Source organism: Elaeis guineensis, chromosome 8, assembly GCF_000442705.2.
Source record: "Elaeis guineensis isolate ETL-2024a chromosome 8, EG11, whole genome shotgun sequence".
Lineage (NCBI taxonomy): Eukaryota > Viridiplantae > Streptophyta > Magnoliopsida > Arecales > Arecaceae > Elaeis > Elaeis guineensis.
The window spans coordinates 78,102,796-78,174,884 of NC_026000.2; the positions used below are offsets into that span (position 1 = coordinate 78,102,796).

Below are 72,089 nucleotides of genomic sequence, written 5' to 3' on the forward strand. Positions count from 1 at the left end.
AACCTATGAGGTCACACACATTAGAGTTCATAATTCGATCGGATGGTTGATCAACGATTAAGAATCATTCTAGGGTTAAATGATCAATACGATTGACATTTAACCCAGTGCAAGTATTGCAAGAGGATCGATTAGCAATTCGATTGCTAATTGGCTTAATTTGATTAAGCCAATGGGCTGAGATTAAGTCTAATTAAATATGATTTAATTAGATTTATTTTGGACTTGATTGGATCAAGTCCAATTGGTTTATTGGATAAGCCAAGTGCAAGGAAAAACTAGTCCTAGTTCAACTAGGACTTGGGTCAATCTAATTTCTAATTTGATTAGAAAATTAAATTAGATTTAAATCTAATTTAATCTGATTAAATTAGGTTCTTAATTGGGTTAAGACCTATTTTAATTAGGTTGATCTAATTTTGGTTTGATTTGGTTTGGAAAACCAAATTAAAACAAGTCATAAGATAGAATCCTAGTAAGACTAGGATTCCACCTTGCGCCACATAAGCCTTCCCCACGCCCTCTCTCTTATTCAATGCCAATCTTCACTTATTTTGTGTGACAAAAGCCCTCTCCCAGGTCTCTTCTACGTTCACAAAAGGTTTTCTCTCTTCTTTCTTACATGGAAGGTGGTTTGGATCAAATCAAAAAGGAATAAGTTTGGATTTCGAATTCTATGAGATAGAGTTTTAGAAATCCAAAACTCTTTCAATTTTGCACCGAATTTATCCAATTTTTTTTTGGAATTTTCATGGCTTTTAGGATACACATTGTGCATCCTTTGCTGGTGATCCATGTACGAAAATATGGAGGAGGTGCTCAAGAGTTGGGCGCCCCTTAACTTGCCATGTTTGGATAAGCCTTGACTAGGTATTTGACCTAGACAAGGACTTTATCATATCTCTCTGTATAAAATGAGTTTCTTTGTGAAATTTTAGGAGAAGACAGAGATTTGAGAGATCTTTGTGCCATCCAAAAATCAAATAGAAAAATCCTTGGGTCGTGGAGATATAAAAGATGCAAGTTAGGGTGTCTAGAGAGAAAAACGTGAAGAAGAAGAGGGTCTTCTTCTAGGGTTATTTGTTTTCATATCTTTCCTCCCTCCATCTTGAGTTTTCTGAGAGCGTCTCAGATTTGAAACTCCTCCTTTTACTTTCCATCTTTGAAAGAGTCCAAATCAAGAAGAAAGAGGCACCTGATCAACCATCAAAGAAGGATCAGCGCAGTACTAGCATACTGTGCTGATTTCCTGAAGCAGGACTTCTGATCGAGATTCGTGGGCTCGTATGGATGACTCCTAGAGGCCGGATATGTGTGCGGCTTGCAACATCATCCTTAAGCCCGGATCAGAGAGGTTAGAGCATCTAACTTGCAAGGTAATAGATCTGATCTATTGTTTAATACATACATTAGATGTAGTATAGAAATATGTTGATATGATCAACATGTAGTTCATGCTATATTTATATATTTTAATTTCTGATTTAATGCTATGTAATAATCATATAATAGGATCTTACATCTAGAGATTCTCTGATTTTAGAAAATAAATTTTGATTTATTTTAGTCTTCCGCTGTATGATCTTGAAAAAATTTCAAGATCTAATCCTGAAACCCTAGATCTGGTTCCTACATGACCGCCCTCGAAAATCTTGGCATTTAATGCACGGGTGCGCTGGAGTCTTTTTCCGATTAGGGTGATCCGAAGAGTCCTTTCGGAATTCCCATCAGGGTATAATCCTAAGCGCCACGCCATAATGATCCCGCCGGCAGCCAGCCCTACGTCACGGTAAGTGGGACATGTGGCGGGTGCTGGTGGGCTTAGGGATGTTCGCCACCATAACTGCGCCAGGTCCCGTCGCTTATTTAAGCTCCCGCTCTCCCTCCAGGGGCTTCACTTCGCCTGAGGGTCGACACCTTTCTTCTGCTTGAGAGTTTAGCCACTCAGCCACTCCATCGGTGCCCTTTTCGACTCTGAGCGCTCTTCGCACCAGTCTTCGCCATCCCCGTCGGCTCCCCACCATCTTCAGCCCCCCGAGCCTCTCCGAGGGGTTCTCCTGCCGGGGCTCCCGCCCTGAAGGCCAACCTCGAGAGGATGCCACGGATCGAGAGGAGTAGAAGGGGGAAAACAGCAGCCTGCGAATTCTCCGACCGTCGAACTGCCATCGAGGGTTCCCATCGCCTCAGAGGGGGCTCGAGAGAGAATTCCTTCAACAACAGGGGTTTAATAATAGGGACAACCGATGAGGGCGTTCCATCCGAGAATTTTAGTGTAGCTGAACGGGGCGACACCGGTCAAGAGGGCAGAGTTGTTGTCGCAAGCTGTGGCGGGATTCTTGACGTCGTCGGGGCTGAGGGACCAGAAGCGATCGGCATCGATGGTGGGGCAGTAGAACTTATTGTGGGGACGGTGGAAGTAGTGCATGCCGACCTTGCCGGAGTACCTAGGACGGTGGTTGTCATGGAGCACACGGTGGTGGTGCATGTCTCAGGCACCATCGTGGCCTCTGAGGTACCTTCGATTCTTCTTGATGCAGGTCGTCGTCGCCGCTGCCGTTGCCATCGCTGCCCCTTAAATTCTATCCCATCCTTTCCCCCTAGGGCTGGGGTTTCGACGATGGAGCGAAACGAGGCTGGGGGCGAGAGCTAAAGGATTTGTCACACGCACTGGAAAATGCTACCGAGACAAACGAAATCGGAAGGAGAAGTTGGGAGCTTGAAGTGGTCTCCAACATGTTCCTTTTGGGCCTTGTAGTAATGTGTTTTTTTTTTCTCTCGGCCCCCAGGGCCTTGTAACGTACACCTTTGTTAATCAAGAATGAGAAGGAGATTTTGTTACTTCGTTCGCACTTTGCATCGAGTTGTTGCCTGCCGAACTTCTTTCACTTACCATTGTTATTGTTGTATTCCCTTCTTTTTCTTTTTTTTTTTTTTCGAGGTCATCCGGAGGTTGCTGGTCGTTGCGTCGGCCCGCTTTTCCAGTCATCCTTTTTCTTCAGCCTTAATGGCTCTGTAATGCATATTTAATAAATAATATGAGAAGGGAATTTTTTGCTACCTCTTTTACTCATGTGTTGGATTGTCGCTTGTCGAGCTTCTCTCGGCTTTTGCCTTGCTTGAAGTCGATGCCGTTCGGAGGTACCCGATTGCCATCGCATTGGCCCACCCTTTCGTCCATGGCCGTCGATTTGCCCGGGGCCACTCGGGTTTGACGCCCTCTTTCAGAGCTTGAGCTCAGAGGTCCGAGCTTCTCGTCACCCTGAGGAAGTCATCCTATCTCGGACTTGCATTGAGGGCTTTCGTGAAGGTCGGAGATTTTGATAAGAACTCCGATCCTTGCTGAGATGAGATTCCTTGCATCTTTGAGGCAATTTATTTTTCATTCGTCGCTGATGCAGTCCGTCGCTTTCCTTCTTAACTCTCCTCCCCTTTTTCCTTTTCTTTTTCCGAGTGAGGGTTTTCCCTCTGCTCTTGGTGGGGTCGTGGGAGCGTGAAGGGGCCGCTGGGAAGGTCCCCTTCTTTCTATCTGGTCTTAAATGACCAGATCTCGATTGGCGTTAGGATGGGGTTCTTCTCCTATTTCTGACATAGTCGATTTCAGCTTAGGTTAGGACGAGATCCTCCTTTTATCGCTAACAGAGCTATGGGGGCGCATATGGGCACTGCGGGGCCTCTCCCCCCGTCCGATCTGAGTATAACTGGGCCTTCGACTTTGTTTATGTTAGGGCGAGGTTCTCCTCCTATCCCTAACATGGCTGTGGGGGCACATGTGGGCGTTGCAGGGCCTCTCCCCCCATCCGGTCTAAGAGGAACCGGGCCTTCGACTTTGCTCATGTTAGGGCGAGGTTCTCCTCCTGTCCCTAACATGACTGTGGGGGCACATATGGGCGTTGCAGGGTCTCTCTCCTCATCCGGTCTAAGAGAAATCGGGCCTTCGACTTTGCTCATGTTAGGACGAGGTTCTCCTCCTGTCCCTAACATGGCTGTGGGGGCATATATGGGCATTGCAGGGCCTCTCCCCCCATCCGGTCTAAGAGGAACCGGGCCTTCGACTTTGCTCATGTTAGGGCGAGGTTCTCCTCCTATCCCTAACATGGCTGTGGAGGCACATATAGGCATTGCAGGGCCTCTCCCCCCATCCGGTCTGAGAGGAACCGGGCCTTCGACTTTGCTCATGTTAGGGCGAGGTTCTCCTCCTGTCCCTAACATGGCTGTGGGGGCACATATGGGCGTTGCAGGGCCTCTCCCCCCATCCGGTCTAAGGAGAACTGAGCCTTTGGTTTTGTCGAGATGAAGTTCTCCTCCTGCTCCCGACACGGTTTGTTCTGACTGTCCTGTCGATGTAGGCTCGTGCCAAGAGAGGAGACATGTAGATATAAAACTTTTATTTAAAATAAAGTTATCGGTAATACATTCGTAAGTTTTTCGAGCTCCATGGTCGTGGGAGGTCTGCTCCTCCGAGCTCCTTGAGGTAATTAGTTCCGGGCCGGACTACTTCTTTGACTTCGTACGGGCCTTCCCAATTCGGGGCGAGCTTCTCTCGATCCTGAGGTTGTGAGACAGTGGCTCATCAGAGTACTAGATCTTTTGCTCTAAAGACTTTATTCTTGACTCTAGAATTGTAATAGCGGGCGACTTTCTGTCTGTAGGCTGCCATCCGAACTTGAGCTACCTCTCGCTTTTCTTCCAGTAAGTCGAGGTTGGCTTTAAGACCTTGCGAATTGCGATGTTCATTGAATGCCACGACTCGTGCCGATGGAAGTTTAAGCTCAATTGGGATAACAGCCTTCGTTTTGAAGGCTAGAGCGAAGGGGGTCTCCCCCGTGGGCAGTCTTTGGGTAGTTCGGTAAGCCCATAGCACATGATAAAGTTCGTCTGCCCAAGTTTTCTTGCCTTTTCGAACCTTGTCTTGATCCCTTGCAGCAGGGTTCTGTTGGTCACTTTAACTTCGCCGTTCGCCTGAGGATGGGCTACGGATGTGAAGTTGTGGGAGATGTTTAGATCTTCACAGAATTCGACGAATCTTGCTCCCATGAATTGCCGTCCATTATCAGTGATTAGGGTCTTTGGCAGGCCGAACCTGCAAACGATTGACTTCCAGACGAAATATTGCACTTTAGCTTCTGTGATTTTCGCCAGTGGTTCGGCTTCGACCCACTTGGTGAAGTAGTCAATCGCTACCAGGAGGAACTTCCTCTGCCCCGATGCCATGGGAAAGGGCCCAAGGATATCCATCCCCCATTGCGCAAACGGCCATGGGGCACTCAAGGGGGTAAGCTCGGTGGCGGGCTATCTCTGGATGTTGGCATATCTCTGACATCGGTCACACTTTCTGACGTACTCGATCGAGTCATGATGCATTGTCGGCCAGTAATATCCTTGGTGGAGCAACTTGTGGGATAAAGATCTAGCTCCCAGATGGCTTCCGTAGATTCCTTCATACACCTCCCACAAGGCGTATTCAGCTTCCGAAGGCCGGAGGTATTTTAGAAGGGGCAAAGAGTATGATCTCTTGTACAACTTTCCTCATAGAGGATGTACCGGGAGGCTTGATTTCTGAGCTTCTGAGCTTCTTTTGCATCGTGAGGGAGAACTCCATCCCTGAGATATGCCATCAGTGGGTCGATCCAACTGGGCTCGTGATCAATTTCCATCATGGGCTGCAATTCTTCCATACTCGGGCACTTCAAAACTTCGAAGAGAACACTCTTAGGCAATTCGGCCAGAGCCAGCGTGGCTAGCTTGGAGAGAAGATCGGCCCTGGTATTTTTTATCCTTGGAATCTGCCTGATGTTGAAGCTACTGAAGGCGGGGACAAGCTCCTTTACCTTTTCAAGATACTTAGCCATGCTGTCCTCTCATGCTTCGTAGTTTCCGCTGACTTGTTCCACTACCAGTTGGGAGTCATTCTGAACTTGGAGCTGATCTACTCCCAACTCTTTGGCGATCTTCAATCCTGCAATCAGAGCTTCATATTCAGCTCCATTGTTTGTTGCGGGAAACTCGAAGCGCAGAGCGTACTCCACAATGATTCCCTCCGGACTGATCAAGATCAGGCCCGCGCCTGTGCCCGACATGTTGGAAACCCGTCCACGTAGAAGGCCCAAAAGCAACCAGGGAGGTCAGCTTCTTCTTCAGGGGAGTTCGGTCGGGGCTCAAGGTCATCCGTTTCACCCTGTTCCGGTTCGACCTCCTCCGAGATTGTGCACTCTACTATAAAATCTGCCAATATCTGAGCTTTTACCGTCAGTCTGGGTCGATAGTTGATGTCGAATTTGGTGAGGTCGATCGCCTATTTCGCCATCCTCCCGGAGGCATCTGCCCGGTGTAGAATAGCCTTGATCGGCTGGTCGGTGAGTAACGTTACGGTGTGCCCTTGGAAGTAGGGTCGGAGCCTCCAGGCTGCAATCAACAAGGCGTAAGTTAGTTTCTCTAATTTAGTATACCTGGTTTCGGCGTCTCTCAATGCGTGACTGACGTAGTAGATCGATCATTGAATTTTTGCCTCTTCCTTAACGAGGAATGCTGCGAGAGCCATAGGGGAGACCGCCAAGTACAAAAATAGCTCCTCTCCAGGTTCGAGCTTCGCCAACAACGGAGGCGAGCCGAGGTAGCTCTTCAGCTCTTCAAATGCCTGTTGGCACTCAGGGGTCCAGCAGAAGTTCTTCGGCCGCTTGAGGGTTTGGAAGAAGGGTAGGCACCGTTCGACCGACCTCGCGACGAAGCGATTCAGGGCTGCTACCCTCCCTGTAAGGCACTGAACCTCCTTTATCGACTTCGGGACGGCCATCTCCTGGATGGCGTGAATTTTCTTCGGATTGGCTTCAATTCTGCGCCCCAATACCATGAAGCCCAGGAACTTTCCTGAGGTCACTCCGAAAGCACATTTAGTTGGGTTCAGCTTCATCTTATATTTTTGGAGGGCGTTGAAGGTCTCCTCGAGGTCGGCAACGTGGTTCATGGAAGATTTGCTTTTCACAAGCATGTCGTCCACGTAGACCTCCATGTTGCGGCCGATCTGCTCCTTGAAGATTTTGTTTACCAGCCGCTGATAGGTCGCACCTGCATTTTTGAGGCCTAACGGCATGACCCTGTAATAGTAAAGGCCACGGTTAGTAATGAAAGCAGTCTTTTCTTCATCTTCTGGTGCCATCCTGATTTGATTATAGCTGGAGAATGCATCCATAAAGGTGAGAAGCTCATGGCCCGAGGTCGCATCCACCCGTTGATCAATTCTGGGCAGAGGGTAGCTATCCTTTGGGCAGGCTTTATTTAGATTTTTGAAGTCTATACACATCCTCCACTTGCCGTTTGCCTTTTTGACTAGGACGACGTTGGAAATCCAATCAGGGTAATTGACTTCTCTAATGAATTTGGCTTTCAGGAGTTTGTCCACTTCCTCGGCTATCGCTTTCTGCCTCTCTGGTGCATGACCTCAGATTTTTTCTTTCGTCGATCGATGCTTGGGATCGACGGCCAGGCGGTGCTCTATGACTTTCGTGTCAATCCCCGGCATGTCTGCTGGAACCCAAGTGAAAACGTCCACATTCTTCCGTAGAAAATCGATGAGATGCGTCCGCACCTCTTCCCCCAGGTTGGAGCCGATTTTCACCACATGCTCCGCATTTCCGTCGTTCAAAGAGATCGAAACCAGATCTTCGATTGGGCCACCCCTCTCCTCAGTGAGGTCATCGTGGGCGTCCAGCCCATCAACTGGGCAGGGATCGAATTGGTCACTCCTTTGCAAGGCTATGTTGTAGCAGTGTCTGGCCAGGGCTTGGTCTACCCTAACCTCTCCGATCTCCTGGTTGGTAGGGAATTTCAACTTCAAATGGTAGGTGGACACGACAGCCCGGAGAGCTTTGAGGTCGGGTCGGTCGAGGATCGCGTTGTAGGCTGACGGCGCTTCACCACCAGAAAATTCACCAGAGCCCTGAATTGTCTTGGATATAGACCCGTAGCTACAGTCAAAGTTATCACTCCCTCCACCGGGACAGCATCGCCGGTAAACCCTACTAGAGGAGAGCTAATCGGCCCCAAATGGCCGTTAAGGATGGATATTCTTGAGAAGGCATCGTAGAACAAAATGTCGGCCAAACTTTCATTATCGACAAGAATGCGGCGGACGTCGTAATTAGCTATATTCAAGGAAACTACAACCGCGTCGTTATGAGAAAATTGAACTCCCTGAGCATCTTCTTCGGTGAAAGTTATGGGTTCCTCGATCTTTTGCCGCTTGGAAGGTCCGGCCAATACGCCGGTTGCTCTCCGACGGGATTCTTCCGAGATGGTGTTGGCAAAATCCGTCGGCGGCCGATTGTTCGACCGCTCCATGCCGACGGCTGTTGCCGGAGGAGGAGGAGGAGGCTGGAAAACTGGAGGTGAGGTCGGAGCCTGAGATCTGGCCGCAGAGGCCGTGGATCGTCGCGTGGATGCTTTGCGGGGAGGCATCGGGCAAAGATCTAGTGGGGAAAGGAGGAGTGGATGTCGAAAAAGATGACCGAAAGCGATCTCGTTGAGCGCTCCTTCAAGAACAAGGGTACTGCGAAGACATAGCCCTCCTTCTAGCATCAATCCTGTTGGTGCAAAAATCTGCCTGCGTCAGAGAAGCTGGAGTCGAGGGAGTCGCGGTCGCCACCGGGACCTGCAAAAGAAGTCTAAACCGGAGGTGGGGTTGCTCCAGCAAGACCCTCCGATGCTCAAGTCAGTTCTCTGCCTCAACAAGAATGGAGTGCTCAAACAAAAATTTTAGCAGAGTTTTTGGATAGAAAATAGAGCTTAGAGAATAACGTATCTGGGGTCCCCCTTTTATAGGCAGAGGGAGCAACAGACTGATAGCGATGTTTGTAACCGTCTGGTAGTGGGCCGCATGGGGCCAGGAGAAATTTATCATGAAGAGTTATGGGGTGGAGTCGTGGCTATCACCATGGCTCGCCATGTGGAGTCAATTGCAGAGAATGGAGCAGCGTCTGTTGTTGCGACTCGTCAGGGAGTGGTGGAGCCATGCAGAATCCATCGTAGGAGGTGGAGCAGAATCATGGCCATTATTGCGGCCAACCAGGAAGTAATGAAGCCACGTGAAATCTGTTGCAAGAGGTGGAGCAGAGTCATGGCCATTACTGTGGCCTGTCAGAGAGTCCAGGCCTGTCGGCCGAAGCTCGGTTGAGGTGCCTGACGGAGAGAGGTGCCTTGAGCGTTAGTACTATAGGCGAGGGCCATCTGCGATTCAGAATCGAGGATAAAGTCCGGCTCCCATAGGAGTCCGGACGAAGTTCACTTACAGTAGAAGTCAGGGACGAGGTCCGGTTCCCGTAGGAGTCCGGACGAAGTCTGCCTGCGGCCGGAGTTGAGGATGAGATCCGGCTCCCGTAGGAGTCCGGGCGAAGTCTACTTGCAATTGAAGTTGGGGGCGAAGTCTGGCTCCCGTAGGAGTCCGGACAAAGTTTACCTACAGGTGAAGTCATGGCGAAGTCTGGCTCCCGTAGGAGTCCGGACGAAGTCTTCCTGCAGGTGAAGTCGGGGCGAAGTCCGACTCCCGTAGAAGTCCGGACGAAGTCTTCTTGCAGCCAGAGTTGGGGACGAGATCTGGCTCCCGTAGGAGCCCGGGCGAAGTCTACCTGCAATTGAAGTTGGGAGCGAAGTCCGGCTCCCGTAGGAGTCCAGACAAAGTTTACCTGTAAGTGAAGTCGGGGCGAAGTCTGGCTCTCATAGGAGTCCGGACGAAGTCTTCCTGCAGGTGAAGTCGGGGCGAAGTCCGGCTCCCGTAGGAGTCCGGATGAAGTCTTCCTGCAGGTGAAGTCGGGGCAAAGTCCGGCTCCCATAGGAGTCCGAACAAAGTTTACCTGTAAGTGAAGTCGGGGCGAAGTCTGACTCCCGTAGGAGTCCGGACGAAGTCTTCCTGCAGGTGAAGTCAGGGCGAAGTCCAGCTCCCGTAGGAGTCCGTCTGTCGTGAAGAATCTGGTCGACGCTGGTGGGGGTTTATCCATCGGCAGAACTCGGGAATGCTGCTGAGGCTCGACTGCCAGAGAGGTTCGGAAAGATGTCGTCGAAGGTCGAAAGTTGGCAGAATCCCCGAAGGGTCACTCCTGGCGCGAACTTCGGCTGTTGGGGTATTTTGTACCCAACACTAACCAACTCAATGTTCTAATCAGATTAACTTCTAGCAATAATAGATTGATACTAGAGGAAGGATCTTGATCCCATTATCGAAGATTCAATCAGACAGTGGTCATGAAGTCTCGTAGAGTACAAGCAATATCATCAACTAGCTAGCTAAATATACTCGTAGAGTTTGCTCTATCAGAGTCCATTGAGGGCTCTACCTCCACCAGATCTGCAGCCGACTTCGCCAAGTAGTTCCAACTACTTTTGCAGCAAGTTCAGGCACTAACCATTGTCATCCAAAATTTACAATAGATAGCTACCAACCAACAGCTATAATAGTAGCAGTAGTAGCACTAGGAGGCTCACAAGCTGGGTGATCAAGGAGTCCTAGCACCATCGAGCCACCATTCTCTTCAATGCTTAAGAATGTTAGATGTATACCCTAGAAGTCAATCTGACTGACATATTTATTCTTTCTAAGGTATAGCTTCGTACTTGATCTTATTATTTATTAATAAAATTGGATAGTTTATTTCATTCATATTGCATATATGTCCATGAATCATTCAAGAAAATAATAAAGTAATGACACTATTGGAATTTCATGTCGGAGCATGTATGTGCATTTTAAAATTTTTTTTCTAAACAACACGATGGAATAGATGATTAAAAATATTTTTTAATCTAAATCATGCATGTATAAAATATAGAATTTACTTCATATGTTGAAATTGAATACAAACTGAATTTTATGTTAAAATTAAATATGTGATCAAATCATATATTTGTTTCGTAATTTTTTTCTTCGAATCTAGATTTGAAAAAGAGTAGGTTCTCCCTTAGCCATGCAAGTACCCGATCTCTATGGGTATCTACTCAGGATCAACCTAGAATAGCTCTCTTTGGTGTTGATCTTTCTTCTTCAAGAATAATCACCCTATGAATCTGAACAAAGTCTGGATCGTGATTAACTCTTTGATCTTTTCCTTAATATTTTTTTTCTCTTCTTTTCTTGCTCTCTTTTTCTTGACTATGCAGTAATCAAGGTCTGAAAATCAGCAAATAACAAAGGATGCCCAAGCTCCTTTTGGGCATGGAGATGGAGGATGCCCAAGCTCCTTTGGGCGTTGGATCCAAAAGGAGAAGAGAGGGAGGTATGGGGTGATCTTATGGGAGGTGTAGGCTGCTGAAAATCTGATGCTTAGATCTTAAAGAAGGCTCCTTTAAATAGACAAAAGATTTGAATCCTATTCAAAATCAAATAGCCTCTTAATATAAGTCCTACTTGCATTAGGAATCCTTATAGCCTTAGATATTTGATCTCCTTTAGGAGATCCATTAGGAGTCAACTATTGAAACTTTTTCATCAACTTTTTCACACACCACATGGGCCTTAGGGGATGCTGATCAATACATTAATTATGCCACAAGAAATATTATACCTATGCTATTTAATCTCTATTATTTTATATTTTTCAGGAATTATCAAGTATAAAGGCTTAATTATAGATCAACTATGTGACCAAGTCTGAGCTCGAATCCAAGTCGATTAGGTGTATATCCAAGTTATAATCACAACACCTGATGGACTAAGTAGATTGCATGAATTTAATGCAAGACTTGGCATGTGGATAGAACTTGACTTGTGGGCTGTGGTATTATGAAGATGGTATGCAAGCTTGGAACGTGCATGGTTTTGCACGTAGCCCTCCCAGTGATTTAAAAGAAAGCTAGTTCACATGACAAAAACGGACTTTTTAGATGGGACCCATGCGATTTGGTGTTAGGAAGTTAACTATAAAAAGAGCATGGCACGTGACTTTTTGGGATCAAGTGCTGGTAAGGTGCGGAACTGATGCAGATGCAGAACAGAATTTGCAGAACGATTTTCTGGCCCTGGATGCTGTTTACGCGAGTTGAATTCAGGCTAATCTTCACACAGAACATGGTGCGGAAGTTTTTGACGTGATATGGATGTGGCTTGGATTTTTATTTAAAGAGAAACCACAGGAGCAAAGGAAAGGACGCGCTGGACACCGCCATTCTTCATCTCTTCTCCCATCATTCTCATCTAGCCTAGCCCTCCAAACATCCAAAAGCTTCCACCATCCATCACACACCAACCCCCCCTCTTCCATCTCCAACCTTCCAAACAATTCATCTGCTCAACCCCAGAATGTCAGTGCGCAAGAGTTCCATGGAAGGCTAGAGTCCTCCAACTCGAAAAGACGATGAAGCCTACAACACAGATTTATTTTCTTTATCTTGTATTTATTTTCCATGCAATGAAATAAAGAATTGTTTTATGCTTCATGCTCATTTGATATTCTTTCTTATTTCTTTAGAGGTTTGGATTCGACGTGTACGACTTATACTTTTCACAGACATGCCGTGATCTACAGATACAGTACGTGCTAGGAAAGATAGATCATTACATTTCAAGTTCGAATTTCTAACTGGTAGTTGAGTTAAGATAATCTATACTCTGGACGGACGAGCCATAATCCAAGGATATGGTTCGTACCTATCCGAGGTAAATTACGCTGCTTCTTAATTACAAATCTCATCATTGCGACATAAAAGTAAAAGAAAATAGAATCTATTTTGCATGGTGGATTCTGAATTTTCGAGATTTCTTTCCTATTCAATTTTCTTTCATGAATTAAATTTAAATTATTATTTTCTTAGTAATTAATTAAAATCAATCCTTTCTTTCTTTTATTAATTATAAATAATTATCTGAGATCTCTATGGAAACGATCCTGATTCACCCTAACTACATAGTAAATTAGAATTGGGTTTATTTTTGGTGCCCTGACGACGCGCATCAAATTTTGAGAAATAAAGAATTATTTTATGCTTCATGCTCATTTGATATTCTTTTTTATTTCTTTAGAGGTTTGGATTTGACGTGTACAACTTATACTTTTCACAGACATGCCGTGATCTACAGATACGATACGTGTTAGGAAAGATAGATCGTTACATTTCAAGTTCGAATTTCTAACTGATAGTTGAGTTAAGGTAATCTATACTCTGGATGGACGAGCCATAATCCAAGGATACGGTTCGTACCTATCCGAGGTAAATTACGCTGCTTCTTAATTAAAAATCTCATCATTACGACATAAAAGTAAAAGAAAATTGAATCTATTTTGCATGGTGGATTCTGAATTTCTGAGATTTTTTTCCTATTCAATTTTCTTTTGTGAATTAAATTTAAATTATTATTTTTTTAATAATTAATTAAAATCAATCCTCTCTTTCTTTTATTAATTATAAATAATTATCTGAGATCTCTATGGAAACGATCCTGATTCACCCTAACTACATAGTAAATTAGAATTGGATTTATTTTTGATGCCCTGACGATGCGCATCAAATTTTGGTGTCATTATCGGGGATCTTGGCATGGTTGATATATTTTTTTTAAAAAAATTATTATAAATATTTGCTTACTTGCTGAATTGCTTTAGTTTATTTTCTTTATATTCTTGAGTTAACTTTTAATATAATTAAAATTTTCTTTTTATTTTAATTGTCTTAAAGAAAAATTATCTCTACATTGACACCTCATAAGCCATTTAGAAAATTAGAGACTTAATCATAAAATCTAAAAAGAGAAACAAATTGATTTAATTTAGTCTTGACTGCATGCTAATTATGAAAATTGGATGTCTTGGTTTGTTACATCTCATCTCCATAATTAATCTTAAGGACAATAACCCATTAATCAGATAAGGTAAAGATTTGATCATCCTTTTTTGGTCCAAAAATCATATCCTTCATTTTGCATTAAATCAAGCCTTTATTTTAAAATCAACTAGACGTCAGTCCTAAAAATTTCGAGCTCAATAGGACAAGAAAGCTCTAGAGTTGAACCGAGTATGGATTGATTAATTGCTCGGTGTCTAAGGCAAGTGGTTAAAAAAAATGGTTTTCAATTGGTTCCATTGACTGACCTGACCAACTCAGTTGGTGTCTAAGAAAAGCAACGAACAGGAAACCTCCCACATCTTACACTTACCTGACCGAGTCAGTTAGTCAGTCTTGAGCTTGGAGTACTCAAAGGCGATCTTGGAAGTTAGGAGCTGTCTAGATCTAGGTTAACCCTAGGATAGAAAGTACATGCTTGTTTAATTTGATTGTAATTAACACCTAAATATTAACTAATTTTTCTCTTCTTATAGATTTAAGATTCTTAGGTTCTTCTCTTTAGATTTTTTTCACTTTTTTTTTCACTTTATTTAAATTTAAAATATATATATATAACTAAAATTTTTCGTGTGTGCCCTAAAGTATAATTATAGGGTGTATGCTTGGTCGTAGATCATTACGACCAGAAATCCAACCTTTTGATCCAAAAATAGAAAGAACCTTTAGAGCCAACAGATGTAAAAATATGGAACAAAATCAGGAGAATGATCCACCTAGACAGTTGAAGGAGTACTTTACTCCTTCCACATATACCTACTCTCCTTGTATTCAAGTGCCCCTGTGGAGACCATCCAATATGAAATTAAGTCCAGTATAATCCAAATGTCAAGATTATACTGTCAAGATTTCTTGAGATATGCTCAACTGTCAAGATTCACAACTTCTTCGATGATGCTCTTAGGTTAAAATTATTCCCTTTCTCACTTAAGGACAAAGCCAAATACTGGCTACATACTTTGGATTCCATGACTATATCAACTTGGGACCAGCTGCAAGGAGAGTTTCTCAAAAAATATTTTTTCATAAGAAAAACTAATCAAATAAGAAAAGTCATAACTAATTTTTTCCAATTAGATGGAGAAATGTTTCATGAAACAAGGGAGAGGTTAAAAGATCTTATTAGAAAATATCCCCATCATGTTGTACCCAAGTGGTAGTTAATCCAATATTTTTATGATGGGCTATCTGAAAGACATCGATAAATGATCGATGCATCATGTGGTGGGACATTCATGTTGAAAAGTGAGGATGAGGCATGGCAACTATTTGAAATTTTAAATGAAAATTTATTACATCATATGTCTGCCTCCATTAGAGATAAACCCATGTTAAACCCAAAGAGAGGTGGAATATATGAAGTAGGAAATGCCATAGATATCCATCATAAGGTAGATGAATTGTCCCAAAAGTTAGATCGATTATTAAGTATAGGACAGTCATCTTCTCCATCCCGTCAGATGCAAGATATATGTGCATTGTGTTCGAGCCCCACTCATTGTGTGAATGATTGTCCAGTTGCACCACAGTTTCCTAAATATGTACAAGAACAAGTCCATCAAGCCCAAACTACTCATAGACCAGGAAACAACCCTTATTCTAGTACGTACAATCCAGGATAGAGAAATCATCCAAATTTCTCATGGAAACCACAATCGATGGTTCCTCCAGTGCAACAAAGATCAGGTTATCCGGATGTGACTTATAGACATCCATCTCAGTCACAATACCAGAACCCTCCTCAACCCAGCTCGAGTACTCATAACTCGGCTTTCAAAGAAAAGGTGCTGCAAGCACTTAAAGGACTAGAAATAAATACCCAACTCCTTCACTCCCATACACAATTAATAGCAAAGCTAGAGACCCAGATAGGTCAGCTAGCAATAGCTTTTAGTAGAATAGAAGAAGGCAAATTACCCAGTCAGCCTACTAATAACCCAAAAGGACAGTACATGGCTGAAAGCACCATTGGTCCTGAAACTTGTTTCGAACATGCCAAATCGACTATGACCCTTAGAAGCAGGAAAAACTTAAATCAACCTGAAGTAATCCAACAACAAGAGCAACCAATTCCAGCTACACCAGAAAAGAAGAAACCTGAAGAGAGGAAAGAACCTGTTAACCCAGCACCTGCACCTAAGGCTCCATTTCCAGTGCTTTAGAATCCCTTCTGCCTCTTGATAAGAAGGGTATAAAAATGAATGAAATGCTGGAACTATTTAAACAAGTCCAGATAAACTTACCCCTTCTCGATGCCATTAAGCAAGTTCCGACCTATGCCAAATTTCTAAAGGACCTGTGTACATAGAAACAAAAATCAAAGGCACAGATACCAAGAAAAGTCCACTTAACTGAGTAGGCCAGCTCAATTTTTCAGCAAATTGTCCCACCCAAACTGAAAGATCCAGGTACCCCAATTATTTCTTGTGTCATAGGGAACCTCACGATTAAGAAGGCATTATTAGATTTGGATGCAAGTGTCAACCTTCTCCCGAGCTCTGTATATGACCTATTTGGATTTGGAGAGTTAAAACCTACGACGGTGACCTTACAACTAGCAGACCGATTTATTAAGGTACCCCGTGGAATGCTGGAAGATGTGTTGGTGAAAGTAGATGAATTTTACTTTTCTGTTAACTTTCTTGTGCTAGATATAGAATCTGGCAGCAACCCCAACCCAATACCAATCATCCTAGGAAGACCCTTCTTAGCAACCACTAATGCTTGTATAAATTGTAGGATCGGGGTTATGGATGTATCTTTCGGGAACAAGAAGCTAAGGTTGAATATTTTTAATGCATCTCTGGGACCATCTGTGTACGTCCATAATGAAATCAACTTGTTAGAGGAAGTTATAGAAGATAAAGCTCCTGCCTTGCTCACATCAGATCCTTTACAGGCATGTCTAACATATTTTGGAATGGATAATTTTGATATCAATGGATACACTGAAGAAATGCATGCTTTGCTAGAACCTCCCAATTTTAGCACCACCCCCCTTGGACTGTAAAGTATGAGCAATTACCAACTCAATCAAGCCCTCTGGTACCTTCTTTAGAAGCACCACCTAATCTAGAGCTAAAGCATCTTCCTACCATGCTGAAATATTCATTTCTTGGACCCAATGATACCCTTCCAGTGATCATTGCATCTGACCTAACCAATGATCAGGAAGACAAACTTGTACGGGTGCTCAAAAAGCATAAAGAGGCTCTAGGGTGGTCAATTGCCGATTTGAAGGGTATAGATCCTTCTTTTTGCATGCATCATATTCACTGTGAGGTTGAGGCAAAACCACATAGGGACATGCAACGAAGATTGAATCCGAATATGCGGAAAGTCGTGAAAAAGAAAGTAGTGAAATGGCTAGATGCTGGAATTATCTACCCAATTTCGGATAGCCAATGGGTTAGTCCAACCCAGGTAGTACCTAAGAAGTCAGGTATTACCGTAGTAGAGAATGATGAGAGTGAGTTAATTCCTACTCGTGCAACAACTGGTTGGCGAGTATGTGTAGACTACCGAAAGCTGAATGCCGTTACTAGGAAAGAACATTTTTCTTTGCCTTTTATTGATCAAATTTTAGAATGGCTAGCAGGACAAAGTTTTTTCTATTTTCTAGATGGATATTCAGGATATAACCAGATCCTAATATTTCCTACTGATCAAGAAAAGACTACCTTCACATGCCCATATGGAACATTTGCATTTAGACGTATGCCATTCGGTCTTTGCAATGCACCAGTCACTTTTCAACGATGCATTTTGGCCATCTTTTCTGATATGATCGATAAATTTTTAGAGGTTTTCATGGATAATTTTTCGATATTTGGCTCTACCTTTGATGATTGTCTTCAGAACCTAGCCAAGGTTCTTCAACGATGTGTAGAGACAAATTTGGTTTTAAGTTGGGAGAAGAGCCATTTTATGGTTCGTGAAGAAATCGTGCTTGGACATATTGTATCCAAGTGGGAGATCGAAGTAGATAAAGCAAAGGTTAAAGTAATCTCAAAATTGCCTCCCCCAACCTCTGTTAAACAAGTGCGATCCTTTTTAGGCCACGTAGGTTTCTATAGGTGCTTCATTAAGGATTTCAGCAAGATCTCACGACCCTTGTGCATATTGGGAATAGTGTTCCAAAGCCAATCGTCAGTCTGTTGATGGTTGTGCTTATTTTTCTATATGTACATGAATTATGAATTAATAAAAATTATTTTGATATTTTTTATCACAAAATGTTTCATCTTCTAATGAACTCCTATGTTGTGGTGAAGTCCTTAGGACTATTTAGACTCGACAAAAGAGGATTTGTCGTTTAGTCCTTAAATCTGTTCGTGACCAAATGATACGTTGTTACCAAAGACGACAACGTTTATCAAACATAGGTCATTGTATGCCATATAGGTTGGTTGTCCTCTTAACCAATGAGTGTGGAGACACTGGTATGGCATACAGGTGAGATGTAAGGGTACATCTGCACTGAACGTGACCGACTCCGGAGCTATTTTTGCTGTCAAGATTTGCTCCGATGGAATATGGGTATAAATATTCCTCTGACCTGAGACCACCACGATGACTTGCAAGCAACTCACTGTACTTAGGCACTGGACTACCTGAATTTCTAATTCAGTGACGGAAGGCTACTGGGTGTAGTCAAGTACTTGACTTATCGGTGCGTGTGTCAAGATGGGATTGACCACTCCAGTTTAGGAGCTGTGTACAGTCGTATTTTAATTTAGCAAAACCTTGGCCAGGGTAGTCTTTGTGAGGAGTCACAGGACTGTTTGAGTTGAGCACGATTCGGATGATCTAATCAGGGTTGACAGTTTAACTCTGAGTCATCCTAAATACAGAGGTCAAAAGGATGAATTATACAGTAACCATATTCACGTAGGTTCTAAGTGTTGTGATTGCAACTATTCGACCTATCCGATCATCGGGTATCATTGCTAGATGGTCACTTCGATTAGTACAGGAATTAGTTCCTGTACTACCGGCTTAGGTTCGAACCTGCGGGGTCACACACATTAGAGGTTCCTATCTGATCTGATGGCTGATAAAGAGTCCTAATGCTCATGGACTATGAGTCCTATGTGTCTAAAACTCTGTGATCGAGAATCAGGATTCTCTGATCATGAGTCCCACACATTTTGGGTACCGAGGTCAAGAGTCCCACTGGTTTGGGACTCTTCGATCAGGGTTACATATCGATGAATTCTGATGTCCGATTATCCATCGGATTTGGATTTAATATTTATGAAGGGTTTAATTAATGATTTGATCACTAATTAACTCAATTTGATTGAGTAATTATTTTTGGATCAAGTTCAATTGAATTAGATTCAGTTGGGTTTGACCCGATTAGGTTAAGAGTTGACCTAATCGTCGAGATGGTTTGGTCCCTGATTTGATCAAGGGTTGGGCTTAATCAATTCTTGATTTGATTAAGATTTTATTGAGCCTAATTAAGCCTAATTAAGTTGGATTTAAATTAGTCTAATTGGGCTTAACTTATTTGGTTCAATTTGGTTGGTTTAAATAATGAAACCACCTTGACCCATTCTCCCTGCGCCACCTCACTTCCACTGCGCCCATTTGAATTCACGAGAAGGAAGTTCTTATGAATTTTTCCTCTTGCAAAGCCCTCCTCACGCCCTACTTTAATGCACCAAATGAGTGGATAAGGATGATTGGTTGGCCATTCAAATTCAAAATAATGTTTGAATTTGAATGAGCAACCAATCTTAGCGCCTTGACCTTATCCTCTTTTAGTGCCCCATTTATTATACGAGAAAATGTTTCTCATAAAATCACTCATGCACAAATTAAGCCATGTCCTCCTCTTCTCACACCCTTAGTGGATAGGGATAAATTGGTTTCCATTTGAATTCAAAATTTGATTTGAATTCAAATGTGCAATTACTCATCTTTATCCTCTCACGTGGATAAGATGTTTGACATTATTTTAAAAGGAGGAGAAGAGTGGGGCGTGTGCAAGAAAAATTTTGGAGAGAAAATTTGGGCGTGAGGAATCCTTGTGTGCAAGGTGAAGGTCTATATCCTTCCGAGAGAAAAAGAAAGAAAAAAAAGAAAAAGTGTGCACAGGGTTTCAGTGAGTTCTTCAGGGTTTCAGCTTGGAGTTCGGGAAGTGAGAAGGTGAGCTACGAGTATTGTGAGCCCACTAAATTTTAGAGAGATCTTCAACATTCTCTCAAGCACATCTGCTAACAATCTGGAGTATCCAAAGAATCGGCAGACATCGATCGAAGGAGTTCGATCAGCATCGATCGTCGAAAGGGCTCTACAACAAGCTAGCACTCGTGAGGAATCGATCAGACCGAAAGCTTCATGTGGACGATCCACAGAGGCCAGACACACTGTGTGGCTGCATCACGATGATCAGACTCTCCTGACGGTGATCAGATTGCGACGATCTACTACCCGCACAAAGGTATTGTGTTCTGAACACATTACAGTAAAGTATTTACTGTTCAAATTCGAATTTCAAATTTAAATGCATGCATGCTATATATCATATTTAGATCTTAGTGTAGAGTAAATTTTTATTAATTAATTAGATTAATTAATAATTTTTACTATAAAATAGTGATTTTAAAAAGTTTTAAAATTATCATTTTACCCCTGCACTGAATTTTTTCCACAAATGGTATTAGAGCAGGTTCTTAGATATGATATATATATTTGCATGCATAGATTAAGTTATAATCTAAAAGTTTAAATTTAAAATTTAAAATTTGAAATTTGAATTTTGAAAATTATTCGAAATTCAAAATTTAAAAATTTGAAATTCAAAATTTAAAATTTAAAATTTAAAATTTAAAATTTAAAATTTAAAATTCAAAAATTTGAAATTCAAAATTTGAAATTAAAAAATTTGAAATTTGAAATTTGTTTGAAATTTGAAATTCAAAATTTAAAATTTAAAATTTGAAATTTGAAATTTTGAAATTGATATATTTAGATATACTTGATCCAAGTAGCAAGTAATCGAATTGGGTTGGTTGCCATGGCCATTCGGTCATAGGAGAAAAGTAGGGTTTAAAGGCTCTCTCTTTCCATTCGATGGGGTCTCCTATGGCGGTAAGGGTACCGATGCGATTATATCTCATATAGATGAAGCAGCGAAAGAAATATTCATGATTTATTTTGATTGAGTTATTTTCTGTTATGTAATTAGCAATAGGATTGCTATTTATGAAATGTACTGATATATTTGTGTAATAAGTCAACATATTTGGTGAACAGAAAATAAAACCTTTCAAATTTAAAAATTATTTTCGAAATGCCAAATCCTGACCCATCAGCCCAAATACTTAATTAAAAGAATTAAGTGTTGTCTAGTAGGTCTAGAATTGTGAATTAAGATCTAAGACAATTGCATAAACTTGTGGGTCAATGGGTTAGATGGATTAGGTTCATAATTGGGTTAGACCTAAGGTTAGCTTAAAGAAATAGACTAAATTAGAGTAATTGGTCAAATCTAATCAAAAGTTGAATTAGATTAGGTCAAGGATACTCTAGATTTAACTCCAATAGTTGTAGTTGAATGGGTCCATGTCTTTAACTAGACCAAGATGGACTTAATTCATGGCTACGCAGTGGAACCCTATTTACTAAGTTAATCATATTAAAACTAATGAACTGGTTGGTATCTAAGGTAAGTTTGGCAGTTTGACCAGTGGTTTTTAAGCGAGAGCTACTCGCAGTGATTCGATCTCTGACGAGTTAATGGCTTATCCCCACCACTGATCTCACTTACCTGGCCAACCTGATGAATTAGGTTTTGATCAGATCACTTGGTGATTAGGGCTCACCCATGTCATTAGGTAAATCAGTTTGACTGATTTAGGTGCTCCTAATGCCAGCTTTAAGTAAATCCTTTTTAATCTGACTTGGTGAAGTCAGTGGGAGGATTGAAATTGGCTGGATATTTTCTTCTCATCTATTCTTTAATAAAATTCTCAAAAAAAAATATTAGGTCCTAAAAATGATTAAGTTATATTGATAACTAAGTCATAGCCTCCCATTAAGTGAGTGATAATGAGTCCATTAATTTAATAATCATTGGAGGCCCAAAGGCCTGATGCTTATTGACTAATGGAATTATCATTCATAGTATGATAATTTGGTTTGAGTCTTTCTGATGGTGGTTAGGTTGGCCGACCAAAGTCGAGCTTGATCATTTATTAGTCCGATTCACCAAATCAAATCATGTTAATGGTTGGACCTAACCAGATTTTTTCAGTGGAGGCCAAAGCCTACTGATTAGGTTCTGGGGTAAAATTAATTACTAGAAGTTGTTTAGAGATACAACTGGTTATGAACTTACCCATAGATGTACATGGGTTGACCAACCAAAGTTGGGCTCGTGTGTAGTCTGTGTGGATTCTAGTACTCACTAAGGAATTAAAGTAATTCCTCGAATTGGAGGTTGAGGTTACCAATTCGTAAAAATACTGGGAGAAACTTTAGACTAAAGTCCAAGTCTTTAGTATTAATAATTTATGTACTAATATAGGTCTGGTTTTTCTTTATGCAGCTATGGCCACTACCCTGTCGCTCCGGTCATTATTAGATAATGACAAGCTCATGGGACTTAATTTCGATAGCTGGTATCAAAAATTAAAAATCGTCCTTAAGTATGAGCGGATCCTTTATGTAGTAACGGATCCGGCACCTGAGGAGCCAGCCCTGAACGCTAGAGGGACGGTCTGAGATACTTACCAGAAGTGGCTCAACGACCGCACCAACATCCGTTGCATAATGCTGGCGGCAATGAATGATGAGTTTAGTCGCAGGTTCGAGAACGTCCAGCCACAGGAGATGCTTCAAATGTTGAACGACTCTTTTGGCATGCCTGACGATGTTGAAAGACACAAAACTAGTTGTGCCATTTTCAATGCTCGGATGAGGGATGGAGCCTCAGTCATTGATCATGTACTGTACATGATCGAAATGATTGAGCGCCTAAGTAAACTGGATTTTCTCCTGCACGAGCAGCTCGGTAAGGATGCGATCCTTAATTCTCTGCCCAAGTCCTTCCTTCCCTTCCTTACTTATTTTTGAATGACAAAGCCTGTAGTGAATTACCACGGCTTGTTGGGGTTGCTGCAGAACTTTGAGAAGTATCACCAGCTCCATAAGGAGTCGATGAATATTGTGGGAGGGTCTTCTTCTAGTCGTCGACCCTTTAAGAAAGGGAAGAAGAACAAGAAGAAGAAGAATAAGAAGGTGCAGTTGCATGCTGGGACGTCTGCACAGGGTCAGATCAAGAAGCGCAAGCCCGATCAGAGCTAGACGGAGTGCTTCTTTTGCAAGAAGCAGGAGCACTGAAAGAGGAACTGTCCTCTATACATTGCCTCACTGGACCCGAACAGGCCAAAGAAGAAGCAAGGTACTTATATGATAACACCTTGCAACTTTTTCATTTGTGATACTACTACCTGGGTATTGGATACCGGAAGCCCTTATCATATTTGCAATTCGATGCAGGGTCTGCAGGTCAGTAGGAGATTTGATGAAGGTGAGAGGTTCCTGAACGTTGGAGATGGAAGCAAAGTTCTAGTTCTAGCATTAGGAATCATGAACCTTGTAATCAATTCTCAAAATATAATTCTGAGTGAATGTCACTATTGTCCAAGCTTTTTATTAAATATTATTTCTGTAGGCCTTTTGGCCATGAACGATTATCAATTTTTAATAAAAAAAAATATTTGCAATATCATTTTGAATGGTGTTACAATATTTATTAGATAACTTTATAATGGAATTTACTTTCTATCACAACCTGTTAATGTGGTTCAAACCATCAGTAAATGCCCTAGAATAGATAATGTGTCAGAAGTCTACCTTTGGCACTGTAGGCTAGGTCATATCAATAAGAACAGGATAAACAGGTTGGCTCAAGAAGGAATTCTTGAAGTAGGTGATTGTGAATCACTTCCAACCTGTGAGTCCTATCTTCTTGGTAAAATGACCAAGTCACCTTTTACTGGAAAAGGAGAGTGAGCTAGTGAACTCTTGGGTCTGGTACATTCTGATGTATGTGGACCCATGAGCACAAGTGCAAGAGGTGGATATTTCTACTTCATAACCTTCACAGACAACCTATCGAGGTATGGGTATGTCTATTTAATGAAGCATAAGTCAGAGTCGTTTGAAATGTTCAAACTATTCCGAAATGAGGTAGAAAAACAAACTGAAAAGTGTATTAAAACTCTTCGATCTGATCGAGGAGGTGAATACCTTTCCAATGAGTTTCTGACATATCTTGGAGAGAATAGGATTCTCTCTCAATGGACTCCTCCTGGAACACCACAGCATAATGGTGTATCTGAAAGGAGGAATCGGACCTTGTTGGACATGGTTCGATCCATGATGGGGTTTGCTGGACTGTCGATCTCTCTCTGGGGATATGCGCTCGAATCAGCTTGTTACCTTCTAAATAGAGTTTCGAGTAAGTCTGTAACCAAAATATCATATGAGATATGGATAAGACGTAAGCCAGTACTCTCGCACCTTAGGATTTGGGGGTGTCCAGCTTATGTTAAACGTTTAATTACGGACAAGCTAGGACCTAGGTCTGACAAGTGTAATTTTATAGGATACCCAAAAGAGACCAAAGGGTATTATTTCTACCTGGCTGATGAGCAAAAGGTGTTTGTCAGCCTTAAGGCAATCTTTTTGAAAAAAGAGTTCCTTGGTGAAGGGACTATTGCCTCTAAGGTCGAACTTGACGAAGTTCGACAGGTAAAAAAACTGACATAAGTTGTTGAACCTGAATCAGATTTGATTAGATCATATCCGGAGCCCATTGTTCAAGCATCCTTAAGGAGATCTGGTAGAGTACCACATCAACCGGACAGATACTATGGTTTCTTAGTCCGGGACGACGATCCTATCAAACTTGATGAAAATGATGAGGATTCGATCACCTACATGGATGCAATGCATGGATCCGACTCTGAGAAATGGCTAGAGGCCATGAAATCTGAAATGGAGTCCATGAAGGTCAACGATGTGTGGACATTGGTTGACCCACCCGAAGGAGTAAAACTCATAGGGTGTAAGTGGGTCTTCAAGAGGAAGAGGGGCGCAGACGAAAAGGTGGAAACCTATAAAGCCCATCTGGTTGCCAAGGGATATCATCAATGTTATGGTATAGACTATGACGAGACATTTTCTCCTGTGGCAATGCTCAAATCCATTCGGATTATGCTTGTGATAGCTGCCCATCTGGACTATGAAATCTGGCAGATGGATGTGAAGACAGCTTTCCTAAATGGAGAGCTGGATGAAGAGGTGTATATGATACAACCTGAAGGATTCACATCCACTGATGAGTCTAAGGTGTGCAGACTACAGAGATCCATTTATGGACTTAAGCAGACATCTTGGAATTGGAACATACGTTTTGATAGGACGATCAAGACGTATGGCTTCATTAAGAACAGAGAAGAGCCCTACATTTATAAGTGGGCTAATGGTCCAGTAGTGGTATTTCTTGTATTGTGTGTGGATGATATTCTCTTAATCGGGAATGATGTCCCTGCATTATAGTGAATAAAGATTTGACTGTCGTCACAGTTCTCCATGAAGGATTTGGGAGAAACTTCCTACATCCTAGGGATGAGGATCTATAGGGATAGATCTAAAAGGTTGCTTGGTTTATCCCAGTCTACGTACATAGATACTATGCTGAAGAGGTTCAGCATGGAGAATTTCAAGAAAGGCTATCTACCGATAGGCCATGGAATTTCTCTCTCGAAGAGGGATTGTCCGACAACATCTCAAGAGAGAGAACGTATGGGTAGGATTCCATATGCTTCGACAGTGGGATCTATCATGTATGCCATGACATGTATATGACTAGATGTGGCATACTCACTAGGGGTAGTGAGTAGATACCAATCTGATCCAGGGGAGATTCACTAAAAGGTTGTTAAAACCATCCTGAAGTATTTAAGAAATACTAAGGACCAGTGGCTTGTTTATGGTGAATCGGACTTGAGACTTATAGGGTTTACAGACTTTAGTTTCCAGTCTAATCACGATGACAGTAAAAGTGTGTCGGAATTTATTTTTATCCTTAATGGTGGGGCTATCTGCTGGAAGAGTTCCAAGCAACACACAGTGGCTGATTCAGTTTGCGAGGTGGAGTATGTCGCTGTATCAGATGCTGCCAAAGAAGCGGTGTGGCTGAGAAAATTCATCACCGAGCTCGGAGTAGCATCCTCCCTTGTTGGTCCAGTTTTGCTCTACTGTGACAGCTCTGGAGCCATTGCTCAGACGAAGGAACCCAAGGCACACCAGCAGACGAAGCATATTTTGCGCCACTACCATCTCATCCGAAAAATTATGGATCGAGGTGACGTCGACCTTCTGAAGATCGACGGAAAGGAGAACCTGGTCGACCCATTCACTAAAGCCATTGTGGTGAAGGAGTTCGACGACTACAAGTCGAAGATGGGTATTAGATACTGCACCGATTGGCTTTAGGCCAAGTGGAAGATTGTTGGGAATAGTGTCTCAAAGCCAATCATCAGTCTGTTGACGGTTATGCTCATTTTTGTATATGTACATGAATTATGAATTAATAAAAATTATTTTGATATTTTTCATCACAAAATATTTCATCTTCTAATGAACTCCTATGTTGTAGTGTAGTCCTTAGGACTATTTAGACTCGACAAAGGAGGATTTGTCATTTAGTCCTTAAATCTGTTCGTGACCAAATGATACGTTGTTACCAAGGATGACAACATTTATCAAGCATAGGTCGTTGTGTGCCATATAGGTTGGTTGTCCTCTTAACCAATGAGTGTGGAGACACTGGTATGGCATACAGGTGAGATGTAGGGGTACATCTGCACTGAACGTGACCGACTCTGGAGCTATTTCTGCTGTCAAGATTTGCTCTGATGGAATATGGGTATAAATGTCTCTCCGACCTGAGACCGTCACGGTGACTTGCAAGCAACTCACTGCACTTAGGCACTAGACTACCTGAATTTCTAATTCAGTGACGGAAGGCTGTTGGGTGTAGTCAAGTATTTGACTTGTCGGTGCGTGTGTCAAGATGGGATTGACCACTCCAGTTTAAGAACTGTGTACAGTCGTGTTTCAATTTAGCAAAACCTTAGCCAGGGTAGTCTTTGTGAGGAGTCACAGGACTATTTGAGTTGAGCACGATTCGGATGATCTAATCAGGGTTGACAGTTTAACCCTGAGTCATCCTAAACACAGAGGTCAAAAGGATGAATTATACAGTAACCATATTCATGTAGGTTTTGAGTGTTGCGATTGTGATAATTCGACCTATCTGGTCATCAGGTACTATTGCTAGATGATCACTTCGATTAGTACAGGAATTGGTTCCTATGCTATCGGCTTAGGTTCGAACCTGCAGGGTCACACACATTAGAGGTTCCTATCTGATGGCTGATGAAGAATCATAATGCTTGTGAACTAGGAGTCCTACGTGTCTGGGACTCTATGATCGAGAATCAGGATTCTCTGATCATGAGTCCCACACATTTTGGGTACCGGGGTCAAGAGTCCCACTGGTTTGGGACTCTTCGATCAGGGTTATATATCGATGAATTCTGATGCTCGATTACCCATCGAATTTAGACTCAATATTTATGGAAGGTTTAATTAGTGATTTGATCATTAATTAACTTAATTTGATTGAGTAATTATTTTTAGATCAAGTCCAATTGAATTGGATTCAGTTGGGTTTGACCCGATTAGGTTAAGAGTTGACCTAATCATCGAGATGGTTTGATCCCTGATTTGATCAGGGGTTGGGCTTAATCAATTTCTGATTTGATTAAGATTTTATTGAGTCTAATTAAGCCTAATTAAGTCTAATTAAATTGGATTTAAATTAGTCTAATTGGATCTAACTTATTTGGTTCAATTAGGTTGGTTTAAATAATGAAACCACCTTGACCCATTCTCTCTGCGCCACCTCACTTCTACTGCGCCCATTTGAATTCACGAGAAGAAAGTTCTTATGAATTTTTCCTCACGCAAAGCCCTCCTCACGCCCTACTTTAATGCGCCAAATGAGTGGATATGGATGATTGGTTGGCCATTCAAATTCAAAACAAAGTTTGAATTTGAATGAGCAACCAATCTTAGCACCTTGACCTTATCCTCTTTTAGTGCCCCATTTATTACACGAGAAATTGTTTCTCATGAAATCACTCACACACAAATTAAGCCACGCCCTCCTCTTCTCACGCCCTTAGTGGATAGGGATAAATTGATTTCCATTTGAATTCAAAATTTGATTTGAATTCAAATGTGCAATTACTCATCTTTATCTTCTCACGTGGATAAGATGTTTGACATTGTTTTAAAAGGAGGAGAAGAGTAGGGTGTGTGCGAGAAAAATTTTGGAGAGAAAATCTGGGCGTGAAGAATCCTTGTGTGCAAGGTGAAGGTCTATATCCTTCCGAGAGAAAAAAAAAAAAAGAAAAAGTGTGCGCAGGGTTTCAGTGAGTTCTTCAAGGTTTCAGTCTGGAGTTGGAAAGTGAGAAGGTGAGCTACGAGTGTCGTGAGCCCACCAAATTTTAGAAAGATCTTCAACATCCTTTCAAGCATGTCTGTTGATGATCTAGAGCATCCAAAGAATTGGTAGACATCGATCGAAGGAGTTCGATCAGTATCGACCGTCGAAAGAGCTCTACAATGAGCTAGCACTCGTGAGGAGTCGATCAGACCGGAAGCTTCATGTGGACGATCCGCAGAGGCCAGACACACTGTGTGGCTGCATCGTGATGATCAGACTCTCTCAACGGTGATCAGATTACGGCGATCTACTACCCCCACAAAGGTATTATGTTCTGAACACATTACAGTAAAGTGTTTACTGTTCAAATTCGAATTTCAAATTTAAATGCATGCATACTATATATCATATTTAGATCCTAGTATAGGGTAAATTTTTATTAATTAATTAGATTAATTAATAATTTTCACTATAAAATAATGATTTTGAAAAAATTTTAAATTACCATTTTACCCCTGCACTGAATTTTTCCCACAGTGCAACTTGCTTGCCAAGGAAAATTCTTTTGATTTTAATAAAGATTGCCTAACTGCTTATAATAAACTCAAAACTACCTTAACCACTGCACCAATCATAAGATCTCTGGATTGGACCCTACCATTTGAAATTATGTGTGATGCTTCTGATTATGCTATAGGGGCAGTCCTTGGGCAAAGATTTAATTGGGAACCGCATGTAATTTATTATGCAAGTAAAACTCTTTTAGATGCTCAATTGAATTACACCACGACTGAAAAGGAGTTACTCGCTGTTGTGTTTGCCCTAGATAAATTTAGATCATACTTTTTGGGCTCCAAGGTCCTAGTATACTCCGATCATGCAGCACTGAAACATCTGCTATCCAAAAAAGATACAAAACCTAGGCTGATTAGATGGATCCTCCTATTATAAAAATTTGATTTAGAAATTTTAGACAAAAAGGGCTCCAAAAACTTGGTAGCAGATCATATTTCTAGGATCCTGGTAGAACAAAATAAAGAAATGATTAGAGATAGGTTTTCGGATGAACAACTCTTTTCAATCTCTTCCACTAATCTTCCCTGGTTCGCTCATATAGTCAATTACTTGGCAGTGGGACAAATCCCATCTCACTGGACCCAACAAGAGAAAAATAGATTTTTCTCCCAAGTAAAGTACTATTTCTGGGAAGAACCAGAATTGTTCAAATATTGCCCAGATCAAGTAATCCGACGTTGTATCTCCGAGTGTGAAGTCCAAAGTATTCTTACTTTCTGCCACTCGTTAGCATGTGGGGGATATTTTAGTCGAAGAAAAACTACAGCAAAGGTGTTGCAGAGTGGATTTTATTGGCTGATATTATTCAAAGATGCACATGAATTTGGTCGTAATTGCTTGCGATGCCAGCAAACAGGAAATATTTCTAGAAAAGATATGATACCCCTATCCTCTGTTCTTGTTGTAGAAATTTTTGATATTTAGGGAATTGATTTCATGGGACCCTTTCCCTTCTCATTTGGATTCGAGTATATTTTGGTAGTAGTAGACTACGTATCAAAATGGGTAGAGGCTATGGCAACCCGAACCAATGATCACAAAGTCGTGATCAAGTTTATTCAGCATAACATCTTTAGTCGATTTGGATGCCCAAGAGCCATAATTAGCGATGGGGGTACACACTTCACGAATAAGCACTTCGACATGCTAATGAAAAAATATGGAATAACTCATAAAGTTGCCACACCTTATCACCCCCAGACAAGTGGCCGAGTTAAGGTTTCCAATAGGGAGATCAAGCATATTCTTGAAAAAATGATAAGACCCGATAGAAAAGATTGGTCAGCACGCTTGGATAATGCATTATGGGCTTATCGAACTGCTTTTAAAACATCCATAGGAATATCTCCTTATCGACTTGTATTCGATAAAGCTTGTCATCTACCGGTGGAATTGGAACATCATGCATTTTGGGCCATACGGTAATTTAACTTTGACATGAAAAATGCAGGTTCCAATAGGAGACTTCAACTAAATGAACTTGACGAGCTACGGAATGAAGCGTATGAGAGTGCTAAAATTTATAAGGCTCGAACTAAAGCATACCATGACAAATTCATTGCACGAAAAATGTTCGAGTCCAATCAGAAAGTTTGGCTCTTCAATTCTAGGTTGCATTTGTTTCCTAAAAAACTTTGCTCACGTTAGGATGGACCTTTCATTGTAACTCAGGTATTTCCTCATGGAGCTATAGAACTCAAGAATCCTAAATAGGAGAACACCTTTAAAGTGAACGGTCAGCGATTGAAACCTTACATAGATGGAATTAGTGATGGAGAATTAATTGAATCTGTTGATCTAGTGGATCCAATACTGCCATGATACTCAATTCAGTCTGGCTGAAGATTTTAAACTTAGCGCTCCTGGGAGGCAACCCAGCTTATGCATTTCTTTCTATTATCTAGCTTATTTTTATTTTTATAGAAAAACTCAAGAAGGGCAATTAGCCAAGTTGGGGGAGCATCTCATCCAAGGCCCAGATGTAGTCATCAACCAATCACACCCACAAAGGAAGAACCCCTCACCTGACAATGAACGAGCGCATCAAATCCAGGTGGTATCTTTCATTGTAATTTCTTTCTCTATTCTACTTTGTTATTTTCTTCATCCATTGGGGGCAATGAAAATAGAGTTGGGGGGGAGAGATTTATTAAATTAATTAAGTCTTCAAGTATGACCATAATCAGTTTTGTGTACCAAATTTTGTCTTGATTTGAAGTAAATCAGGTGTTCTAACTGATAAATGATTAACAATTTAGACAATTTTAGAGATATTGAGGGGTAAATTATTAAGAAAGCCCAATAAATGGTAGGATTTAGATCAGAATAAATTCTAAAGTAATTTCAGAACCTTCGGCCCAATGATCTCAATAAAGAATCTACTTTATGAGGGTATAAGTGAAAAAATCAAGCTGTTGACGGTTGAGCAACCAAGTATTGTAATTGATTTGTTAATAAATAAAATATATTTGGCATCTTCATCATAAGCTTTCATCTTCTAATGAACTCCGTTGTTATGATGAAGTTCTTAGGACTATTTAAGTTTGATAAAGAGAGGATTTATCGATTAGTCCTTAAAATTATTCACGACCAAATGATAGGCTGTTAATAAGGACGACAGCTTCTATCGAGCATAGGTCGCTGTAGGCCATATGGGTTGGTTGTCCTCTTAACCAAAAAGTGTGGAGACACTGGTATGGCATACAGGTGAGATGTAAGGGTACATCATCATTGAACGTGATCAACTCCAGAGCATTCTGCTGTCGAGAATGTCTCTGATGGGATATAGGTATAAGTGTCCCTTAGACCTGAGATCGCCTCAGTGACTTGCAAGCAACTCACTATGCTTTGGTACTGGACTAACTGAATTTTTAATTCAGAGACGGAAGACTTCTGGACACAATCAAGTACTTGCGAAGTCAGAGTGTGATCGAGATGGGATTGACCACTCCAAGAGTTGGAGAAGAATGAGTCGCTGTATTTCAATTTAGCAAACCCTTGGCCAGGATAATCCATTAGATGAATTTGATATTTTGAAATACAATGTGGACAACCTGATCAGAGTTGATAGTTGAACTCTGGGATGTCCTATGATCATTTTGGTCAAGGGGATGAATTATATGAAAACTATATCCGCATGGGTTCTAAGGATGTTGTTCTATACATTCGACCTATCCGATCGTCGGATACCATTGCTAGATGGTCATTTCGATTGGTATAGGAATTTATTCCTATGCTACCGACTTAGGTTCTAACCTATGAGGTCACACACATTAGAGTTCATGATCCGATCGGATGGTTGATCAACGATTAAGAATCGTTCTAGGGTTAAATGATCAATACGATTGACATTTAACCCAGTGCAAGTATTGCAGGAGGATCTATTAGCAATTTGATTGCTGATTGGCTTAATTTGATTAAGTCAATGGACTGAGATTAAGTCTAATTAAATATAATTTAATTAGATTTAGTTTGGGCTTGATTGGATCAAGTCCAATTGATTTATTGGATAAGCCAAGTGCAAGGAAAAACTAGTCCTAGTTCAACTAGGACTTGGGTCAATCTAATTTCTAATTTGATTAGAAAATTAAATCAGATTTAAATCTAATTTAATCTGATTAAATTAGGTTTTTAATTGGGTTAAGACCTATTTTAATTGAGTTGATCTAATTTTGATTTGATTTAGTTTGGGAAACCAAATTAAAACAAGTCATAAGACAGAATCCTAGTAAGACTAGGATTCCACCTTGCGCCACATAATCCTTCTCCACGCCCTCTCTCTTATTCAATGCCAATCTCCACTTATTTTGTGCGACAAAAGCCCTCTCTCAGATCTCTCCCACATTCACAAAAGGTCTCCTCTCTTCTTTCTTACATGGAAGGTGGTTTGGATCAAATCTAAAAGGAATAAGTTTGGATTTCGAATTCTATGAGATAGAGTTTTAGAAATCCAAAACTCTTTCAATTTTGTACCAAATTTATTCAAATTTTTTTTTTGGAATTTTTGTAGCTTTTAGGGTATACATTGTGTACCCTTTTCTGGTGATCCATGCACAAAAATATGAAGGAGGTGCTCAAGAGTTGGGCGTCCCTTAACTTGCCATGTTTGGATAAGCCTTGACTAGGTGTTTGACCTAGACAAGGACTCTATCATATCTCTTTATATAAGATTAGTTTATTTGTGAAATTTTAGGAGAAGTCAGAGATTTGAGATACCTTTGTGCCATCCAAAAATCAAAGAGAAATACCTTTGGATCGTGGAGATATAAAAGACGCAAGTTTGGGTGTCTAGAGAGAAAAACGTGAAGAAGAAGAGGGTCTTCTTCTAGAGTTTTTGTTTTCATATCTTTCCTCCCTCCATCTTGAGTTTCCTGAGAGTGTCTCAGATCTGAAACTCCTCCTTCTACTTTCCATCTTTGGAAGAGTCCAAATCAAGAAGAAGGAGGCACCTGATCAACCATCAAAGAAGGATCAGTGCAGTACTAGCATACTGTGCTGATTTCCTGAAGCAGGACTTCTGATCGAGATTCGTGGGCTCGTGTGGACGACTCCTAGAGGCCAGACACGTGTGCGGCTTGCAACATCATCCTCAAACCCAGATCAACAAGGTTAGAACATCTAACTTGCAAGGTAATAGATCTGATCTATTGTTTAATACATACATTAGATGTAGTATAGAAACATGTTGATATGATCAACATGTAGTTCATGCTATATTTATATATTTTAATTTTTGATTTAATGCTATATAATAATCATATAATAGAATCTTAGATCTAAAGATTTTCTATTTTTAGAAAATAAATTTTGATTTATTTTAGTCTTCCGCTGTATGATCTTGAAAAAGTTTCAAGATCTAACCCTGAAACCCTAGATATGGTTCCTACAGCTTCTGATTATGCTATAGGGGCAGTCCTTGGGCAAAGATTTAATTGGGAACCGCATGTAATTTATTATGCAAGTAAAACTCTTTTAGATGCTCAATTGAATTACACCATGACTGAAAAGGAGTTACTCCCTGTTGTGTTTGCCCTAGATAAATTTAGATCATACTTTTTGGGCTCCAAGGTCCTAGTATACTTCGATCATGCAGCACTGAAACATCTGCTATCCAAAAAAGATACAAAACCTAGGCTGATTAGATGGATCCTTCTATTATAAGAATTTGATTTAGAAATTTTAGACAAAAAGGGCTCCAAAAACTTGGTAGCAGATCATATTTCTAGGATCCTGGTAGAACAAAATAAAGAAATGATTAGAGATAGGTTTTCGGATGAACAACTCTTTTCAATCTCTTCTACTGATCTTCCCTGGTTCGCTCATATAGTCAATTACTTGGCAGTGGGACAAATCCCATCTCACTGGACCCAACAAGAGAAAAATAGATTTTTCTCCTAAGTAAAGTACTATTTCTGGGAAGAACCAGAATTGTTCAAATATTGCCCTGATCAAGTAATCCGATGTTGTATCTCCGAGTGTGAAGTCCAAAGTATTCTTACTTTCTGCCACTCGTTAGCATGTGGGAGATATTTTAGTCGAAGAAAAACTACAGCAAAGGTGTTGCAGAGTGGATTTTATTGGCCGATATTATTCAAAGATGCACATAAATTTGGTCGTAATTGCTTGCGATGCCAGCAAATAGGAAATATTTCTAGAAAAGATATGATACCCCTGTCCCCTGTTCTTGTTGTAGAAATTTTTGATATTTGGAGAATTGATTTCATGGGACCCTTTCCCTCCTCATTTGGATTCGAGTATATTTTGGTAGCAGTAGACTACGTATCAAAATGGGTAGAGGCTATGGCAACCCGAACCAATGATCACAAAGTCATGATCAAGTTCATTTAGCATAACATCTTTAGTCGATTTGGATGCCCAAGAGCCATAATTAGCGATGGGGGTACACACTTCACGAATAAGCACTTCGACATGCTAATAAAAAAATATGAAATAACTCATAAAGTTGCCATACCTTATCACCCCCAGACAAGTGGCCGAGTTGAGGTTTCCAATAGGGAGATCAAGCATATTCTTGAAAAAACGATAAGACCCGATAGAAAAGATTGGTCAGCACGCTTGGATAATGCATTATGGGCTTATCGTACTACTTTTAAAATACCCATAGGAATGTCTCCTTATCGACTTGTATTCGATAAAGCTTGTCATCTACCGGTGGAATTGGAACATCATGCATTTTGGGCCATACGGTAATTTAACTTTGATATGGAAAATGCAGGTTCCAATAGGAGACTTCAACTAAATGAACTTGATGAGTTACGGAATGATGCGTATGAGAGTGCTAGAATTTATAAGGCTCGAACTAAAGCGTACCATGACAAATTCATTGCACGAAAAATGTTCGAGTCCAATCAGAAAGTTTGGCTCTTCAATTCTAGGTTGCATTTGTTTCCTGGAAAATTTTGTTCACGTTAGGATGGACCTTTCATTGTAACTCAGGTATTTCCTCATGGAGCTATAGAACTCAAGAATCCTAAACAGGAGAACACCTTTAAAGTGAACGGTCAGCGATTGAAACCTTACATAGATGGAATTAGTGATGGGGAATTAATTGAATCTGTTGATCTAGTGGATCCAATACTGCCATGATACTCAATTCAGTCTGGCTGAAGATTTTAAACTTAGCGCTCCTGGGAGGCAACCCAGCTTATGCATTTCTTTCTATTATCTAGCTTATTTTTATTTTTATAGAAAAACTCAAGAAGGGCAATTAGCCAAGTTGGGGAGAGCATCTCATCCAAGGCCTAGATGGAGTCATCAACCAATCACACCCACAAAGGAAGAACCCCTCACCTGACAATGAACGAGCGCATCAAATCCAGGTGGTATCTTTCATTGTAATTTCTTTCTCTTTTCTACTTTGTTATTTTGTTCATCCATTGGGGGCAATGGAAACAGAGTTGGGGAGGAGAGATTAATTAAATTAATTAAGTCTTCAAGTATGACCATAATCAGTTTTGTGTACCAAATTTTGTCTTGATTTGAAGTAAATCAGGTGTTCTAACTGATAAATGATTAACGATTTAGACAATTTTAGAGATATTGAGGGGCAAATTATTAAGAAAGCCCAATAAATGGTAAGATTTAGACCAGAACAAATTCTAAAGTAATTTCAGAACCTTCGGCCCAATGATCTCAATAAAGAATCTACTTTATGAGGGTATAAGTGAAAAAGTCAAAGTATGCAGAAAGTCTACCTTACAGTCTATTTAGATTAATAAAATAGGTTTTTAATATTTCTTACTGAGTAACCGAGTCCTTTCGCCTAAGTAAGTGTTATGGTTCGCATCAAAAGGTGGAATATAAAAGAATCTCTTGTAAAGTTAGTCTTAACTCGTAGCCTTTTTGACTCGAGTTAGTAAGCCTGAGGGGTGTTCTACACCTAATGCCCTAAAGCCAACTGGTTTGGGAGTCATTGGCTTAAAACTCGCTATAAGAGTCAATTAGAAAGCTTAAGAGGTTAGGACATTGCACTGACTATACATGCTCAAAAAAAAAAGTATAGGGGGGCTAAAATGCAAAAAGATACTACACTAAGCCCATAGTAAGTTAGAGGACTTAAAGAGTGAAGTAGAAAGTTGGCAAAAGAAAAACTTTAGAAATTTTTATGGACTTCACTCTACCACTAGATGGGTAGAATTGATAACCTAATGAAATATCCCTTTGATGATCTAGTCGGGTATCAATTGACTTAGAATTGCCAAGATAACTCTCATTTCTAGGACAATTTGGTATGTATTATTGATTTTACTCGAGGATGAGTAAAAGTTCAAATTGGGGGGTGTGATTAATACATTAATTATGCCACAAGAATATTATATCTATGCTATTTAATCTCTATTATTTTATATTTTTTAGGAATTATCAAGTATAAAGGCTTAATTACAGATCAACTATGTGACCAAGTCTGAGCTCGAATCCAAGTCGATTAGGTGTATATCCAAGTTATAATCACAACACCTGATGGACTAAGCAGATTGCATGAATTTAATGCAAGACTTGGCATGTGGATAGCACTTGACTTGTGGGCTGTGGTATTATGAAGATGGTACGCAAGCTTGGAACATGCATGGTTTTGCACGTAGTCCTCCCAGTGATTTAAAAGAAAGCTAGTTCACATGACAAAAATAGACTTTTTAGATGGGACCCATGCGATTTGGTGTTGGGAAGTTAACTATAAAAAGAGGCATGGCACGTGACTTTTTGGGATCAAGTGCTGGTAAGGTGCGGAACTGACGCGGATGCAGAATAGAATTTAAGAAATGATTTTCTGGCCCTGGATGCTATTTACGCGAGTTGAATTCAAGCTAATCTTCACACAGAACATGGTGTGGAAGTTTTTGACGCGATATGGATGTGGCTTGAATTTTTATTTAAAGAGAAACCATAGGAGCAAAGGAAAGGACACGCTGGACACCGCCATTCTCCATCTCTTCTCTATCATTCTCATCTAGCCTAGCCCTCCAAACATCCAAAAGCTTCCACCATCCATCACACACCAACCCCCCCCTCTTCCATCTCCAACCTTCCAAACAATTCATCTGCTTAACCCTAGAATGTCAGCGTGCAAGAGTTCCATGGAAGGCTAGACTCCAACTCGAAAAGACGATGAAGCCTACAACACAGATTTATTTTCTTTATCTTGTATTTATTTTCCATGCAATGAAATAAAGAATTATTTTATGCTTCATGCTCATTTGATATTCTTTCTTATTTCTTTAGAGGTTTGGATTGGACGTGTATGACTTATACTTTTCACAGACATGCCATGATCTACAGATACGGTACGTGCTAGGAAAGATAGATCGTTACATTTCAAATTCAAGTTTCTAACTGATAGTTGAGTTAAGGTAATCTATACTCTAGACGGACGAGCCATAATCCAAGGATACGGTTCGTACCTATCCGAGGTAAATTACGCTGCTTCTTAATTACAAATCTCATCATTGCGACATAAAAGTAAAAGAAAATAGAATCTGTTTTGCATGGTGGATTCTAAATTTTCGAGGTTTCTTTCCTATTCATTTTTCTTTCATGAATTAAATTTAAATTATTATTTTCTTAGTAATTAATTAAAATCAATCTTCTCTTTTTTTATTAATTATAAATAATTATTCGAGATCCTGTGGAAACGATCCTGATTCACCCTAACTACATAGTAAATTAGAATTGGATTTATTTTTGATGCCCTGACGACGTGCATCAGATGCCCCATACTGATCCTTCATGCCCTCTTTTAAGTGGATACATCCAACTTGATCAAATCAAGTGCCGTTCCATACAAACAATCAAAAAAATTGATTAAGAGTTTGAATCATTAATGCATATGATCCAAAATCTTAGGCACCCAACAATTGAAGTCCAATGAATCTAATTTATTAAGATTATTAGCAGATAATTAACTTAAATTAATTTTATCAAATAAATAATTTAAGTATAAAGAAAAAATTAGATTCAACCATGTGCTAGCAAGATTATTCGAAACCCAATAGGATTTCTCTAAATCCAATTGAGATTTCATAAATCCAATTGCTTATTCCAGATCTAATCTTTTTATTGGATGATCTCATAGGTTCAATTATATCTGGTAGTAAAATATACAATGATCTCTATCATAGTATCATTGAAACTCTTTTTATTGGATTGGAACAATTCCACTTTAACTCATCAATGATTATCGATCCTGAGCAACCCTAGTGAGCTCTCATAATGTGTCAATGACACCTAACAGTATATAGTGACAATCCAATAGAATCGAAAAAGAACATCAAAGTGTAGTTCATATGTAATTCAATCTCTCTATCATGAGTCTCGAATAGATGGCTGATCATGGATAAATCATCAAACTTCATCATTAGCCATATAATAGATTCGATTAGCTTAAGTCCAATTATGATCTTCATAAAAATTCTTTTCCATCATCACATTACTGTGGCCACAGACTCTCGAACTTAGCCTCTCAAATATCATAAAACTATTCCTCTTTATCAAGATCAATAAATTTTATCTAGATGCATATCTTACTCCTACAAAATCTACTATCACCAACATCTACTATAAGATCTCATCGAAGATATGTTTATGTGTCAGTCAAACTCCAGTAACCTTACTGCTAGCAATCGTATCATCACAGATCAAAGAACTATTCACACATGAAAGATAGGTGCCCTAAAGCCAATCAAATTTATATTTCGATGACACTTATCTTTGTAAAACCTCAATTCATATATTGATATTTATATATTAATAAATACATTCTTTGATTCATCATTTATAGCCGTGTCTTTCTATATTTAAACAATAATGATGAACTCCATAGATTAGGATAATAGTTTTTGGATCATGAAGTGGTCATACCTATAAGATCCAAAATCTTAAAATTCTAATCTAAAATCATTCTTAGTCATAGGAGTATTGAGTCAGAGATTAATATTCCAGATAGACTGGCACGTCCTATTTTTGCTCAATAGAGAGAGTGGCTGATCTTATAAGCTATTTATGTGAGATACTAATACAAAAATGTGGATGCTCATTAGGTAATTAGTTCACTGAATTGAACTACTAAAAGAGAACTTCTTATGGAATCCTTATATGTCAAAAGAAGATTCTCTAAGTGGGAGTAATGTAATTGGTCCTTAGACCTGAGACCACCATGAGATCTTTGTTGAGAATTATGTCTTAAAATCAATCGTATGATGATTAAGTTCTTTTTTTTATATAAATTATTGATAAATGAATAATAGGTATTTTGATATTTTTATCATAAAGTTATATCTTTCTTGAACTCTTGCGTTGTGATGAAGTCCTTAGAACTATGTTAGTATACGATAAAGAGAGAATTTATCGTATAGTTCTTAAATATGTTCGCGATCAAATAATACATCATTACAGGATGATGATATTTATCGAGTAGAGATCATTGTGTGCCATATGGATTGGTTATCCTCTTAACTAAGGAGTGTAGTGATACTGGTATGGCATACAAGTGAGATATAGGAGTACATTATCACTGAACAAGTGACTCACCTGCTAAGCATTTTGCTGTCAAGAACTATTCATAAAGTATATGGGTATATTATTCTTCAGACCCGAGATCACTATAGTAACTTGCAAGCAACTCACTGTGCTTTGATGTCGGACTATCTGAATTTCTAATGCAGTAATGAAAGGCTACTAGGTACAGTCAAGTACTTGCAAAGCTGTGTGTGGATCAAGATAGAATTGACCTCTCTAGATTATTAGAGTTGATGTATCACTGTATTTTAATTTAGTAAAGTCTTGATCAGGATAATCCATGAGATGAATTTAAAAAGTTGAAATATAATGTGGATGAAGCAATCTCGATTGACAGTTAACCTGAGACCATCGTAGAGCATTCAGAGTCAAAAGGATGAATTATACGATAATCATGTGTATGAATTTTAAAATATTTTTTATGATAATTTAATATATTTAAACATCGAAAATCATTGCTAGATGATATCTCGATTAGTGCAGGAATTGATTCTTACGCTATCGGCTTAGTGTTTGAACCTATGGAGTCACGCACACAAGTCAGACAAAGAGAAAAAAATTGATCTATATTTATATATCCAATTTAGAAGTACTTGATTTGATTGAACATATAAGCTAACTTGATTGAGAATTAAGTTATGGATCAAATGAGATTGAAGAGTTGACTATGTCTAGCTAGCACTGCACATGAGGTTCAGGTTCAATCTCGGGGATGAACAGTTTCTGATCTATGATTTATAAAGCATATGAAAGATTGAATTTAAATATTAATTAATTTTAGATTAGATCTAAATTAATTAAATTTAATTGAGTTCAAAATTTTAAGTTATACTTGGTACAAAAGTTCTAAAGAGTTTAAAATTAACAGCCTTTCGAAATTATTTCGAACTAGCTTCGAATTGAATTCGAATCGGATCTATTTTGGATGAGATATGAGAAATCTTTCTTGCATTAAGATTTTTCTCTCATATGAGCCAACCAACACCTAGAATAGTACTGGTTTGGAGCATCCCATATGGGTGAGGAATTGGGTGCAAAGTGGTTGTCATAAGTGATATCAATTCTATCTCATGTAGGAATCATGCTTTCATGAGTATTGACTGATTCAAATCAGATTTGAGTTAGGAGTCCTATACTTATTAGATCATAAAATTTATCTATAAATAGAGAGGGTCTCTACCTATGGATGCATTGTAAATAAATCAGATTGAGAGAAGAGAAAGAGAGAATGAGGTGTGAGAAAAGAGAGAGGTCCCTTCTTCTCATCTTTGGCATCTCTCCTTAGTGCCACCCCTTTCTCCTTGGCATGGGGCCCTTCTTGGATGTCCTCCTTACTGGTGTGAGGTGTCACACCAGCACCTCTCTTCTCTTATTTGATTGGATTGTGAAGGTGATTCAATCGGAGTTCATCCTGCTTTTCTGCGGCATCTGGCGTGCATGCAAAATAGAGGGTTTGCACATTCAAACCTCCATAAAAATTTAATTTAGATTATTTGAGATTTGATCTCTAATTTTATTATTAATCAGGTAAAAATTTGATCTTTATTCATGTAGATTAATAAAAAAAATTTTAGATGTAACCTGGGTCATCCGAAGAGAAATAATTTTTCTTCCCTTCAATTGGTATCAGAGCAGGTCTAAAATACATACATACATAACTAAATTTTTTTAGATTAATTACATGAGATGTAATTAAAATTTTTTGTCAAATATTAAATCTGATTTAAATCTATTTATATAAAATTTTTGATCTAATTTTGATTGGATTAGATGAGCATAATCAATTGTTGATTAAGGTGGTTATAAGTTTGTTATAACAGAATTTTGCTACTGCTAAATTTTGATGGAATAACAACATAAATTAAAATCTATTTTAAATTTATTTTAATAAAATTTTAATATTATTATTTCTATAATAAAGTAAAATTTATTTCAGATTTAAATTGAATCTGTTTCGATGGATATTTAGATCTAAATCCTATCGAAATTCAGCACTGCACGAAAATAGATTTTATCAAAAATTTATTTCTTATACATTCATGTTTGTATCTAATTAATTTTTTATATGATATAAAATCTAAAATTTATATTTTATAATCAATATAAGATACGTTTCAGATCTAATATGATGTATATAATGCATCAAATCTAATTAGATTAGATGAAGAACATGATTGATAAGATCAAAGACATATTCATGACATAAATAATTTTGTCAATAATTGTATGTTGATATGATTATATATAAAATTAAATTTTAGATCTTAGTAGTTTAGTACTCGAATTGATGAGATCATCAGACCATCTGATCATAGGAGATTGAAGAGATTAATCTCTCTTTTGCCTATTCGATGGATTCTCTTATGACGTGTAAGGGTGTCATCGTGATCCGATTTTATGAAAAAAAAAGTGAGTAGATTTTTATATATTATTTTGATCATAAATATACTTAGATTAGATTTAAAATGATTTATGATTCATTATAATATGATAAAATTCAGATATAAAATTATTTTAGATCTGAATTACATGTTACATAAAATGTAATCGATATTGATCTAAAAATTGTCATGATGTATGAGATGTATGTATGAAGTTTAGATCATACCTATGCATGTTTAATTATTAAATATATTATAAAAAATTATTTTTATAAATTAAAATATATGGTATGCTTCATCTAAAATTTTTGTAGAATAGTTCTACAGACTGAACATACATTTCACACACTTAATTTTGAATTAAGCTTTGAATGATCTAGATTTGAAAATTGAAGATTATTAAGATATCACATAAAATGATGGGCAAAGGGTTAGCTTGAATCAGATCCTTCTAATGGGTTAGACCTAGGGTTAGAAACACATATAGACCAAATAGAGAAATTGATTAAATCTAATCAAGTGTTGAATTAGATTAGGTCAGAATTTCTCTAGATCAATCTTAATTATTGAAGTTTGATCAAGTCCATGTATTTGACCCAAATAAACGAACCATGATCATGACTTTGTAGTTGAGCCCAAATTTCTAGTGGATCAAATCAAAACTAATTAATCAGTTGATGTCTAAAGTAAATTTGACAGATTTGATCAAGTAATTTTTAATTAGAAGCTATTCACCTAGATGCATCTACGGTGAGTTAAGGGCACATTCCTCCCACTAATCTCATTTACCTGACTGACATGGTAGATTATATTTTGATTAGGTCACTAGTCGATTCGTGTAGACCAATGCTATTAAGATGAATTAGTGTGACTGATTAAGGTATCTTTAGATCTATTTGTGTTTAATCCTCTATATGATTTGGTGAAGTCAGTGAAAGAATTTGCAGCTTACAGGTCGACTTCTTCTCTTATTCTCAGATCAATTAAATCAAATCCTCTAAATTATTAGATTCATAAAATGATAGAGTTATAAGATAACATGGTCATAACCTCCTATTAAAATGCATGATAATGAGTCCAATATTCTAACTAGACATTGGAGGTGCCACACGCTTGGTGTCTATTATGTATTGAAATTATCATTCATCATATGATCATCATGATGTACCTTCAGATCAATACTCAGGTTGGCTGAGCCACACTCAGATCTAAACATCTATTTGTTGGATGTACTTAGTTTGTCATGTTAATGATTGGACCTAACTAGGATTTTTAGTAGAGGTGCCATACACCTACTGAAGGGATGCCTGGGCCAAAACCTAATTGCTAGAAGTTGTTTGGAGAAATAATTGATTATGAACCTACCCATAGATGCACTAAGGTTGGCCAACTCATATTCGAACCTAAATGCAGTCTGTGTGGATTTTAGTATCCACTAAGAAATTAGTGTAATTCCTCGAGTTGGAGGTAGAAGCTACCAATTCGTTAAATAGTGAGAGGACCTTTAGACTAAAGTCCATATCTCTTTGAGATTAAAAAATAATTTATATACTAATAGACTTATATTTTTCTTTTAGTTATGGCTAATACACTATCCCTTCATACGCTGTTAGACAACGACAAGCTCTTTGGAGCCAACTTTGATAGCTGGTATCGAAAGTTGAAGATCATCTTAGAGTACGAGAGAATTTTATATGTTCTTACAGATGAGGCACCTGAAGAACCTGCAGCCAACACTTCTCATGCTGTGAGAAATACTTACGTAAAGTGGTTTAATGACCATATGATTGTACATTGTGTGATGAGGGCAGCTATGAACAACGAGCTTAACGATAAGTTCGAGGATGCGCAGCTAGAGGAGATCATTCAAATATTGAATGAGTTCTTCGGTACCCCAAAAGATGCGGAGAAACACAAAACCTCTTGCGAATGTTTAATGCCCATATACGAGAGGAAGCTTTAGTTATCGATCATGTATTGTACATGATTGAGCAAATTGAATACCTTAGCAAACTTGACTTTTCATTGCATGAACAGTTAGGCAAAGATGCTATCCTTAATTCGCTAGTGAAATTCTACCTACCATTTCTCAGTCATCATAGAATGACGAAGCCTACAATGAACTACTATAGTTTGCTAGGGTTGCTGCAAACTTTTGAGAAGGATCACTAGCTCCAGAAGGAGCCAGTGAATTTAGTAGGAGGATCATCTACAGGGCGTCGATCTTCTAGGAGAAAAAAGAAGAAAAAAGTGCAGAAATCCCATGCCGTCGATCCTAAGCAGAGCAAAATATCAAAAGTCGATAAGAGTCAGGTAGAATGCTTCTTCTGTAAGAAGCTGAGTCATTGAAAAAGGAATTATACTACTTATATAGCCACCCTTGATCCAAACAGGCCTAAGAATAAAAGAAAGAAGTAAGTGGTTGCTTCACAAGATACTTATATGATAACTCTTTATAATTTCTCTATTTGTGATACTACTATCTGGGTATTAGATATCGAAAGTTTTATTAATATATGCAATTCGTTGCAGGGACTATAAGTAAGTAGAAAGTTTCGAGAGGGCGAGCGGTTCCTTAACATTGGGGATGAAAGTCTTGTTCTAGTTCTGGCCTTGAAACTTTACAGCTTATCTTTGAGTTCAATAGTATCATGTTAGATGATTGTCATTATTGTTCCTCCTTTATGATGAATGTTATCTCTATAGGCCTTTTGACCAAACTTGGTTACAAGTTTATAATAAAGGATGATTTTTGTGATATTTCTTTATGAATGATACTGCAATTATGCATAGATAATTAGTTAGGGTTCCTATCAACTAGTCGAGTGGGGAGTAGAGAAGGGTATATGGTTGACCCAGGCAGCGAAGGCTTCCACAAGAAGCTAGCCACAGCATACCCTAGAACAAGCACATTGAAGCGGTCAGAGGAGAGGGCCTTAGGAGGCGGACTCATCGCCCTGGGGCGGAGAACTAGCATAAAGCCATAACTCTCTGGGCATCAAATGCAACCCATGCCTAGCATCCAATCAGCTACATCACACTCTTCTGAGTGGAAAAGGTTCGAGTGAAAGCCAGCTGCATGAAATACATCATAAAATATTGTATATACATAATATCATGGCCTATTAGTATAATATACATAGCCAGCAAATGTCCTAGATTAGATAATGTCAGTGAATCCTACCTTTGGCATTGTAGGCTTGGTCATATGAATAAGAATATGATTGATAGGTTGATCAAGGAATGTATCTTTAAGATAGATGATTCTGAATCATTACCAACCTGCGATCCTATCTACTTGGTAAGATGACTAAGTCACCTTTTAAGAGAAAAGGTGAAAGAGCCAGCGATGTCCTAGGTCTAATACATACTGATGTATGTGGACCTATGAATATAAGTGCCAGCAGAAAATACTACTACTTCATTATATTTACAGATGATCTATCGAGGTATGGGTATGTCTATCTTATGAAGCATAAGTCAGAATCATTTGAAATATTCAAACGATTCTATACTGAAGTAGAGAAACAGACTGGGAAGAGTATTAAGATCCTTCAGTCAGACCGACGTGGTGAATACCTCACCAATGAATTTCTAACATATCTAGAAGAGAAGGGATTCTCTCATAATGGACCCCTCTTGAAACACCACAAATAACAAAATATCGGAGAGGAGGAATCAAACTTTGTTAGATATAGTTTGATCCATAATGGGCTTTGTGAGTCTGTGATAAGTGATATATTTTTGTATTTATTGTAGATATTTTTGATAATTTATGGTGCTAACATCTTTTTAAAAAACTTAATTTCATAAATAAATTAGATTTTCTTACAAAAATAGATAATTTTTTAAAAAAATAAAATTAGAGTATATTCATGAAAAATAGATGTTGATTTAATTAAGCAATTTAAGCACCAAAATGATAAAATTTTTTTGAAAAATTTAATGTATATATTTTTTTCAATTTTTTAGGCAAAAATTGGAGTGAAAATCAAGCAAAAATATCTTAAAAAATAATTTTTATTACCTTTGGTACATGATGGACAGATCGTTCGATCCACAGTCGATGGTGTGGTCCACAGGAATACTTTCACGGTGCACAGTGCGGCTCACGGGCGAGGTGAAGGTTTTGCACGATCCAACAATTGGAAATTGATCTGGAGGTTGATCCAATGGTTGACATCATTTTCGAGTTTGAATAAAAAATTTAGGATGTTGATCGACGGTCCAGATTCCATCTGAGACTTGATCCGATGGTTGGTATTCATCCCGACTGTGTTAAAGAGATAAAAGGCACGATCCGATAGCTGTCAGCATCTTCGACTATATTAAGAAGATAAAGTGTGCCATCCGACGGTCAGAATTCAATCTATCATGCGATCGGATAGCTGTGGTGGATCCCAATAGAGAGAAGGACTTAAACATGGATTTTTGATTTAATCTGAGCAGTCCATTGAAGATCTAACGTCTAGAATTAAATTATACAAGTATAATATGATTTCTAAGGATTTTGGGACTCCTTTTACTATAAAAAAAAGATAAAAAATTCACCTATAAATAGGAGGTCCGAGAATAAGTCTTGAGAGAAGAAAAAATTAGTAGAAAGCTAAGAAAAAAATTAGAGAAAAAATTAAATAGTTTTAGAGACCCAAAGAGAAGAAGAAGAGAAGTCGGTTCGCTCTATGGAGTACGAAAAAAGAAGGAGAGATCATCAATCATCTTTCCGACCAGGCTAGACTGATCAACTTTAGATCTTTGTTATAATTTTATTTTTATTTTTATTTTATTATTTTTTTAATTTTTTTGTACTTAAATTTTAATTTTAATTAATGTAAAATTTATTTTCTTGCACTTTAAATTCCTATCTTTTATTTTTATTACAAGTAGATGCTAGGATCTAATTAGTAGATCTTAGTACCAATTTATTTTATGTACTTTAAATTTTTATTATTTATTTTTATTTCAAGTAAAAGTTAGGATCTAAATAGTAGATCTTAGTATCAGATTTATTTTTTACACTTTTAACTTTTACTTTCCGACTTAAAATTGCTTTCTTCAAAACTTTATTTTCTTTCTATAAAATCAAAGATTTCAAAGTAAAATCCTGCCTTCTATATAGATTTGATCCGACTCACTATTTTTTTATATATTTTTAATTTTTATTGAAGTTAAAATTAGATTGATAATCATGGTGTCTTAACGACAACGTCGCGATCATATCAATTTTTGACGCCATTGCTCGAGAAGGCATCAATTTTAATATTTAATTTCTTTGATTTTCTTATGAATATAGCTTACTAATTTTTTTTAAATTTTTATGTAGAAAAAAAGATAGAAAGCTTCCAATTTTGTTTGGTGAGATCAATCCTAACCCTAACCCTAACTATTTTTTTAATATTAATTACTGTTTCTTTTCAAATTAATCTAAAATTCACCCACATAAATCTAATAAAAATTGCATGACAAGCATAAAAATTTAATTATTTAGAAACATTCATTATCTTAAATTTACTTTTGGTGATCGCTGGAGATAAGGTAAGCTTTCAAATTTGATTAGTTTCATATATCTAATTTTAGTTGCATAGAACTCTTTGTTTGAAATTGGTTGTGCATATTCATCTTAAATCAGTTTATGGGCAACACCTATAATAAGATAAAGTGGGGATTTTATTATCCTTTCTTAGTCCAAAAAGAGTCAACCAGCATCCCGCATTAATCCAAACCTAACTAAAATCAAGTAGACATTGGCCCTTAGGATCAATTGAGTTCAGTTTGAGTATTGTGGTGAAGTCAAGTGCAAAATAAGTTCGGACTCATCCCTGAAACTGGTGTCTAAGGCTAGAGATTACAAAGGCTCAATCTAAGTAGACTCATGGTTATTTAATTGATTTCATTAGCTTATCTGGCCAATCCAATTGGTGTCTAAGGCAAGCAACGGGGGGACCCCCACGACCCCAGCTCTTACCTGACTAGTTGAAGGAAGTGAGAACAAACCTAATTTGTATTTAGGCTAAACCACTCTATATCGAACTGTTAGATCTAAAAAATTTGTAGGTGTCTGGGTTTAATTGCTTGCTAACTTGATTACAATTAACACTTAACTACAACTAATTCTTCTCACCTTTCATCTTTAGGTCTAGGGCATTCTTAAGATTCTCACTTTTAGAATTTCTCTCTCTTTCTTCCTCTTCTCTTTTCCTTTCTCCCTCTGCTAAAAAAAAAAAAACTCAATCACAGATTAGGATTTGCACTGGTATATGAACGGTAGGAGATCTCTTTATCCTGACCTTGTTGAACCTAATCTTGAAATTGAATGGCTGATCCACGCTAAACCTAAAAATCTAATGGTAGGAGACCCTAGAGAACTGTTGGGAAATGTGTCCCAAAAAGCCAATCGTCAAGCTGTTGACGGTTGAGCAACCAAGTATTGTAATTGATTTGTTAATAAATAAAATATATTTGGCATCTTCATCATAAGCTTTCATCTTCTAATGAACTCCATTGTTATGATGAAGTCCTTAGGACTATTTAAGTTCGATAAAGAGAGAATTTATCGATTAGTCCTTAAAATTGTTCACGACCAAATGATAGACTGTTAATAAGGACGACAGCTTCTATCGAGCATAGGTCGCTGTAGGCCATATGGGTTGGTTGTCCTCTTAATCAAGGAGTGTGGAGATACTGGTATGACATACAGGTGAGATGTAAGGGTACATCATCATTGAACGTGACCAACTCCAGAGTATTCTGCTGTCGAGAATGTCTCTGATGGGATATAGGTATAAGTGTCCCTTAGACTTGAGATCGCCTCAGTGACTTGCAAGCAACTCACTGTGCTTTGATACTGGACTAACTAAATTTCTAATTTAGGGATGGAAGGCTTCTGGGCACAGTCAAGTACTTGCAAAGTCAGAGTGTGATCGAGATGGGATTGACCACTCCAAGAGTAGGAGAAGAATGAGTCGCTGTATTTTAATTTAGCAAAACCTTGGCCAGGGTAATCCATCAGATGGATTTGATATTTTGAAATACAATGTGGACAACCTGATCAGAGTTGACAGTTGAACTTTGGGGTGTCCTATGATCATTTTGGTCAAGGGGATGAATTATATGAAAACTATATCTGCATGGGTTCTAAGGATGTTGTTCTACACATTCGACCTATTCGGTCGTCGGGTACCATTGCTAGATGGTCACTTCGATTGGTACAAAAATTTATTTCTGTGCTACCGGCTTAGGTTCGAACCTATGAGATCACACACATTAGAGTTCATGATCCGATCGGATGGTTGATCAACGATTAAGAATTATTCTAGGGTTAAATGATCAATATGATTGACATTTAACCTAGTGCAAGTGTTGTAGGAGGATCGATTAGCAATTCGATTGCTAATTGACTTAATTTGATTAAGCCAATGGGCTGAGATTAAATCTAATTAAATATGATTTAATTAGATTTAGTTTGGACTTGATTGGATCAAGTCCAATTGGTTTATTGGATAAGCCAAGTGCAAGAAAAAACTAGTCCTAGTTCAACTAGGACTCGGGTCAATCTAATTTCTAATTTGATTAGAAAATTAAATCAGATTTAAATCTAATTTAATCTGATTAAATTAAATTTTTAATTGGGTTAAGATCTATTTTAATTAGGTTGATCTAATTTTAATTTGATTTGATTTGAGAAATCAAATTAAAACAAGTCATGAGATAGAATCCTAGTAAGACTAGGATTCCACCTTGCGCCACATAAGCCTTCCCCACGCCCTCTCTCTCATTCAACACCAATCTCCTCTTATTTTGTGCGACAAAAGCCCTCTTCCAGGTCTCTCCCACGTTCACAAAAGGTCTCCTCTCTTCTTTCTTACATGGAAGGTGGTTTGGATCAAATCAAAAAGGAATAAGTTTGGATTTCAAATTCTATGAGATAGAGTTTTAGAAATCCAAAACTCTTTCAATTTTGCACCGAATCTATCCAAATTTTTTTTGAAATTTTTATGGATTTTAGGGTACACATTATGTATCCTTTTTTAGTGATCCATGTACAAAAATATGGAGGAGGTGCTCAAGAGTTGGGTGCCCCTTAACTTGCCATGTTTGGATAAGTCTTGACTAGGTATTTGACCTAGACAAGGACTCTATCATATCTCTCTGTATAAAATGAGTTTCTTTATGAAATTTTTGGAGAAGATATAAATTTGAGAGATATTTGAGCCATCCAAAAATCAAAAAGAAATACCTTTGGGTCGTGGAGATATAAAAGACACAAGTTAGGATGTCTAGAGAGAGAAACGAGAAGAAGAAGAGGGTCTTCTTCTAGGGTTGTTTGTTTTTCATATCTTTTCTCCCTCCATCTTGAGTTTCCTGAGAGTGTCTCAGATCTGAAACTCCTCCTTCTATTTTTTATCTTTGGAAGAGTTCAAATCAAGAAGAAGGAGATACCTGATCAACTATCAAAGAAGGATCAGCACAGTACTAGCATACTGTGCTGATTTCCTGAAGCAGGACTTCTGATCGAGATTCGTGGGCTTGTGTGGATGACTCCTAGAGGCCGAATGCATGTGCAGCTTGCAACATCATCCTCAAGCCCAGATCAGTGAGGTTAGAACATCTAACTTACAAGGTAATAGATCTGATCTATTGTTTAATACATACATTAGATGTAGTATAGAAACATGTTGATATGATTAACATGTAGTTCATGCTATATTTATATATTTTAATTTTTGATTTAATACTATGTAATAATCATGTAATAGGATCTTAGATCTAGAGATTCTCTAATTTTAAAAAATAAATTTTAATTTATTTTAGTCTTCCGCTGTATGATCTTGAAAAAGTTTCAAGATCTAACCCTGAAACCCTAGATCTGGTTCCTACAATTGGTATCAGAGCCTTGGTTCTTTATTAAATGATTATTTATACATGCTTAGATTATTTCTTATATTAGATCTAATTTATAATCTGATTATTAAATCTAAAATTAAAATTTTAGATCAATCACGAACTGCAAGGTTGTCCTGCTGTAAGGTTTACCCCTTACAGTGCAAAGGTTGTCCTAGTTTGTATAGATCTATCTTTAATCATAAATTTGTTAGATATCATCTAGATTAAATTTATAATTTATTAGATTTAAAAGGTATTTAAATCTGAAATAAAATCCTTTTGTTAATAATTTTTGTGCAAAGAAATTGTTTAAAGTTGAAACTGTTTCAATTACATGAACCGTTTAGATTAGATCTAAAGTAGTTTCATGTTTAATTTACTTGTATCTTGATTATGAATCAAACATGCAATATGGTTGGTAGAATCATATTATAAAATTATTTTACAAATATGAAAATTATTTTTTGAAAAGCCGAACCCGATCCTCAGCCCAAAACTTAATTAAGAATTAAGAAGTTGTTTGATTAGGCTCTAGGATTGTGAATTGAAGAACCTAAGACACAAACCATAACACATTGGGTTAATGGGTTAGTGAAAATTAGGTCCATTAATTGGGTTAGACCTATGGTTAGATTGAAGATGGACTTAATTAGAGAATTGACTAAATCTAATCAATTGTTGTCTTAGATTAGGTCAAGGATTCTCTAGATCAATTACAATAGTTGTAGTTGGTCAAGTCCATGTCTTTAACGAGAACCAAATGGACTTGATTCTTGGCTAAGCGGTCTAGCACGAACTGTTAGGTTGATCTAATCGAAACTAATTAAACCAGTTGGTGTCTAAGGTAAACCAGACCGGTGGTTTTTAATTGGGAGCCCGCTTACTTGGCCATTTCTGATGGTGTCTAAGGCAAGCTTTGGCAGACCCTTCCATTGATCGAACTTACCTGACCTCTTGGTGAAATTATGTTTTGATCGGATCACTTGACTATTCGAGCTGACCCATGTCAGCTAGGTAAATCAGTGTGACTGATTTAGGTGCTCCTAGACCAGCCCTGATCTCCCTTAAGCTGACTTGGTGAAGCCAGTAGGAGGATCATGATAAGCTGGTTCATCTGACTTCATCCTCTATATTATTTAAATCCTCTAAAATTATTAGGTCCTTAAAATGATAAAGTTATGGAGATAACTGAATCATAGCCTCCCATTAAGGTGTTTGATAATGAGTCCATTAACTCAATAATCATTGCAGACCCAAAGGCCTGGTGCTTGTTGACTAATGAAATTATCACTCATCATATGACGACTTGAAAGTGTCTCTCTAATGGTGGTTAGGTGAGCCAACCAAAGTTGGGCTTAATCATTCGTTGGTTAGATACACCAAGTATGATCATGTTAATGGTTGGACCTAACCGGATCCTTACAGTGGAGGCCAAAGCCTACTGATTAGGTTTCTGGGGCAAAATTAAAATTACTAGAAATTGTTTAGAGAAACAATTGGTTATGAACCTACCCTTAGATGTACATGGGTTGGCCAACCAAAGTTGGGCTTGTGTGCAGTCTAAGTGGATTCTAGTACCCACTAAGGAATTAGGGTAATTCCTCGAATTGGAGGTAGAGGCTACCAATTCGAATAAAATAGTGGGAGAAACCTTTTGATTAAAGTCCAAATCCTTAGGTTTAATGAATCAATTACTAATTAGGTTATGTTCTCTTTTGTGCAAATATGGCCACTTCCCTATCGCTCCGATCATTGTTGGACAATGATAAGTTGGTGGGACCCAACTTTGGTAGCTGGTACCGAAAGTTGAAGATAGTCCTGGAGCATGAACGGATCCTATATGTGATAATGGATCCTGCACCTGAGGAGCCAGCTATCAATGCACGTGGAACAGTTAGAGACACTTACCAGAAGTGGCTTAGTGACTGGACCACGGTGCGCTGTATCATGCTAGCTGCTATGAGCGACGAGTTCAATCACAGATTCGAGACGGCTCAGCCAAAGGACATTCTTCAAGTGTTGGAGGATGTTTTTGGCACACCCGATGACGTGGAGAAGCACAAGACTAGTTGTGCTATCTTCAACGCCAAAATGCGGGATGGTGCCTCTATCACTGATCATGTATTGTACATGATCGAGCTGATGGAACGATTGAGCAAGCTCAGCTTTCTCTTGCATGAGTAGCTTGGGAAAGATGTAATACTGAACTCGCTGCCCAAGTCTTATCTCCCATTCCTCACTCATTATAGATTGACAAAGCCTGAAGTAAACTACCACGGGTTACTGGGGTTGCTTCAGAACTTTGAGAAGGATCACTAACTTCACAAGGAGTCGGTGAACTCAGTGGGAGGTTCGTCTTCTGGTTCTCGACCCTTTGAAAAGGAAGAAGAAAGTGAGAAGGTGCAAGTTCAGGCTGGGACATCTGTGCAGAGCCAGACCAAAAAGATCAAGCCTGATAAGAGTCTATTCTACTGGCAAGTACCCTAGATTAGATAGTATGTCAGATATCTACTTATGGCACTGTAGGCTAGGTCATATAAATAAGAACAGAATAAACAGGTTGATTCAAGAGGGAATCCTCGAAGTCAGTGATTGTGAATCACTTCCAACCTGTGAGTCTTGTCTTCTTGGTAAAATGACCAAGTCACCTTTTACTGAAAAAGGTGAGAGAGCTACTGAGCTCTTGGGCCTAGTACATACTGATGTATGCGGGCCCATGAGCACCAGTGCTAGAGGTGGATATTTCTACTTCATAACTTCACGGATGACCTATCCCGATATGGATATGTCTATCTGATGAAACATAAGTCGGATTCATTTGAAATGTTCAAACGATTCCGAAGTGAAGTAGAAAAATAAACTGAGAAGAGTATTAAAACTCTTCGATCTGATCGAGGAGGAGAATACCTTTCTAGTGAGTTTCTCACATATCTAGGAGAGAATGGGATTCTCTCCCAATGGACTCCTCCAGGAACACCACAGCATAATGGTGTGTCTGAAAGGAGGAATCGGACTCTGTTAGACATGGTCCGATCCATGATGGGTTTTGCTAGCTTGCTGATATCCTTCTGGGGATATGCACTCGAATCGGCCTGTTATCTGTTAAATAGGATTCCAAGTAAGTCTATAATTAAGACTCCATATGAGATATGGACGGGACGTAAGCCAGCACTTTCACACCTTAGGGTCTGGGGGTGCCCGACCTATGTCAAACGATTAGTCACAGACAAACTTGGACCTAGGTCTGACAAATGCTCATTCATAGGGTACCCCAAAGAGACAAAAAGATATTTTTTCTACCATGCTGATGAATAAAAGGTGTTCATCAGCCTTAAGGCAATCTTTTTAGAAAAGGAGTTCCTTGGTGAAGGAACCGTTGCCTCTAAGGTTGACCTTGATGAAGTTCAACAGGTAGAAGGACCGACACCAATAGCTGAACCTGAGTCGGATATGATTACATCAGATCCGGAGCCCAATATACCTTCACCATTAAGGCAATCAGGTAGAGTACCGCGTCAGCCGGACAGATACTACAGTTTCTTGGTCCGGGATGGTGATCCCATCGAACTTGATGAGAATAATGAGGATCCAATCACCTATATGGATGCAATGCAGAGACCTGATTTCGAGAAATGGCTTGAAGCCATGAAATTCAAAATGGAGTCCATGAAGGTCAACGATGTATGGACATTGGTTGACCCACCTGAAGGGTTAAACCCATTGGGTGTAAATGGGTCTTCAAAACGAAGAGGGGCACAGACGGAAAGGTGGAGACCTATAAAGCCCGTCTGGTCGCCAAGGGGTATCGTCAACATTATGGTATTGACTATGACGAGATGTTTTCCTCTGTGGCAATGCTCAAATCCATTCGGATAATGCTTGCAATAGCTGTCCATCTGGATAATGAGATCTGACAGATGGATGTAAAGACAGCTTTCCTGAATGAAGAGCTGACCAAAGAGGTGTATATGATACAACCTGAGGAGTTTACATCCACAGATGAGTCCAAGGTGTGCAAGCTTTAGAGATCCATTTATGGACTGAAGCAAGCTTCTTGGAGTTGGAACATGCATTTTGATAAGGTGATCAAAACGTATGGCTTCATTAAGAATGGAGAAGAGCCCTGCATCTACAAATGGGCAAATGGTCCAGTTGTGGTATTTCTTGTCTTGTACGTGGATGACATTCTCTTAATCGAAAATGACATCCCCGCACTACAGGGAATAAAAGTTTGGTTGTCATCACAGTTCTCCATGAAGGACTTGGGTGAAGCATCCTACATCCTAGGGAAGAAGATCTATAGGGATAGATCTAAAAGGATGCTTGGGTTATCCCAGTCCATGTACATAGACACTGTGCTGAAGAGGTTCAGCATGGAGAATTCCAAGAAGGGCTATCTACCGATAGGCCATGGAATTTCTCTCTCTAAGAAGGATTGTCCGATAACTCCTGAAGAGAAAGAGCGTATGAGCAGAGTCCCATATGCTTCAGCCGTGGGATCTATCATGTACACCATGACATGTACAAGACCAGATGTGGCATACTCACTAGGAGTAGTGAGTAGATACCAATCTGATCCTGGAGAAAATTACTGGAAAGTGGTTAAAGCCATCCTTAAGTATTTGAGAAATACTAAAGACCAATGGTTGGTTTATGGCGAGTCAGATCTGAAACTTGTGGGGTTCACAGACTCTAGCTTTCAATCTGACCATGATGACAGCAGGAGCGTGTCGGGTTATATCTTTACTCTGAATGATGGAGCCATCTGCTGGAAGAGTTCCAAGCAGCATACTATGGCGGACTCTGTTTGTGAAGCAGAGTACATCGCAGCATCGGATGCCGCGAAGGAAGCTGTGTGGCTGAGGAAATTCATCAACGAGCTTGGAGTAGCACCCTCCCTCGATGGTCCGATCCTGCTCTACTGCGACAGCACTGGTGCCATAGCTCAGGCGAAGGAACCCAAAGTACATCAGCGGACGAAGCACATCTTGCATCGCTTCCACCTGGTCTGGGAGATCGTGGATCGAGGTGACATCGACCTTCAGAAGATCGACGGAAAGGAGAACCTGGCCGACCCCTTCACTAAAGCCCTGGCGATAAAGGAGTTCAACAACCACAAGTCGAAGATGGGTATTAGATACTGTGCCGAGTGGCTTTAGGACAAGTGGGAGTTGTTGGGAAATGTGTCCTAAAAAGTCAATCGTCAAGCTGTTGACGGTTGAGCAACCAAGTATTGTAATTGATTTATTAATAAATAAAATATATTTGGCATCTTCATCATAAGCTTTCATCTTCTAATGAACTCCGTTGTTATGATGAAGTCTTTAGGACTATTTAAGTTCGATAAAGAGAAGATTTATCGATTAGTCATTAAAACTGTTCACGACCAAATGATAGGCTGTTAATAAGGACGACAGCTTCTATCGAGCATAGATCGCTGTAGGCCATATGGGTTGGTTGTCCTCTTAATCAAGGAGTGTGGAGACACTGGTATGGCATACAGGTGAGATGTAAGGGTACATCATCATTGAACGTGACCAACTCCAGAGTATTCTGCTATCGAGAATGTTTTTGATGGGATATAGGTATAAGTATCCCTTAGACCTGAGATCGCCTCAGTGACTTGCAAGCAACTCACTGTGCTTTGGTACTGGACTAACTGAATTTTTAATTTAGGGACGGAGGGCTTCTGGGCACAGTCAAGTACTTGTGAAGTCAGAGTGTGATCGAGATGGGATTGACCACTCCAAGAGTTGGAGAAGAATGAGTCGCTGTATTTCAATTTAGCAAAACCTTGGCCAGGGTAATCCATCAGATGGATTTGATATTTTGAAATACAATGTGGACAACCTGATCAGAGTTGACAGTTGAACTCTGGGGTGTCCTATGATCATTTTGGTCAAGGGTATGAATTATATGAAAACTATATCCGCATGGGTTCTAAGGATGTTGTTCTACACATTCGACCTATCCGGTCGTCGGGTACCATTGCTAGATGGTCACTTCGATTGGTACAAAAATTTATTTCTGTACTACCGACTTAGGTTCAGACCTATGAGGTCACACACATTAGAGTTCATGATCCAATCGGATGGTTGATCAACGATTAAGAATCATTCTAGGGTTAAATGATCAATACGATTGACATTTAACCTAGTGCAAGTGTTGCAGGAGGATCGATTAGCAGTTCGATTGCTAATTGGCTTAATTTGATTAAGCCAATAGGCTGAGATTAAGTTTAATTAAATATAATTTAATTAGATTTAGTTTGGACTTGATTGGATCAAGTCCAATTGGTTTATTGGATAAGCCAAGTGCAAGAAAAAACTAGTCCTAGTTCAACTAGGACTTGGGTCAATCTAATTTCTAATTTGATTAGAAAATTAAATCAGATTTAAATCTAATTTAATCTGATTAAATTAAATTTTTAATTGGGTTAAGATCTATTTTAATTAGGTTGATCTAATTTTGGTTTGATTTGGTTTGAGAAACCAAATTAAAACAAGTCATGAGATAGAATCCTAGTAAGACTAGGATTCCACCTTGCGCCACATAAGCCTTCCCCACGCCCTCTCTCTCATTCAACACCAATCTCCTCTTATTTTGTGCGACAAAAGCCCTCTCCTAGGTCTCTCCCACGTTCACAAATGGTCTCCTCTCTTCTTTCTTACATGGAAGGTGGTTTGGATCAAATAAAAAAGGAATAAGTTTGGATTTTGAATTCTATGAGATAGAGTTTTAGAAATCCAAAACTCTTTCAATTTTGCACCGAATCTATCCAAATTTTTTTTTAAAATTTTCGTGGCTTTTAGGGTACATATTGTGCACCCTTTTCTGATAATCCATGTACGAAAATATGGAGGAGGTGCTCAAGAGTTGGGCGCCCCTTAACGTGCCATGTTTGGATAAGCCTTTACTAGGTATTTGACCTAGACAAGGACTCTATCATATCTCTCTGTATAAAATGAGTTTCTTCATGAAATTTTTGGAGAAGACAGAGATTTAAGAGACCTTTGATCCATCCAAAAATTAGAGAGAAAAACCTTTGGATAGTGGAGATATAAAAGACACAAGTTAGGATATCTAGAGAGAGAAACGAGAAGAAGAAGAGGGTCTTCTTCTAGGATTGTTTGTTTTTCATATCTTTCCTCCCTCCATCTTGAGTTTCCTGAGAGCATCTCAGATCTGAAACTCCTCCTTCTATTTTTCATCTTTGAAAGAGTCCAAATCAAGAAGAAGGAGGCACCTGATCAACCATTAAAGAAGGATCAGCGCAGTACTAGCATACTGTGCTGATTTCCTGAAGCAGGACTTCTGATCGAGATTCGTGGGCTCGTGTGGATGACTCCTAGAGGCCGGATGCGTGTGCGGCTTGCAACATCATCCTCAAGCTGGATCAGCGAGGTTAGAACGTCTAACTTACAAGGTAATAGATCTGATCTATTGTTTAATACATACATTAGATGTAGTATAGAAACATGTTGATATGATCAACATGTAGTTCATGCTATATTTATATATTTTAATTTCTGATTTAATGCTATATAATAATCATGTAATAGGATCTTAGATCTAGAGATTCTCTAGTTTTAAAAAATAAATTTTGATTTATTTTAGTCTTCCGCTGTATGATCTTGAAAAAGTTTCAAGATCTAACCCTGAAACCCTAGATCTGGTTCCTACAAGAACCACCTAGGTAAATGAAGGAATATTTTATTCCTTTCACCTATAACCCATCGATTTATATCCACTTATCTGATATCCCTGCAAGCCATTATGAGATCAAATCGACCACAATCCAGATGCTCCCATCTTTCTATGGGAACACCAATGAAGATCCTTACAAGCGTCTAGATGAGTTCTTAACAATTTGTTCCATGATAAAAATTTAAAATTTTACTGACGATGCACTTAGACTACCCCTATTCCCCTTCTCGCTTAAGGATAAAGCTAAGTATTGGCTTGGCATAATAGGGAGACCAATCCAAACATGGGCTAAAATGCAGCATGAGTTTCTTAAGAAATTTTATCTCATAGATCGAACCAACACCATGAGGCGAGCCATCACTGGATTGCTCAGCTTTCAGGGGAACAAATACACGAATCATGCGAGAGACTTAAGGAACTTCTTAGAAAATTCCCACACTATGGTCTATCTAAGTGGCAAATTGTTCAAGCTTTCTATAAGGATTTAGGTGACCAATATAGACGGATAATAGATGCATCTTATGGAGGTGCATTCATGAGTAAGAGTGAGGATGAAGCCTATACTTTGTTTGAAATTTTGAGTAAAAATTCGATCAATCATGCTTCATTATCTTTCTACGAAAAATCAATCCCTCACCAAAAGCGGGCAAAAATTTTTGAGATCAAGCAAATAGACTCTAGTTCTAAGACCGATTTGAACCTAATAATCCAAAAATTAGATAAAATCGACCTTCTTGTTCAGAAAATAGATCAGTTCCTAGTCCTAGGTCAACAATCTCCTGTGCAATATACACCACCTCCCAATTATCAGGAGATTTATTCTATCTATACTAGCCCAGCCCATCATGTGAGTGAATATTCCACAGCTGCATAGTTTTCATCTTTCATCCAAGATCAAGTTCAAGCTGCTCAAGGTTACTCCAAGCCTGTCAATAATCCATTCTCTAACACATATAATTCAGGCTGGAGGAACCACCTCAATTTTTCTTGGAGATCCTAACAAACTCAGGCCCAAACCCAAATTCCTCCTATGCAAAAATTTCAGAGTAGGCCTCTATACCAGAATTATGCCTACAATAGAGATCAGCCTAGTCAGCTTACCCAGCCATCATATCACAATCAGCCACCATACCCACCTCCTCAACAGACCAATCTAGCCAATGATAGATTCAATCAACTCCAACAATTGATTATAACTCAACAGCAATCTATCGTTAGATTAGAAGCACAAATAGGATAGTTAGCTGAGTCTACCATGAGGAGAGAACCAGATCAATTACCAAGCCAACCAATACCAAATCCCAGAAATAACCCATCCACCCACCAACCACCTGGATTAAGTCATCAATCTAATGTCCCACTTAAGAATATGAGAATGCCAAAGCAATTACTGAACTTAGATGTGGTAGGATTGTTAAGGACCCATATTCAGACCAGATGAGAGAGGCTAGTACTGATGCTAGTCCAAATGAGAATTTAAAAAAAGAGGTTGGTACTGAGACTAACCCAATAGAAAAACTTGAGCTTGAAATTGTTACCGATCTGAATGAAAAAGACCAAGAAAAGAAGAGAGCGGATGAGTTACCCGAAGCATATAAACTAAGTGTTGGGTGTAAAACCCCCCCAGCGAAGTTCGTGTCAGGAGTGACCCCTCGGGGATTCTACAGGAAGGCTACGCCCGGACTCCTACGGGAACCGGACTCTGTCCCCGACTTCAACAGTAGGAAGACTTCGTCCAGACTCCTACGGGAGTCGACTTCGTCTCTGACTCCAACTACAGGAAGGCTATGCCTGGACTCCTACGGGAGCCGGACTCCGTCTCCAACTTCAGCGGCAGGAAAACTTCGTCCGGACTCCTATGGGAGCCGACTCCGTCTCCAACTTCGACTGCAGGCAAACTTCGTCCGGACTCCTATGGGAGCCGGACTCCGTCTCCAACTTCACTGTAGGCAAACTTCATCCGGACTCCTACGGGAGCCGACTCCGTCTCCAACTTCGACTGCAGGCAAACTTCGTCCGGACTCCTACGGGAGCCGGACTCCGTCTCCAACTTCGACTGCAGGCAAACTTCGTCCGGACTCCTACGGGAGCCGGACTCCGTCTCCAACTTTAGCGACAGGCAAACTTCGTTCGGACTCCTACGGGAGTCGAACTCCATCTCCAACTTCAACTATAGGTAAACCTCGTCCAGACTCCTACGGGAGCCGGACTCCGTCTCCAACTTCAACTGCAGGTAAACTTCGTCCGGACTCCTACGGGGGTCGGACTTCATCCCCAACTTCAACCACAGGAAGACTTCGTCCGAGCTCCTACGGGAGCCGAACTTCGCCTCCGACTCCAGCTACAGGTAGGATTTGTTTGGGCTCCCACGGGAGCCGGACTTTCGCCCTGAACTCCTGCTGAAGGTCTCGATCGAGGTTCCTCGACAAATGATCCCCATCCGGGCTTCTATAAAAATCAGACTCCAACCAAACTTCGGTCGACAAGTCTGGACCCCCTGGCAGGCCGCAGTAACGGCCATGACTTTGCTCCACTCCCTGTGGCAGATCCTACGCGACTCCATCACTCCCTGGCAGGCCGCAGTAACAGCCACGACTCTGCTCCACTCCCTGTGGTGGATCCTACGTGGCTCCATCACTCCCTGGCAGGCCGCAGTAACGGCCACGATTCTGCTCTACTTCCTGCAATGGATCCTGTGTAGTTCCACCATTCCCTGACGAGTCGCAACAAGGGACGCCGCTCCACTCCGTGCAACTGATTCCACATGGCGAGCCATGGTGGCAGCCACGACTCCACCCCATTACTCTTCATGATAAATTCCTCCTGGTCCTGTACGGCCCACGACGAGATGATCATAAACAGTCGCTATCAATCCTCTGCTCCCTCCGCCTATAAAAGGGGGACCCCAGATACGTTATTCTCTAAGCTCTATTTTCTATCCTAAAACTCTGCTAAAATTTCTGTATGAGCGCTCCATTCTTGTTGAGGCAGAGAATTGACTTGAGCGTCGGAGGGTCTTGCTGGAGCAACCCCACATCCGGTTTAGACTTCTTTTGCAGGTCCCGACGGCGACCGTGACTCCCTCGATTCCAGCTTCTCCGGCGCAGGTGGATTTTTGCACCAACAGGATTGGCGCTAGAGGAAGGGTGTGTCTTCGCAGTACCCTTGTTCTTAAAGGAGCACTCAATGGGACCGCCTTCGATCATCTTTTCTGGTGTCTCCTCCTCCTTCTCCCACTAGATCCTCCCCCGATGCCTTCTCGCGAAGCATCCACATGGCGACCCACGCCTCCGTGGCCAGATCTCAGGCTCTGACCTCGCCTCCAGTTTCCCAGGCCCCACATCCTCCGACAACGGCCGCCGGCATGGAGCGGTCGGACAATCGACCTTCGACAGATTTTGCCAACACCATCTCGAAAGAATCTCGACGGGGAGCGACCGGCGTATTGGCCGGACCTCCCAAGCGGCAAAAGATCGAGGAATCCATAACTTTCACCGAAGAAGATGCTCAGGGAGTTCAATTTTCTCATAACGACGTGGTCGTAGTTTCCTTGAATATAGCTAATTACGACGTCCGCCGCATTCTTGTCGATAATGGGAGTTCGGCCGACATTTTATTCTACGACGCCTTCTCAAAGATGTCCATCCTTGACAGCCATTTGAGGCCGATTAGCTCCCCTCTAATAGGGTTTACCGACGATGCTGTCCCGATGGAGGGAGTGATAACTTTGACTGTAGCCGCAGGTCGATATCCAAGACAATCCAGGGCTCTGGTGAATTTCCTGGTGGTGAAGGTGCCGTCAGCCTACAATGCGACCCTCGGCCGACCTGTCCTCAATGCTCTCCGAGCCGTTGTGTCAATCTACCATTTGAAGTTGAAATTCCCTACCAACCAGGGGATCGGAGAGGTCAGGGGAGACCAAGCCCTGGCCAGACACTGCTACAACATAGCCTTGCAAAGAAGCGACCAATCTGACCCCTGTCCAGTTGATGGGCTGGATGCCTGCGACGACCTCACTGAGGAGAGGGGTGGCCCAATCAAAGATCTGGTTTCGATCTCTTTGAACGACGGGAATGCGGAGCATGTGGTGAAGATCGGCTCAAACCTAGGGGAAGAGGTGCGGACGCATCTCATCGATTTTCTATGAAAGAATGCAGACGTTTTCGCTTGGGTTCTAGCAGACATGCCGGGGATTGACATGGAAGTCATGGAGCACCGTCTGGCCGTCGATCCCAAGCATCGACCGACGAAAGAGAAAATCTGAGGTCATGCACCAGAGAGGCAGAAAGCGATAGCCGAGGAAGTGGACAAACTCTTGAAAGCCGGATTCATTAGGAAAGTCAATTATCCTGACTGGATTTCCAACATTATCCTAGTCAAAAAGGCGAACGGCAAGTGGAGGATGTGCATAGACTTCAAAAAGCTGAATAAAGCCTGTCCAAAGGATAGCTACCCTCTATCTAGAATTGATCAACTGGTGGACGCGACCTCGGGCCATGAGCTCCTCACTTTTATGAATGCATTCTCTGGCTATAATCAAATCAGGATGGTGCCGGAAGATGAAGAAAAGATTGCTTTCATTACTAACCGTGGCCTTTATTGTTACAGGGTCATGCCTTTCGGTCTCAAAAATGCAGGCGCAACCTACCAACAGCTGGTGAACAAAATCTTCAAGGAGCAGATCGGCCGCAATATGGAGGTCTACATGGACGACATGCTCATGAAAAGCAAATCTTTCATGAACCATGTCGCTGACCTCGAGGAGGCCTTCGGTGCCCTCTGAAAATATAAGATGAAGCTGAACCCGACTAAATGTGCTTTCGGAGTGACCTCGGGGAAGTTCCTGGGCTTTATGGTATCGGAATGCGGAATCGAAGCCAACCCGGAGAAAATTCGTGCCATCCAGGAGATGGCCGCCCCGAAGTCGATAAAAGAGGTTCAGCACCTTACAGAGAGGGTGGCAGCCCTGAATCGCTTCGTCGCGAGGTCGGCCGAACGGTGCTTACCCTTCTTCCAAACCCTCAAGCGATCGAAGAACTTCTGTTGGACCCCTGAGTGTCAACAGGCATTCGAAGAACTAAGGAGCTACCTCGGCTCACCTCCACTGTTGGCGAAGCCAGAGCCTGGAGAGGAATTATTTTTATACCTAGCGTCTCTTCCATGGCTCTCGCGGCAGTCCTTGTCAAGGAAGAAGTAAAAGTCCAACGGTCGATCTACTACGTCAGTCACGCATTGAGAGACGCCAAGATTAGGTATACTAAATTTAAAAAACTGACTTACACCCTGTTGATTGCAGCCCGGAGGCTCCGACCCTACTTTTAAGGGCACACTGTAACACTGCTCACCGACCAACCGATCAAGGTGATTCTACATCGGGCGGATGCCTCTGGGAGGATGGCAAAATGGGCGATCGAGCTCACAGAATTTGACATCAACTATCGACCCAGGCCAGCAGTGAAGGCCCAGATATTGACAGATTTCATAGTGGAGTGTACTATCCCAGAGGAGGCCGAACCTGAACAAGGTAAAATTGAGGGCCTGGAGTCCCGACCGAACTCCCTCAAAGAAGAAGCAAATCCCTCTGGTTGCTTTTGGGCCCTCTACGTGGATGGGTCTTCCAATATGTCAGGCGCAGGCGCGGGCCTGATCTTGATCAGTCCAGAGGGAATCGTCGCGGAGTACGCTCTGCACTTTGAGTTTTTCGCAATAAACAATGGAGCAGAATATGAAGCTCTGATCGCAGGACTGAAGATCGCCAAAGAGCTAGGAGTAGATCGGCTCCAAGTCCACAGTGACTCCTAACTAGTAGTGGGACAAGTCAACGGAAACTATGAAACACGGGAGGACAGCATGGCTAAGTATCTTGGAAAGGTAAAGGAGCTCGCCCCCGCCTTCAGTAGCTTCAACATCAGGCAGATTCCGAGGATGGAAAATACCAGGGCCGACCTTCTCTCCAAGCTGGCAATGCTGGCACCGGCCGAATTGCCCAAGGTTGTTCTCTTTGAAGTTCTAAAGTGCCCGAGTACAGAAGAATCATGGCCCGTGATGGAAATTGACCACGAGTCCAGCTGGATCAACCCACTGATAATATATCTCAGAGACGGGGTTCTCCCCCAGGATGCAAAAGAAGCTCGGAAGCTCAGAAATCAAGCCTCCCGATACATCCTTTATGAGGGCAAGTTGTACAAGAGATCATACTCTTTGCCCCTTTTAAAATATCTCCGACCTTCGAAAGCTGACTATGCCTTGTGGGAGGTGCATGAAGGAATCTGCGGAAGCCATCTGGGGGCTAGATCTTTATCCCACAAGTTGCTCCACCAAGGATATTACTGGCCGACGATGCATCATGACTCGATTGAATACGTCAGAAAGTGTGATCGATGTCAGAGATATGCCAACATCCAGAGATAGCCCGCCACCGAGCTTACACCCTTGAGTGCCCCATGGCCTTTTGCGCAATGGGGATGGATATCCTTGGACCCTTTCCCGTGGTGTCGGGGCAGAGGAAGTTCCTCCTAGTAGCGATTGACTACTTCACCAAGTGGATCGAAGCCGAACCACTGGCGAAAATCACAGAAGCTAAAGTACAAGATTTCGTCTGAAAGTCAATCGTTTGCAGGTTCGGTCTGCCAAGAATCCTAATCACTAATAATGGGTGGCAGTTCGCGGGAGCAAGATTCATCGAATTCTGTGAAGATCTAAATATCTCCCATAATTTCACGTCAGTAGCCCATCCTCAGGCGAATGGCGAAGCTGAAGTGACCAACAGAACCCTGCTGCAAGGGATCAAGACAAGGCTCAAAAAGGCGAAGGAAACTTGGACAGACAAACTTTATCATGTGCTGTGGGCGTATCGAACTACCCAAAGACTGCCCACGGGGGAGACCCCCTTTGCTTTAGCCTTTGGAACAGAGGCTGTTATCCCAATTGAGCTTAAACTCCCGTCGGTGCGAGTCGTGGCATTCAATGAACAACACAATTCGCAAGGTCTTAAAGCCAACCGCGACTTACTGGAAGAAAAGTGGGAGGTAGCTCAAGTTCGGATGGCAGCCTACAGACAGAAAGTCGCCCGCTATTACAATTCCTGGGTCAAGAATAAAGTCTTTAGAGCAGGAGATCTAGTGCTTCGACGAGCCGCTGTCTCGCAACCTCAGGATCGAGGGAAGCTCGCCCCAAACTGGGAAGGCCCGTATGAAGTCAAAGAAGTAGTCTGGCCTGGAACTTATTACCTTAAGGAGCTCGAGGAGCAGACCTCCCGTGACCATAGAGCTCAAAAAACTTACGAATGTATTATCGATAACTTTATTTTAAATAAAAGTTGCATATCTACATGTCTCCCCTCTTGGCACTAGCTTATATCGACAGGATAGTGAAAACAAACCGTGTCGGAAGTGGGAGGGGAACTTCGTCTCGACAAAGTCGAAGGCCCGGTTCTCTTTAGACCAGATGGGGGGAGAGGCCCTGCAACGTCCATATGTGCCCCCACAGCCCTGTTAGGGATAGGAGGAGAACCTCGCCCTAACTTGAGCAAAGCCGAAGGTCCGGTTCTCTTTAGACCGAATGGGGGGAGAGGCCCTGCAACGCCCATATGTGCCCCCACAGCCCTGTTAGGGACAGGAGGAGAATCTCATCCTAACTTGAGCAAAGTTGAAGGCCTGGTTCTCTTTAGATCAGATGGAGGGAGAGGCCAAGCAATGCCCATATATGCCCCCACAGCCCTGTTAGGGACAGGAGGAGAACCTCGCCCTAACTTGAGCAAAGTCGAGGGCCTGGTTCTCTTTAGATCGGATGGGGGGAGAGGCCCTGCAACGCCCATATGTGCCCCCACAGCCATGTTAGGAACAGGAGGAGAACCTCGTCCTAACATGAGCAAAGTCGAAGGCCCGGTTACACCTAGACCGGATGGGGGGAAGGACCCAGCAGCGCCCATATGTGCCCCTACAGCCGCATTAGAGACATGAGGAGAACCTCGTCCTAACCAGAGCTGAAACCTGTTACGACAGAAATAGGGGAAGAACCTCGCCCTGACACCAATTAAGATCTGGTCATTCAAGACCAGATGAGAAAAAGGGGACCTTCCCAGCGGCTCCTTCATAATAAGACTCCGTCTGGACTCCTACGGGAGCCGGACTTCGCCCCCAACTTCAATCGCAGGTAGACTTCGTCCAGACTTCTAAGGGAGCCGGACTTCACCACTGACTTTAAGTGTAGGTAGACTTAGCCCGGACTCCTATGGGAGCCGGGCTCCGTCCCCGACTTCAACCGTAAGCAGACTCTATCCGGACTCCTGCGGGAGCCAGATCTCGTCTCCGACTCCGACTACGGGAAGACTCCGCCCGAACTCCTACGGGAGTCGGGCTTCGTCTCTGACTTCGATCGCTGGTAAGCTTCGTCCGGACTCCTACGGGAGCCGGACTTCGCTCCAGACTTCAATTGCAGGTAGACTCCGTCCGGACTCCCACGGAAGCCAGACTTCACCCTGATTTCACCTACGGGAGCTGGACTCCCGCAACCCCACCAAGAGCAGAGGGAAAAATCCCACTTGAAAAAGAAAAAGGAGAAAGGAGAGAGGAGTTAAAAAGGAAAGCGATGGACTACGTCAGCAACGAATGAAAAACAAACAGCATCAAAGATGCAGAGAACCTCGTCTCAGCAAGGATTGGGGTTCTTATCAAGAACCCCAGCTTTCAAGAAAGCTCTCAATGCAAGCCCGAGATAAGACGACTTCCTCAGGGTGACGAGAAGCTCAGACCTCCGAGCTCGAGCCCTGATAGGGGGCACCAAACCTGAACGGCCCCAGACAAATCTGTAGCCACGGATGAAAGGATGGGTCGATGCAATGGCAATCGGGTACCTCTGAACGACGTAAAGGCCGAAAACAAGCTCGGCAAGCGACAATTCAACACATGAGTAAAAGAGGTAGCAGAAAATTCCCTTCTCATATTATTCATTAAATATGCATTATAGAGCCATTAAGACTGAAGGAGAAGGATAACTGAAAAGGCGAGCCGACGTGGCAACAACCGGTAACCTCCGGATGACGTCAAAAAAAAAAAAAAAAGAAGAAAAGAAGAGAAAGAGAGAGAAGGGAATACAACAATAACAATGATAAAGGAAAGAAGTTCGGCAGGCAGCAATTCGACGCAAAGTGCGGATGAAGTAACAAAATCTCTTTCTCATTTTTCGATTAACAAGATGTATGTTACAAGACTCGGAAGGCCAGAAAAAGAAAACATTACTACAAGACTCGAAAGGGATACACCGGAGGCCACTTCAAGCTGTAGACTTCTCTTCCCGGTTCTGTCCTTCTCAGCAGTATTTTCCAATGCGTGTGATAAGCCTCTCGGCTCTCGCCCCCTGTCTCGTTCCATTCCATCGCCGAAACCCCAACCCTAGGGGGAAAAGGATGGGATAGAATTTAGGGGGCAGCGAAGGCAACGGCAGCGGCGACGACGACCTGCATCAAGAAGAACCGGAAGTACCCCGGAGGCTGCGATGGCGCCGGAGGCATGCGCCACCACCGTGTGCTCCATGACAACCACTATCTTAGGTACTCCGGCAAGGTTGGCATGCGCTACTTCCACCGTCCCCGCAACAAGTTCTACTGCCCCACCGTCGACGCCGACCGCTTATGGTCCCTCGGCCCCGACGACGTCAAGAATCCCGCCACAGCTTATGACGACAACTCTGCCCCCTTGACCGATGTTGCCCCGTTCAACTACTCCAAAATTTTCAGGTGGAACGCCCTCACCGGTTGTCTCCGTTGTTAAACCCCTGTTGTTGAAGGAATTCTCTCTCGAGCCCCCTTTAAGATGATGGAAACCCTCGGTGACAGTTTGACGACCGGAGAACTTGCAGGCCGCTGTTTGCCTCCTCACACTCCTCTTGGTTCATGGCATCCTCTCGAGGTTGGCCTCCGGGGTGGGGGCCCCGGTGGGAGAACTCCTCGGAGAGGCTAGGGGACTGAAGATGGCGGAGAGCCGGCGGGGATGGCGAAGACTGGTGCGAAGGGCGCTCGAAGTCGAAAAGGGCACCGATGGAGTGGCTGAGTGGCTAAACTATCAGGCGGAAGAAAGGTGTCGACCCTCAGGCAAAGTGAAGCCCCTGGAGGAAAGGCGGGGGCTTAAATAAGCAACGGGGCCTGGCGCAGTTATGGTGGCAGATATCCCTAGGCCAACTAGTACCCGCCACGTGTCCCACTCACCGCGGCATAGGGTTGACCGTTCGCAGACCATTATGGTGTGACGCTTAGGATTACGCCCTAGTGGGAGTTTCGAAAGGACTCTTCGGATTGCCCTAATCGAAAAAAGGCTCCAGCATGCACGCATTAAATGCCAAGATTTTCGAGGGTGGTCGTGTGCAGAATTCAAGGAAACAACTTCGGCTATAAAAATTTTCTGTACTTCCTCCGATCGAAACTCAAACTTGGAAGTTGGGGGACTGGTGTTGGGTGTAAAACCCCCCCAGCCAAAGTTCGTGTCAAGAGTGACCCCTCGGGGATTCTACAGGAAGGCTACGCCTGGACTCCTATGGGAGCCGGACTCCGTCCCTGACTTCAGCAGCAGGAAGACTTCGTCCGGACTCCTATGGGAGCCGGACTTCATCTCCGACTCCAATTACAGGAAGGCTACGTCTGGACTCCTACGGGAGCTAGACTCCGTCTCCAACTTCAGCGGCAGGCAAACTTCGTCCGGACTCCTACGGGAGCCAGACTCCGTCTCCAACTTCAACTACAGGTAAACCTCGCCTGGACTCCTACGGGAGCCAGACTCCATCTCCAACTTCGACTGCAGGAAACTTCGTCCGGACTCCTACGGGAGCCGGACTCCGTCTCTAACTTCAACTACAGGTAAACTTCATTTGGACTCCTACGGGAGCCAGACTCCGTCTTCAACTTCGACTGCAGGCAAACTTCGTCCAGACTCCTACGGGAGCCGGACTCCGTCTCCAACTTCGACTGCAGGCAAACTTCATCCGGACTCCTACGGGAGCCGACTCCATCTCCAACTTCAGCGGTAGGCAAACTTCGTCCGGACTTCTACGAGAGCCGAACTCCGTCTCCAACTTCAACTACAGGTAAACCTCGCCCAGACTCCTACGGGAGTCGGACTCCGTCTCCAATTTCAACTGCAGGTAAACTTCGTTCAGACTCCTACGGGGGTCGGACTTCATCCCTAACTTCGACTGCAGGAAGACTTCGTCCGATCTCCTACGGGAGCCGGACTTCGCCTCCGACTCCAGCTACAGGTAGGATTTGTCCGGGCTCCCACGGAGCCAGACTTCCATCCTGAACTCCTGCTGAAGGTTTCGACCGAGGTTCCTCGACAAATGATCCCCATCTGGGCTTCTGCGAAAATCAGACTCCAACCGAACTTCGACCGACAAGTCTGGACCCCCTGACAGGCCGCAGTAACAGCCATGACTCTGCTCCACTCCCTACGGCGGATCCTATGCGGCTCCATCACTCCCTGCAGGCCGCAGTAATAGCCATGACTCTTCTCCACTCCCTGTGGCAGATCCTACGCAGCTCCATCACTCCCTGGCAGGCCGCAGTAACGGCCACGATTCTGCTCCACTTCCTACAACGGATCCTGTGTAGTTCCACCATTCTCTGGCGAGTCGCGACAACGGACGCCGCTCCACTCCCCGCAACTGATTCCACGTGGCGAGCCATGGTGGCAGCCACGACTCCACCCCATTACTCTTCATGATAAATTCCTCCTGACCCCATACGGCCCACGACAAGGCGATCATAAATAGTCGCTATCAATCCTCTACTCCCTCCGCCTATAAAATGGGGACCCCAGATACGTTATTCTCTAAGCTCTATTTTCTATCCTAAAACTCTGCTAAAATTTCTGTTTGAGCGCTCCATTTTTGTTGAGACAGAGAACTGACTTGAGCGTCGGAGGGTCTTGCCGGAGCAACCCCACCTCCAGTTTAGACTTCTTTTGCAGGTCCCGCGGCGACCGCGACTCCTTGACTCCAGCTTCTCCGGTGCAGGTGGATTTTTGCACCAACACCAAGAATCCCATTTCCTTCAGCCTTAGAAGCCGGTTCTTCTCATAAAAAGCAAGGAGCACATAATGAGGAATTAATGAAGTTGTTTAAGCAAGTTCACATTAATCTATCCCTCCTCGATGCAATTCAATATATTCTAGTTTATGCTAAATTTCTTAAAGAACTTTGCACCCAAAAGCGTGAGCCACAAAAAATAGAGAGAATTGTGCTATTTGAGGATGTTAGTGTAGTCCTGTTGAATCTATTACCTTAGAAAATGAAAGATCCTGGTGCTCCTTTGATTTTATGTGTTATGGGAGGCATCACCTTTGACCGAGCCCTATTAGACTTAGGAGCTAGTGTCGACCTACTTCCAACCTCAGTCTATGAAAAATTTGGGATAGGAGAACTGAAACCCACGTCGGTTATTTTGCAACTAGCTGATAGATCTATGAAGACACCATGGGGTCTGATCGAGGATGTTATAGTCAAAGTCAACACATGCTATTTTTCTGTAGACTTCCTCATACTTGATATGGAACCATCCCAAGAGCTGAATCAAAATCCCATAATTTTAGGACATCTATTCCTAGCCACTGCCAATGCTAATATCAATTGTAAAATAGGAGCTATGGATATTTCTTTTGGAGATCAAAAAGTAAGAATTAACATTTTTAATACCTCAAAGTATGCTCAAAAGGAGGAAAGCTGTTCAGTAATTAATCTGATAGATGAGATAGTTGAAACTGATTTCTTCTTAGATTTGAAGAAAGATGATTTTCTAGATGAATCCATTGAAGAAACCCAAAATCAGGAGGTGAATGTCTTGCTTGATTCACCTCACCTAGCACATTCACTATCTTGATCAATGAAAATTGAGCCCTTACCTAAGCTAGAAACTGAACCACTACGTCCTTCAATTCAGACCCCACCATAACTTGAACTGAAATCTTTGCCTGAATCACTTAAGTATGTGTTTCTAGAATCTGAGAAAATCCTGCCAGTAATCATTGCTTCTGATCTAACCCTTGAGCAGGAAGACCAATTGTTGAATGTATTGAAAACACATAGAGAGGCCATAGGTTGGACCGTTGTTGATTTAAAAGGCATTAGTCTGTCAATATGCATGCACCATATTTACACAGAAGATAATG

At 41.0% G+C, this 72,089-nt stretch overlaps 1 non-coding gene and 1 pseudogene across 1 annotated transcript; one reads left to right on the forward strand and one right to left on the reverse strand.

The window, feature by feature from the left end:
• Positions 1-14,858: 14,858 nt before the first annotated feature.
• On the reverse strand, positions 14,859-14,964 carry LOC114913349 (small nucleolar RNA R71). Its single transcript, XR_003799358.1, has one exon. It is a non-coding gene; the product is annotated as a small nucleolar RNA R71 (small nucleolar RNA).
• Positions 14,965-16,015: 1,051 nt separating this feature from the next.
• LOC140851206 (uncharacterized) lies at positions 16,016-30,407 on the forward strand (annotated as a pseudogene).
• The last annotated feature ends 41,682 nt before the right edge of the window (positions 30,408-72,089 follow it).